Raw genomic sequence first — 60,948 nt, forward strand, 5'->3', positions numbered from 1 at the left:
GAGGACAGGGATTCTCTGTGACTGCATATTTGTTGCCATGCAGAAGAAGGAGAGTTTGGGGACCTCAGGACGTGCTTTTAGTAACCAAATTGGAGAAAATTTCGGGAAGGGGCCGCTCAGAAGCGGCTCTTTTCCAAGTGATGTGGAAGTATTTTAACAAGCAGTAAGTCCACACTAATGGGTGACAATTGAAACTTATAGTTACCAGGGGGTAAAGGGGTTGAGAAGGGATAACTTGGGAATTTGAAATTTGGACCTCTTGGGGAGTGATGTAAATGTTAGCTGTCTTGATTGTGGTGGTGGCTTCATTGGTGTATACATCCATCAAAATGTATCAAACTGTACATCTGAAATATGTGGTTTACTGTGCATTTATATCTATAATAAAGGTGTTTTTAAAAAAAGCCTTGTCTTTCAGCTCTCAGATGGTTTTGCATCTAGAGTTATGGGTACAGTTTAGGTTCTATCAGTGGGACGCTTCCACTGACACAAATGTCCACAGCAGCTGGCCCCCACTGTCACTGTCTAGTCACCAGCCTTGTAGGACTTTTGATTTTGAGTGGAATAAAGTGCTTTCTGTCTATGTATTAATGTGTATTTGGAGCCTAAAAAAATCTAAGTTCAAACAGTAGCAATTATTAACTGCTTTAGAGCAATTCTAGTCTCTAGTTTGCTAAGCTGAAAATGATAGGAAAATAGATTGTTTGAAATATCCTTGCTTTTCTTTTCTAGTGTTACCAAAATTTGAAGTTGCTTTGGAGATACCATTATATTGTTCTTTAAATGCTAAGAGTTTAAATGGTACCATCACAGCAAAGTAAGTATCCTATTTCTTTTTACGACTAGAAACTGTTATGAAACTGAATGACAAAGAGCTCATTATTTACTCCAGAACATTAGCACAATGTCTTGTTTCACTTATTAAAATTCCCCAATGGATGGGAAACAAATATTTATAATAACTAGGTAGATCTTTGCACTCATTTCTTTGCTCCAAAGCTGCTTCAGTCCTAAAAGGCTGGTGTCTTTCCAAGAGTCATCAAAAGATTTACAGTGTAGATGGTGTCAGATTAAAAAGAAAGTTGTAGCTTTATTCGTCATTCAGCTGACATGGATTAAGGCAATTTACTTCTTAGATGCTGATTGTTCCCTGTCAATAATGGAGGTTGAATCTTCAGGGAGGAGTGTTACTGCTTTATTACAGGTAGCTGATGAGTAAATAATCCACATTCATCATCCATTTCAGCATCCTTACACAGAGACTTCCAGCCCACCCCGATGTGTAGTCCCTTTCGTGGTTTTGATCCACTGGCTCGAACAGCAGAGCATTTTGTTTTGCTGAGCTGAAAAGCACTCTCAGAGTTTCAGACCAGTGGTTCTCCAAACATAGAGTGGGGTTGTCCTCAAATCCAGGATTGATTTCTTTTAGCATTTAAAAAAAAATATTTTTTTGCCCCTCCCCATCCTTTGGGGTTTGGAAGGACCTGGCTGGGGCAACACTTAGGACTCGAGCTCATCCTCGTGTACCTGTCAGTGGGCTGGAGTTGGCCTGGGTGGCTAAGCCTCCTCAGGAGAGCAGCCTGCAGGCTAGGGGTGGACCCACATCTCTGAGGGGACCTTTCCCGGCTCAACTGGCCACCCCCTTCTTCCAGACCAGAGAAGGTCTTGCCCTGGATCCCAGTAGACCTCACCACGCTCCGTGGTGCCCTCCGCAGCCCCTTTGGAGAGGTGCTTGCTTTTCCCTCCCAAGGAAGGGTATGCCTTGTAGTGTTTATTATATTTTTTAATTGAAGTATAGGCAGTTAACAGTGTGTCATTTCTGGTGTACAGCATAATGTCCCAGTCATGCGTATATACATATGCATGTATATATAGGTATATTCATTTTCATATTCTTTCTCATTAAATGTTATTACAAGATATTGACTATAGTTCCCTGTGCTATATAGAAGCAATTTTTTAAAATCTGTTTTTATATATAGTGGTTAACATTTACAAATCTCAGACTCCCAAATTTGTCCCTTCCCACCTCCTTTCCCCGGTAACCATATGATTGTTTACTATGTTTGCAAGTCTGTTTCTGTTTTGTAGATGAGCTCATTAATGTCCTCTTTCTTTTGTTTCTTTCTTTTTTTAGACTTCATATATGAATGATATCATATGGTATTTTTCTTTCTCTTTCTGGCTTACTTTACTTGGAATGACGATCCCCAGATCCATCCATGTTGCTTCACTTGCCATTATTTTATTCTTTTCTTTTATCACTGAGTAATATTCCATTGTATAAATATACCACAACTTCTTTATTCAGTCATCTGTCATTGGACATTTAGGCTGCTTCCATTTCTTGGCTATTGTATATAGTGCTACATTTTTTATGTATCACTATCAGTGCTTTGGTTTCTGAAATTTATTTAGTTTCAGACTTTATTTGTAATAGCTGGTAAAAACTGGACCCCATCTCACCACTGTCTCATCACAATATTCCTCTCCTGGTGAGGGTGTGTGGCAGTGGCCAGTGGTGGGCAGTACATCTCCTGGTAGAAACAGTCCACACACCAGGACATTTGAAGATGCCTGCTTTAGATTCTATTTAGCAAAAAAAAAAAAAAAAAAAAAAATCATGTGAAACCCCTGTGACACAAAGGCAAAAACATGTCTATGATTTGTATACAAAGTTAATTCAACTAAGAGGTTACTTCCAATGTGAATTTGGGTACTGTGGCTGGATTTATGGTTTAGAAACACATAAATGCCTTTTTCTCCCCACATAATTATTATCCTGCCCTTGTTCTTATCTGAAGGTTAAGCATTCTGTCTGTGATTTATTTTGAGTCCTTTGGCTAACACGTATAAAACTTAGTGACTGCAAAGCCATATAAACCATCAATGTCTGCATGGATAATGCTAAAAGTGGATACCTTCTTTTCTTCTGTTTTAGTTATTGGGGTGTGCCAGGGATTTAATACAACCAGTTAAAATGGTGATCCTTAAATTCTGGTAGCTCTCTAGTAAATTTATTATATACTAAATTTCAGGGGGTGTGGATCCCCTGCAGCCACAGCGTAGACAACTTCCTCCCACCAGCACAGGAACCCTTGTAGTTTCATCCTGATTCCCATTTGTGGAGATACTTTGAGATACTGTTGGCTGAGAATGACTTGGCAACTGTGATGGCCCCCTGGCATTTCTTTAGTGCTCAACGCATTGTATTTGCATCATTTTCCTTAGTATGCGTATCTGTCAAGGTTCAAGCAGAGAAGTATAATCAGCAGGAGATATATATTAGGAGATTTATTGTGAGAAATTGACTTGATTGTGAGGGCTAACAAGTCCCAAATCTGCAGGGCAGGTCATCAGGAAAGGCGGGCTGGGACAATCAGGTACTGATGTTACTGTTTACGAGCAGAGTTTCTTCCTGTTCAGGGAAGTCTCAGCTCCGCTTTTAGGGCCTTTCTACTGATTGAATCAGGTCAAGTCAGATCATCTAGGATCATCCCCTTGACTTAAAGTCCACTGAGTATGGCTTGAACACACCTATAAAATACCTTCCCCTCAACACCTAGATTAGTGTTTAAGTGTTTAGGGACTTCAGCTTAGTGAAATCGACTTATTAGGAAGACCGTCTTAGTGTTTGGTTTTTCTGTTGTAGATAGTGAGTTTCCTTGCTGCCATTTAAATTTCTCAGATCTTGCTAGTTTCTGATAATGCAACCTACCTTGGAGATCATGGGTTGAGTTCCAGACCACCGCAGTAAAGCAAATATCACAGTAAAGTGAGTCACGTGAAGTTTTTTGGTTTCCCAGGGCTCGTAGAAATTATGTGTATACTGTACTGTAGTCTATTCAGTGTGTAGTAGCATTATGTCTAAAAAAACCTAATGTCCCTTCCTTGATTAAAAAACACTTTATTGCTAAAAAATGCTAACCATGCTCTGAGTGTTTGAGTCATAATTTTTTTCTAGTAGCAACATCAAAGTTTGCTGATCACAAATCACCATAACAGATATAATAATAATGAAAAAGCTTGAAATATTGTGAGAATTACCAAAACGTATCACAAAGATGCAAAGTAAGCAAATGCTGATAGACTTCCTCCTTGCAGGGTTGCCACAAATCTTCAACTGATTAAAAAACTCAAGTGTCTGTGAAGTGCAATAAAGCAAAGCACATTACAACGGGGTCGACCTGTAGTCCGTTCCCAGTACTTCCTTCCTATCAAAGCTCCTTCCTTCAGGCTTCAGTTGTGCAGGGATAACGTCCACAGTGGTGGCAAAGTAACGTGATTCTGTCCCAGGGCAGCAAGATATTGTGTGTGTATCTAGGTGAGTCACACCTGACACTGCATAGCCGAGGACTTTTCCCCAGAGGCCTGTGGTTAAACATTCCTCCTCCACCCCAGCTTTCATGAGTTCTGAGCCTACCAGTAAGTTTCAGGAGGGTTTGCTTTTATTCAGATTGCAGATATAATTTACAACTTGACAACAGGTTCAGGAAATCTTTTTACTAGCAAGGTCTTTTATCAGCCTCTAGGAATCGGCATAGACCTATTCTGTAAATCCTGCATCCTGGGGAAGATGGAGGTGATGCTGATGACAGTGGCCATCACTGCCTTGTGTCTGTCTAAGCAAAGCACGTCTAACCCCCCTTCAGGCTGATCCTTCCACTTAGGTCTTGGCTTCAGTCTCTTGTCCGGAGAATCCTAGTCCCACTTTCCCTCTCACCTGTGTCTCTGCTGCTTCCGTTTGTTATTTTTAACCTTTTGCTCTTTGGGGGTGGCTTCACTGTGTTTCAACATTTCTATCATTAAAGGAAGCAACCCTCCCTTGACCTTCATGCCTCCTTCAGCCACTGCCCTGTCTCGCCTCCTCCCAGAGTTGCAGCTGCATCTTCCACTTCTTCACATCTCTTCCATCTTTAGCCCCCTCTGTTCTGCCTTTTCCCCTCATCATGCCATTGAGATAAAACCGCTGTCCCCAGGACACAAAGACCTCTTTCTTGCCTAATCTTGGGGGGGCTTTCTTGGGCTTTTACAGCTTTTGCCCCCCTCTGCAGGATCGGACATTGCTGTCCTCTCCCACTTTCCTCCTGATTTTCCTTCTTTCGCTTTGGCCACTCCTTTAAGACTCTTTGCAGGCAACTCCTTTCTGTCCATATTGTAAATGTTTTTGTTCCTTAGAGCTCCACCTCTGGCTCTCTTCTCTTTCTTTTCTTTTTTTTTTCAACATTTCTCAGAGTTTTCTTCTTTGTGGCTAGGGAGTCTGCTATTGTTTATATATTTTGTTGAAACCTAGATCCCGTATCACCAGCCCACATTTCTAGCTTGCCCATTGGATCCTCATGTCTTGCTGCCCACTGGACATTGCCCACTGGATGTCCCACAGTGACTTTAAACCCCAGACCTGGTTTCCTCTACTTCCCTCTCTTGGTGGTCCACACCACCATCTCTTTAGCTGCCCAAGTCAGCTGTACTCACCCGACTCCCTCAACCCCTATAGAGCAAACCGACACCCAGTGCAGGCACGCATCAGGTCCAGCTTTGTCTCCTTAATGTGTCTCAAGTCCATCTTTTCTCCACTGCCGCTTTCTTGATTCAGGCCAATGTCAGCTTTCTCTCCTCGACTGCTGTTGTGGTTTCTTAAAAGTTCTTCCTGGCTCCATTTTCACCCTATTCAATCTTTTCTCTGCTTTGCATCCAGACTTGTTTCCTCTTTTTCTTCTTCTTTTCTCCTCCTCCTCATCCTCGACCCCACTCTTTCTTTTCTTCTTTGACTAAAAGGCCAATCTAATTTTATGGCTCTTTTATATGAACATTTTCAGACCACTGCCCTGAGAGTGAAGTTCAGAACTTTTAGTATATCTTCCAGAGTTCTTTTCTTATTTCTTGTCTTTTGAAACATCTCCCCTAGCCCCTTCTCTACCCTCCCAAATGTTACCTGTGCTTCCAAGAATGCAAAGTGTTTTTTCTGATGGGGCCTTGGCAAAGGCAATTTCAAGGCCTGGCTACTTGCCTTTCGCACTTTCTATCCTGTATCTGTCATAGCACTAAGCACACACAGCTAGTCCACCTCTTTGAGGGTGTGTGTGTGTCATGGTTGCTGCTGCAAGTTGGTACCTAGTATAGTGCCAGGCATGGAGTAGGCTTCCAGTGAATGCTCATTGAAAGGATGAATGGATAAGCAGCGTGACGCCTGAGAGTTCAGTTTTGAGCTGTATGTAGCACAACAAAGGCCTTCATCACCGGTCAAAATCCTGTTACTTTGAGTGAAGCACATTAAGTTGTATGGGCAATAGTTTTGGTCTTGTCACTGAATTAGGGGGTGAGGAGTAGGACTTGAACTCCAGTTGTTCCTTGGATGTACTTGGAAAGATGAGTTCTGTCGTCTTACCACTTGAGTGGCTGTTATTAAGTTATAGATACAATTTTTAAATATTTACTTCATATTAGCTATTACAGTCACCTCTCTGAGTGGATGATAAGCAATTTAGGTCACTGTCTTGCTAGTGTCTATCTGTCCCATCAAGGCATAGTTAGTTAATGTGCAGAGGGTTACTGGCAATTTCCCAGAGAGGGTTACTGCTGTCCTTTTAATTCTGAAATCTTCATTTGAGATGAATGGAAACCTACATTTGTTTATTAGTTCTGATGTGAACATCTGCTCACTATTCTCAGCTCATTAAATAATAGATTCTTTCCCTTCATCATAGTAGGTTTTGAGGGTTGTCAAGAAAATAACGTGGCGTACATCTAGTTATTTACGTAACTCCTGTGGACAGTAGAATTTAAAAAAAAATTAGTTAATTTAAGGTTTATTTAAATGTATTTATTATTTGATAAATTGAGACATTTGCATCCTGCAAATGACATGGCAAAAAAAAAAAAAGGTGAGCAGAAACATGAATTGTAATGATAAGTTCAAGTTTTTTAGGTCTTATTTTGTAAACCTATTGTGATGTGGTTGTTTTTTGAAAAAAAAAAATCCTTGTTTTGTTAATGAAACTATCCCAGAATATCTTTGGTTTGCTTTTTTAAAGGTTGTTGAGCTATTATTTTCTGAATGATTAGTTTATCTCCCCAATTTCCAGATTCTATTTAGGACCATAACTGTCAGTGTCCTTGTTTCTTGATTAGTATAATCAGCTTGGGGCTTGGAAAGCAAAATCTGCTTCACATTCAAGTCAAAATAAAAAATATTTTTGCCTGAGAATACTTTAAATTATGTATAGGTTTTCAAGCTCTCAAGTACAGTATCATGTGATATAAGTTAAAGTATAGTGTTCTGGTGTTCTAGTTATGCATTTGTTTAATCTTTGACAAGATATAAGCACTGTTAGGTTTTGAGGACTCTTGAATGAATGAATGTGATGCTGAAGCTGCTAACCAGGGTTTCTACTAACTTAACTGTTTTTACTTGGAAGGGTGGTATGTTTGAAGATGGTTTGTCTTCTTCTCTTTAATTTGGAATGTGCTGTATTTTACCATTGGTTTTTGAGTTGAGTTGATCCAGATGCAGGGGGGCTATTTCTGTGTTCAACTAATGGATTCAGGAAGCAGGAGTTTACTGTCAGATTTATAGAGCACAAAGTAAAAACAACTTCCACGTTTGGCTTAGCATTTCACAATAGAAATGGAAGGATCCCAGGAAATGCACTGAGAAAAGGCTTTCTGACAGTAAAATGGTCTGCCAAAGATTGTCTCTCCTTCACACCAAAAGACAGTCCCATCATGAGAAAGGATAAAGCTAATACCTAGAATGCAAAGCAGCAGAGATGAGATTTGACTCAAGGAGTTAATGTTGGTGCGATGGATTTAAAAAATTACTCTTTTTTTAAGTTTTTCTGCAAAAAGTGAGTTTTTAATACCCATGAGCACATTTGGTGCCCTGGCGTGTTTAGTCTCATAAATCCAGCTGGTTAATGTTGGAACATGCAGCAGTGGCCATGGTGAATGCAGTTTCAATGAACATTTACAACTTTCTGACTCACAGACATAGAAAACAAACTTGTGGTTACCAGAGGGGAAAGGGGATGGGAAGGGATAAATTGGGAGTTTGCGATTTGCAGATATTAACTACTGTATATAAAACAGATAAACAGCAATGTCCTAATGTATAGCACAGGGAACTATATATATTCAATACCTTGTAATAACCTATAATGAAAGAGAGTATGAAAAGAAATATATATAAGTGAATCATTATGCTGTATACTAGAAATTAGCACAACATTGCAAATCAACTACACTTCAATTAAAAAAAATTCAAAAGCTTCAAAGTCTCCTGGGCATGCAGTTAATGGGCCAATCCAGTTGTTTAGGAAGAAAAGATTTTCATAATCTTTTAAAAATCTTTTGACAAGAAACTGTCACTTCTAGTTATGATCAGATTTTCTCTGGGCTCTCTAGGGGCTGGGCCAAGCATGGGTTATGAACTGTTTTGAGATACTGCAATTGAGAATCTTCCCATTTTGGAGACTTAATTTCAAGGGTTACTATTTATTAAGGACATTCCTGACTATGCTTTCCGTTTAAAAAATGTGTAATAAGAGTATGTTTTTAATGTAATTCTTTCATGTTAAGCCCCATTTATTACTTTCCAGGTATACGTATGGGAAGCCAGTGAAAGGAGATGTCACACTTACATTTTTACCTTTATCCTTTTGGGGTGTGAAAAAAATATTAGAAAAACATTTAAGGTAACTCAAGAATATCTTGCAACTTGTAATCAGGAAAAACTGTAAGTGTACTTTTTCTAGAAAAAAAGATTTGGTACTGAATTAACAAAAGTTGAGTGTAAGCAGCTCAAGATCTTGCTAGCATCAGACAAGTGAGAATGTACGCATTTGTTAAAATAATGAAGATGGAAACAGAGCCATTGTATCATTGTGACTTAGGTTGAGTTTTATTTCTTAGATGTGAATTGCTAAAGTGAAGAATGCAATTGAAATTTTTTTAACCAAACAGATAAATGGCTCTGCAAACTTCTCTTTCAATGAAGAAGAGATGAAAACGGTCATGGATTTTTTGGATGAGCCTCTTGAACACGTGTATCCGTCTCCTGGGCCAGTAGAAGTTTTAGCCACGGTGACAGAATCACTCACAGGTCTGCAGACGTGGAAAAGTGCAGGTAGAGACAATTGTGTGCTGCTGCTCCATCATCTTCCCCATGGTAGCTGGCACGTTCCTGTGAGGCCGTCGCTGTCTAAGGATGCTGTTTAATGCTGATGTTGCCATGACTATTAGTCTAACTCGCAGAATGTGTTCATAATGAAGGGGAGACTTTACTTTCTTTGGAATTCTGTACTTCAGCCATGTGTGATAGGTATTCATAAGCTTTTTTTTCCAACCTGAAAACCACATGGAAAGGGTACATTTTCAGCTGACTAACCATCCTCTTTTCCTTTTTTATATAACATCTTCTGAAATCTCAGTGGTTTCTAGGCAATTTTCTCTTTTAGTAATAAAATAAAGGCTAATTCCTTGGATCTTTCTGTTGCTATTTTAATAGCTTTCACCAATCCCTGAAAGAGTGAAAGGACGATTGTGTCAGTGGCCTGAATGTGTGGGGCACATGTCATTGATGGGGGGGATCAGTAGTGGTGCTCAGAAGGGACCCACAGAGGTCAGAATAGACCTGATGGTCCTCTTAGTGCCAAAGCCAGAGAGGCTCCTGTGTCTTGATATCCTAACCAGTTTGGGAAGTAGCACAGATGGGGAGATTTGGTAGATAGGAGCTGTTGCTTGTAAAGCATTACTTTTACTTTCTAAAAGGTGTAATTTCCCAAACAGGTATCTCAAGAAATGCAAGCTCCAATGTATTTTTCAAGCAACATGATTACATCATCGAATTTTTTTATTATGCTACGGTCTTGAAGCCATCTCTCAACTTCACAGCTGCTGTGAGTTGGTATATTTCTTAATGGTCTAAAGCAGTAAGTTCAGTTTAGTGAAACAGAATGGGAAATGGTATTTTCAGTGCTTTTCAAAAAGTTTAAGCCCAAAGTAGATAACTTTCCCTCTTTAGATACATGAGGCATGTGGAATTGTTTCCAAATGACTCTTATCTACTTTATCCAAAAAGTAGTTTCCAAAAAAATTTTCCTCAAAATATATTTAATAAGCAGTTAAAGTTAGATTCGGATTACAACTATGAAGCTTTGTAAAGGAGTTAGATGCTAGTCAAAAATTTTTAATTTCCATTTGATTTTTATAATGACTAATTTTACTTCTAGCAAAGGTGTAGCATTAAAAATGATCAGCACATCTCTCACTTATTGAGAGAATACTGAATTACCATTTATTACCCGAGTGAATGCTGACCCTGAGCAGGGCATGCTGCTGGGCGGGGCTCTGAGACCTAAGAGGGACCCAGTCCCTCCCCTGGAGTCACAGTGTCTGTGACAGTGATGGGAAAATAGACACACAACTGTGACTCAGGGCACGAAAAGATCCACGTCATGAGTACATTTCTATAGGGATTTAAAACAGGCATTGGCCAACTTTTCCTGCAAAGGGCCAAATGTAAATATTTTTAGCTCTGTGGGCCGTTGGTCTGGGTCACCACCGTGCAGCTCTGACACTGTTGGGTGAAGCAGCCCCTGCAGCTTGGTAGCCAAGTCAGGGTGACTGCTTCTCAACAAACCTTCACAAAGAGACTGGATTTGGCCTCCTTGCCTGGCATAGCTTGCTGACTCCTGTTTTAAAGAAAGGAGGGATCACTGCTTATTGAATAGATGGAGAGAACATTTATAGTTTCCATGTTGGTGTATCTGTGGAGATTTGGGGACAGGGATGTGCTCAGAGAGGGCGTGCGAGCTGTGTTCCCCTTCCTCATACTGTGTTTGCCCTAAGCATCTCTTCCCTTCGGCTCAATATCCTTTTATAATAAACCAGTGATCTAGTCAGTGGGAAGAAAAGTTTTAGAGAGCTCTTGATTTTAATAATCTTATAATTTAGACAGTTGGGAAAGGTAAGTTAAAAACAAAAATGAAAACAACTCAAGGTTGCAAATGACAATTTCCAAATGAATAGAGAGGGAAACAATGAGAGTTCAGGGAGGGAGGGCTGGCTTTGGGATGGGGGTGGGGTCATTCAGGGAGGCTTTCTGGAAGGGGAAGGTTTAGGCTATTTGTGAAAAGATCAGTCGTGTTTTCAGTGTTGGGATGTGTGAGTTGGAGGTGGGGAACAAGATGAGCTGAGACAGACATGAGCACTTTGGTTGGTGAGTTCAGGGTGCATTCAGGTGACAGCCACTGGGACAGGGCAGTGGCAGCAGAGAGCTGGTGTTTCCTGTCCAGGAGGGGTCAGAGGGAAGACAGGAGGTGGAGCTCAGGGAGTTTGCAGAGGATCCTCAGGGTGTCACCTTTTGTTTAGCTTTATGCTCTAGGCAGTGAAGAGCCTAGAGCCTTAATGAATGTGGGAGAGGTGGGACAAAAGCAGTGTCCCTGGGGGACTGGGGGATCTGCGTGTGGGAGGATGGCAGCAGCCTGGGCATGAGGCAGCGAGGAGCCTCCTGGTGAAGGAAGTGGGGGAAGATGTCAGAGACCTACAAGACTTGGTGCTTATTGGGTGTGAAAAGTGGGAAGAGGGGAAATTTAGAGATGTTAAGTCTGGCCAAATTGTGGTGTGAGCGAAGATAGGCAGGGCAAGATGGTTTTTCAGTTTTAGATGTATTGAATTTGAGATGTCAGGGATATACAAGCAGAAGTTTCCTGCAGCGGTTTGGAGGTGTGGAGTGTCAACTCCAGAGCCAGGTCAGGAGTGCTGAGATCTTTGGGGATAAATGATAATGAAGCTTGACAATTTCTCACATTTAGGGAGAGGAAAGGGGAACCAGAAAGTCATTGCGAAGATGTAGACAGAGGGGTGTAAGTGAAGGAGGTTATTGTAGAGCCATGGAAGGCAAAAGAAGCCATAATATCAAGAAGGGAGTGGTCAGTGGAGTTGGATGCCGCCTTAGAGAGACCACTTAAACTGGAAGTTAGGGTGCAACCAGTGATTTTTGAGAGTTCGGTTTCATGAGAACAGCACAGATGGGGACTGGATCCAATGATTTTAAAATGTTTCCTTTTGACCTTAGGTGAAGGTAACCCGTTCTGATGGCCATCAACTGACTCCTGAAGAAAGAAGCAATCATGTAGTCATAACGGCGACACAGAGAATCTATACTGAGAAACTATACTGGAGCAGATGGGACAGGACAGATCAGGAAATAGGGACTGTCCAGGTCACAAATCATACTGTCCCGCAAAATGGAATCTTCAAGATTGAATTCCGAATCCTGGACGATTGCAGTGAGCTGCAATTGAAGGTGCCATCCGTTTTCCATCATTATGTTACTGCAACAGCAGCATTCAAATTGTCTTGTGCTAGGCACTCGGTCTGTTGGGAGGTCAAAGTGCACAGGAAGTGGACACATACTTTTATTGAAAAGAACAGGGGAAACGGTTAAAAGTGATTTAATGACAGTGGCTGAGAGTGAGACCGAAGGCATCCTTGTAAATTCATTTTGAAGAGCACAGCAAAATAGAGATCTGAAGGCAGGGTGGAGAAGCTCCCCAGACTCCCAGTCTAGATGATTTTCAATCATGTGAAATTGTATTTTGGCAGGAGCTGAAATGAAAAGGGAAAAAATATTTTTTGGCGCTTATACTCCTATGCTGGTCTGAGACTCCCCAACCATTTCTGCTACTTTTCTGGTGGTCACTTGGCCCTGCCACAGCTGTGGCTTTGAGTTTTACTCTCACCAGTGGAGGACTGAGTGAGCCAGTGTGACTTCTTGCTTGTAGATGAGCTCTGTGTTGTGGGGAGAGGGAAGGATTCCTTTTTCACCTTGTCCTCTCTCCTCAGAGTGTGCTTCCTGGTACTAAGCCTTTGTTTCTGAAATAAGTTAGGACTGTGTTTTTTGCCTTTTACTTGATGCTGATGAAGACCATCTGACATGGCTTACATCTCTCACTTTGTTTATAGTATAAGCTGTAAAATGATGAAGATCCAATGTCTGGGGACTGTGTCTTGCATGAAAGAAGAGTGAAAGTGAATTTGCCTTTCCATGATTGTTTAGCAGGTAACATTTTCTCCAAGGGTTTGTAAAGATGAAAGTTTATGGCTCCCCTGTCTTTTGTTCTAGGCCTGTTTTCTGGATAGTGTGGATAGTATCGCAGTTCACGGCATGTTTAAATCTCCTAGCAAAACACATCCAGCTAAAAACAAGAGATGAAAATATAAAGGTAATGCTTACAGTCACTTGATAATGACAATGTAATTGGGCTGTCTTGCCATTGACATGTGTGTATTAATTAAGTGCTTTTTTTCTAGGTGGGATCACCTTTTGAGTTGGTGGTTAGTGGCAACAAGCAATTGAAGGAGGTAAGCTATATGGTAATCTCTTATAGAATCTAAATTTATAATCTATTACAGAATATTCTCAAGTAATGTCTACCTGATATCTAAACTAAACTGACTGCTTTTTAAAATTCAGCCTAACACCTTGTTAGCCTCTTTTTTGTATTGAAATCAAACTATGTTTTTTGCTTTCTTCACCTACATTTGCATTTTCAGTTTAAGATGGATAGTGAAATCTTGCATTATGTGTAAAATTTAAATTTCTGTGAGATAAGACACACACATACATTGTGGAAAATTATAGAATAGAAGAAAAACAGAGGGGAAGGTATAGCTCAAGTGGTAGAGTGCATGCTTTCCATGCACAAGGTCCTGGGTTCAATCCCCAGCACCTTCTCTAAAAATAAATAAATAAATCTAATTACCTCCTCCCCAAATAATAATTAAAACAATTAAAAAAAAAAGAAAAACAAAAAATAAAAATTACTACTCTCCCAATGGTGCTCTGCATTCCTTCCACTTAGATTCTTGACTGTCAAGCTGCTGCTGCCTCAGTTATTTTTATTGTTTTATTTTATCCTTTTGTAATTACCAGCTTATACTCTCTGTGTTGCTCAGGGAGGTTTTTGGGGTTTTTTTGTATTCAAAAAAGATTTGAAGTAGGTTTAAGTGAAGGATTTGTGTATATGCACAAAATTATGATCAGTCAGCTGCCCTTGAGATTGTCACTCGCTTTAGCATAAAATGAGACTCATCTACTGTTCTTTTCAGGTGGTGTCCAGGGGACAGTTGGTGGCTGTAGGCAAGCAAAATTCAACAGCCTTCTCCTTAACACCAGAAAATTCTTGGGCTCCAAAAGCCTGCATCATTGTGTATTACATTGAAGATGATGGGGAAATTATAAATGATGTTCTCAGAATTCCTGTTCAGCTTGTTTTTAAAAATAAGGTAAGATTTGCGGTAATGATGTTTAAAAAGAAAACTTCCTATTAGTGAAATCTGAGAAATGTAATCCTTCTTTAGAAAAGTACCATTAAACTAAATTTTTAGAAATTTATATTCATTTCTAGAATTATGGATAAACCTCTTCATATTTAATTATTATATATACCTTCTTCACATATGGAATTATTGGACACTGTGAGTCTTCTTTGTAAGTTATGATTCTTGGCTTTAGACTTAAATGCAAATCCATGGAGCTCTTTCAGGATTTCCCAAACGGTGGTGTCAGTGTTGTGTTGCATGGAACTCCAGTGGCAATCTAGAGTCTATGTGGTGTTGACACTGGTGTGGGAGTGAAGTGAAGGAGGGAGTGAGTCCATCTGCAGTGAGGTGTGGAAGCAGAGCTGGGCTTTCATTTATTCATTTCATCAGCCTGGAAACAAACACAGGACAAATTTACAGTGAGCCTGACTACTTTGCATGTGGAGATCCATGTGGAATTTGGTCTCCAAATGCAGCAGTGACTTTTATAACCTAAGGTGTATAGCTTGTGTAGGAAACCCCTTTAGGCCCCAGCTCTGAGAAGTCACCATTGCAAGACTAACTCGTGGAGTTGAATGATCTCATTCATATTAAACTGAGCCATCATTCTCACTAAAAGCTGCTGCCTTCTCAGGAGCGCTGAAGCGAAATAATCATTATTTTAAGGTAGTGATTGCAGAATGTAGTTCTTTTGATAGCGTTTTTCCCCTTAATTCATTAAAATTTTGAGAAGTAGCAGTCACCATCCATGCCTTCTTTTATTGAGAACTGTCACATCTAACTTTGATTATCAAAATATAATACAAATTTTCTCTTATGAAAATAATTTTGTAAAAGACAATGCTATACTCTGTTAGTTTCAGAGCACTATTTTTGACTTCTAGTGACTCCATTAATCCCCTGATAAAGGTGAATTTTAAAGTAGGAGTAAGGCTTAAATATGGAGTATGGAGGCACAGATCTCTGAACGTGAGACCCGGTTCTAAAAAAAAGTTGCAGTGTAAAAGGTCTTCTGCTTTGAGGAAGCAGAGTGTGTAAATAACATACTTCCAAGGAATGTCTTAGGTCTGAGGGATAAGAAATTAGTTTCAGTAGTGTTTGCAAAGATAACTCTTCCTCTAATTTTTATATGATCATGTTTACCATGTTTTACTCCCAAAGGAATTATGTATTTGGAAATAAAATATGTTTAAGCACGAGAAAATTAGTGAATCTTTGTGGATGTTCAGTAGTGGCTGGGATCAGTGAATGAAATGTGGAAGGGGCATGGGATGTAAGTTTAGAAGTCATCCACACAGAAGTGCAGGTTGGAGCCATGGGGTCCCTGAAGTGCAGAGTAAAGAGTGAGAAGTTCAAGGTCTGAAGATGATGGTCCCCCTGTCCGCTCCGCCCTTATTTGAGGTGTAAGCGAAGAAAAGTAAACCAGGGGTACAGTGGCTCAAGAGGCATATCAAAGAAAAATGACATCGGACAAGTTCAACAGGCATGGGAAGACTTTATTCAAGACAGTTGCAGCAGAGGAGCGAGACTGAACTCAACTCCACTGAAACTGAAGGCAGGAGGGGTTTTAGGCTCTGGGGTGAATTCATGGAAAAGAATTGGAGGACACTGGGGCCGAGCTGTCAGTGTGATTAGACTATGTGTTTCTCAGCTGGCATTTGAACATTATGCTCCTCTGGGCTCATAAAGCCTGGGAGATCCATCAGGGTTCTTTCTGGATGATCACACTTCGAAAGGATGGCTCCCAGGTCCTTGAGAATGACATGTCTGCTTGTCAAACTGGCAGGAGGCTGGGTAAAGATTTACACCTCAAAGGGCAGAGAAAAAATTTACAACTGCAGGCTTTCTACTCAGGGACTTAGCCACAGGAAGAAGCTGTCTAAAGTTCAGGTAAGCTGAAGGGAACATTTAAAGCCATCTTGGTCAGGTTGTAAGGTCTCTGGGGCAGTGGAATGTCAAAACTGAGCTGGACAGGATGAACGTTCCTAATAGGAAGAGGCCTCATGACATAGCCATTCAGTTCAGCTGTGATGAGAGGATTGACGCACTTGAAGAAGCCGGAGGACCTCAGCACTGTGCTTTGCTGAGTGTAATGACAGAAGCAGCCTTGGAGACAGAGCATGGGGCCTGCCTGGGGTCTGGTCTGAACATCTCCTCCCTTGGAAAGACACCCCACCCCAGCCCAGGCAGTTCTGTGAGTCCCCAGTGCTCTCACCTGCATGCACTCACTTCTGAGTCCAGGTGGCCAATGTGCAGACGTCTGCAGTGTCTTTCATCCTCCCTGTCCCCTCTCCTGGATACTGGCCCTCCCCAGCTAAGCCAGACACTATCTTCTCTTCAGCACTGGCTGCAGGCGGGGTGAGAGATGGAAAAAGGGAAGGAGAAAGGTAGAGAAAGGAAGGAAAATTCAGATTTTTGCCACCGTGAGAGGTTCCTTGACTTGCAAACACTGGGAGCAAAGTTTCTTTTTACTCCTTTCCCTAGAGATGGCTTATGTTTGGCTTTAGAATGGTCCCCGAGCCAAGGCAAATGTAGAATCTTTGCTAGATTTTGTCATTGATCTGCTATGGATAAGATATGTAAGAAATGTGTTTTAAAAAAAAAGTACAATATATCAGTCCTGTTTTCTCCCTTTCTCAGATACAGCTGTTTTGGAGTAAAGCTAATGCTGAACCATCTGAGAAAGTCTCTCTGCGGATCTCTGTGACACAGCCAGGCTCAGCAGTCGGGATTGTAGCTGTCGACAAAAGTGTGAATCTGCTGAATGTCTCAAATGATATCACAATGGAAAATGTGAGTTTAGCTTTTTTTGTTCTTACAAAAATACATGTTAAAAGAGAAGAAAACTTTATTGCATTACCTCAAGTATCTAAAGTAAATTTCATGAGATCCTTTTCAAGTATAAGTCAGTAACCAGTGAAGCTTTGGGATGAAAAGGATCTGCGTTCCAGTTGTTATGGAGACAAAAGGCTGTTGTGGGCAGGTGTGTTTACTGTCCTCCATGCGAAATGCCACCTCGAGTTTTCCCTCATTTTCATACTGTATTTTAATTGAAAACTCTTGAGAAAATACTAGGAAATAAACCTGTGCAATTCTGAATGACACTGAAGAGAGCTCTTAGTTTTGAGGTACTTTCTATTTTGGTTGTACAGAATGGTTGTAAATAACTACAATCCCTGTTGAATCAGGAATTTGCTGTATATTGAAGGAGTAAAATCATGTTCGTCTGCAGAAAATGTACAGACCAAGAAACGTGAACATCTAGTGTCACATTAGCTGATCCCCACTCACTAGTCATTTCATTTCTAGTTGTGGATCCTTGATAAAGCCACGTAACCATTGTCAGTTGAAACCTATGGCCACTGATGGATTTAAGCACAGTGATTAACAACATGTCAGGAAGAGAAATATATATGTTTAGGCTAATTTGGTCATCCTGTTGTAAAAGCAGTTCACCTGGAAAATAATTAGACATATTTCCTCAGTTCTATCCACTTAATTTTTCTTAAACTCCTTAAAAACCAATTGGTCACTTTTTTTCTCTTGACTTCACTTAAGAGAAGTGAATTCACATTATTCTAAAAAGTCTGTGGCATTTTGCATTTGATTTAACTGAATATAGTATCTCTCATTTTACAACATTTTACAAATATCTTAATAAATAATAATATTTCACTTTTTCTCTATATATGTGTATACACACAGACACACACACACACACACACGTGCTCTCTCAGTGTCTCTGTCTTCATATCTTGCTATACATTTACATTGAATTTTGTCAGATACTAAGATTGCTATTCCAGCTTTCTTTTGATTCACACTTGACTGGCATATGTTTCCATCTTTTTATTTTCAATCTTTTGTAAGTTTTTGTTTTAAGTATACCTTGTAGGTAGCATATTATTTTATTTTGCTTTTTAAAAATCTAATCTGATAGTATCCTTTAATAAGCTTATTTAACCCATTTACGAGTATAGTAATTCTTGTTGTAATTAGGACTTATTTCTGCTTTTTTATTTCATATTTATAAATTTAGACTACTCTCTTTTCATTTCTTTTTAGTCTTCTTCTTTCCATGATTTGGAAGTTATACATTCTATTTTTGTCCCCATTAAAGATGCCCTTAACTCATGAACTGTGCACATATTTATTTATCTATGTTGATTTCTTAAGGTTATCAGTATTTGTGCTTCATGTGGCAAGACAAATGATTTAGTGTGTTCTCATATTCTTGTCTCTCCCCTGTCTCCACCTCCTTCCCCAGCCCTGGCCATGTCATGTTGCTCTTGTGCAGAACTCTAGTTCTGTGTCACGATGGCTTGCCCTTTCAATCTGGGCTCTCCCTTTATTTTTTAATTCTAGAAATTTGCATCCATTCTTTCCTCCTATATTTTCTCTTCTCTGTTTGACTTCTCTCTTTTTCTGGGGCTCTTGTTATTCAGAGTTTGGTACTTTTACTTCCTTTCTCCGTATCTCTTACCTTTTTGTTTTATGTTTTTTTAATCTCTTTTTGAATTTCTTTGGGAGAGTTCCTCAGCTGACTGTTTCTGCTCACTGATCAGTCACCGTCTCTGTCTGTCTTACTTTGATAGATGTCCTACTTTTATGTCAGCTATTATATTTTTAGTACCTGTCATTTTCATTTGGTAGTTATCTTTTGTTGTTTCATGTTGCTAATATTTTCCTATCTTATGTATATTTAGTAGGTTTATTTTAAATTCTTGAGTGGCCTTCAGTATTTTGCTTCACATGCTGTGTGTTGTCCAGTTGAATGTCTTTTATGGAAATTATACTCTTTGGATGTCTAGTTAATTGGCAGCTACTCTGATAATGTCTGTTGGGGAAGGCTGGACACCAGGCTCCAATCGGTATCATTCTTGTGAGTTTAAAGAGAGGGGAGGGGTTGAGCTTCAGGGACGAGAGAACTACTCTTGCGCCTCCCTGTGTGCTGCACTCAGTGGTTCCCTTTTAAACTCTTAGGGAAAAACAGCCCAGGAGGAGGCAGTCTCCTGAGGTGATGACTCACCAGCTCTGAGGCGTTGGTGGAGGAGAGGAGAGAGAGAGAGTGCTCGAGGGCTAGGGATATATCCAGACACCTGTTCTTTTGATTTCTCACACCAGAGGGGCAGAGCTGCTGACCTGGAATTATCCTGGCCACACCGCCTGCCTGCTGCTGGCTGGTGTTGGCTGTGAAATTGCAAGAAGTGATTGTCCTGAGGCCGACCCCTGAAGAGAAGCAGGAGCAGAATTTAAAAATCTTCCTTCAGCCTGGCATCTGACTGCTGCCTCTGGTGGCCGCCTGCCACCCCCTTCCTCCAATACCCCACTTCAAGATACCCTTCCCTCTTCTTGGGGTCTTCTCGTTCTGCTCTTCTGGGTTTCTTGCTTGCTTTTCTTGTTTGTCCAGAGTTGGCTTTCCAGGAGGGAATCAGGAGCCTATTATAATAGACCATTCTGGCTGCTTCTTAAATTTGTATGCCTCTTGAGTCCCTTGGAATCATTTACGTGTCCTCGATGTTCCAGGACAAATTTTCAGAGCCCGGCCTTCCCCTGCCGCCGCTTTGGCAGTGCCTGTTTACTGAGCCAGTGAGGAAAGGAGGACTTGATTCTGCAGGAGATGCTTCTTCCTCAACAGTCCTGTCACTTCACTCCCGAGTGTCAGCAGAGGCCGTCGGGCACCCGCGGGTGCTCTGTGGCAGAGCTGGAGTCCCAGAGCTGAAACCGTCCCCTCCGGCACGCCTGGCGCTGGCTCCCTTGTCTGCAGTTGGGCTCACTGCATTTGCTGGCTTGTTGAGATATTATGAACTTTTCTGTTTTCTGTTGTTTTCTTCTTGGTGCCTGTTCTGGCACCGTGTTTACTTACCATAGATGTAGGAGTGGTTATTGTTAGCATAGCAGAACCAGTGGTTTGGCTGTTTAATTTTCAACTTGATGAGTTTTGTAAACTTTGAATCCTTCATGATTTTTATTCTGGCATTTTCTTGATTAGTTTGTTATGCTGCTAATGTAAATCAGGGAAACATATCAAAATAGTTACACCAAAGGGTATAATATCTTAAAATGTTTATCACAGCAGACATATACAATGTAAGATATTCCATTTTAACCATTTTTAAAAATGCAATTCAGTGGCGTTAATGACCATTCATAATGTTGTACAACCGTCATGACTGTGTATTTCCAGAACTTCTCATCACTCTAAACAGAGACTCAGTGACCAGGAAGCACTGACTCCCAAATCCTCCACTTCCCTTAGCAACCCTGGTCACCGCTAATCTACGTCTGTGCTGGTGAATGTGCCTCTTGTGGAGAAGTCCTTTATGTGTAATCATACAGTATTTGTCCTTTTGTGACTGCCTGATTTCACTTAGTATAATATTTTCAAGATTCATCTGTAGTGTAGCATATTTCAGAACTTTCTTTTTATGGCTGAATAATATTCCATTGTGTAAATAGGACACATTTTGTTTGTTCTAGTGATGGACACCTAGGTTGTTGCTGTCCTTTGGCTCTTGGGACTAATGCTGCTGGGCACGTTGATGTACAAATACCTCCTTGAGTCCCTGTTTTCAGTTCTTTGGGGTGGAATTGCTGAGTCATATTCTAATTCTGTTTTTGTGCCAATTTTATTCACTCTTTTAGCCTATTTTACTCACTCTAGCTAGCAGTGAGTACTGTTCTTTAAAAAACAGCATTGTTTGCTAGAGACACTGTGGAGAAAAGGGAACCGTCCTACACTTTTGGTGGGAATGTAGTTTGGTGCAGCCATTATGGAAAACCATATGGGGATTCCTCAAAAGACTGAAAATAGACTTACCCTAAGATCCAGCAATCCCATTCCTGGGCATATACCCAGAGAGAACTCTGGTTTGAAAAGACACCTGCACCCTACTGTTCATAGCAGCACTATTTACAATAGCCAAGACATGGAAACAACCTAAGTGTCCATTGACAGATGACTGGATAAAGAAGTTATGGTGTATATATATATGGAGAGAGAGAGAGAGAGAAATACTACTCAACTATAAAAAAAGAATAAAATAATGCCATTTGCAGCAACATGGATGGACCTGGAGATACTAAGTGATGTAAACAGAAAAAGAAAGAAAAATACCATATGGTATCACTTATATGTAGAATCTAAAAAAAAAATAAAAGGCACAAATGAACTTATTTACAAAACAGAGACAGACTTACAGACATAGAAAACAAACTTGGTTATGGGGGGAAATGGAGGTGGGGAGTTAATTTGGGAGCTCAGGGTTTGTAGATACTAAACTACTGTGTATAAAACGGATGAACAACAAGGTCCTACTGTATAGCACAAGAACTGTATTCAATACTTTGTAATGACTTGTAATGAAAAAGCATATGAAAAGGAATATATATAAGTATATAAAAATGAGTCACTATACTGTATACAGAAATTAGCACAATGTTGCAAATCAACTATACATCACTTAAAAACAGAAAACTGAATGAAACTGCGTTGCTAATGTGACACATGCAAATATCTCATTATTGAAAAGGTATCTCATTGATGTAATTTGCATCACTTTGATTATCGGAGGTAGAATTTTTTCTGCTTACTAACAATATGCATTTCCTCTTTAGTGAGTTTTCTTTATGTGTTATTTTAAAGAATTTAGTTAACTGATGTTTGTCAGAATTTTTATTAACCATCAAATTTAACCCATTTATCTTTTCCCAAAGTATGAGTCATTTTTAATGCTGATCTCTACGTGTTGGTCTTGCCAGATAGTGACATATAAGTTTCCCCCTGAGCAAAACTCAATCTCACACTTCTTAGGAACTCTGGATTACTGAATAGAATAAAATTAAGTTTAAATAAGTGTAATTTTGGCTGATTGAATTATAAACATGGCATTATTCCTCCATTTGTTTCATTTTCAAGTTTGATAAGCATGTGGGCTGTCTCTTATCTAAGTTACATGTAAGAAATGTTGCAGAGACAAAACATGTTTATATGAGTCCATTCATTCCATGTATTTTGTCTTCTCCTTAGGTGGCCCATGAATTCGAACTTTATAACACAGACTACTATTTAGGGATGTTTATGAATTCTTTTGCAGTCTTTCAGGTATGTTTAGTTTGCTATATCACTTAAAAAGATACTAATATATTTTTATTGTTGCCGACAGTTTCAGAATTAATGATTTCAGTTATGGTATGTTAACTCTTTATTACATATATTGCTGAAGTGCAGTGTGTTATGTAAGTGTAATTTGAGGTGGAAAGATAATCACCCTTCTGGTTTTAAAAGCAAATGAAAAATTCACTGTTAGAGAAATAATGGAATTGTCATTGAATGAATAATTTCTTTTTTTAATACCACTTTTGTTGACTTTGAAATGGCTGTTTCTGCTTGTGTGAGAGAGAGAGAGAGTGTGTGTGTGTGTGTGTGTGCATATGTGTATGTGTGTCTGGGTATGAGAGAATGTATGCTCATATGTGTGCCTAAACTCTCAAAACTGAGCAATAGTTAAAAAAAAAGGGGGGAAATACTTTCACATTTTGCACAAAAACAAGTGAACAAGAGTGAGTTAAGAATATGGGTGACTATGATAATTTAGAGAACATTTAAACTTTTATTTTAAAAGAAAATTAAAATTATTCTTTCTAGGAGTGTAGCCTCTGGATATTGACAGATGCAAACCTTGCAAAGGGTGACATTGATGGTGTTTGTAAGTCAAACCTGGCAATGTGACTTAAAGTCTTTAGGTCTTTCATCTCAGGTATTAAAGTTACTTATGCAGGTGTGAGTACTTCCTGGTTGAACATGGATGCTGTGATTTTCACTTTCTGTTCTTGGATCCTACAGTATGTGCAGTTTACTGTACTTGGAAGTACATCTGGGCCATGACGTAGAGTGTTTTTGGCTCCTGTCTAGATCTTTGTAATGAATGCTTTCCATGTGCTGCCTGTTATTTCTTGACATGGTTGTATTTTTGGACCTATTGGAAGATCCTTTGCCTCCAATTTGTATTACAAACTGTGCTGTTATTTTCGAATTAGACACAACACACACTGAGTTCCTCCTGGACGGGGTCACATTTGTACATCCTAGTTCCCTAGATTGGTAAGTGGAGATGACCACCCAGCTAACAATAGTAAATGTGCTTTTAGGAAGAAGTCATGCAAAGTTTTGACTGAAGGAAATGTATCAATGAGAAAGGTTAATTCTAGAAGTTGTTCTCTTTTCTTTTAGGTAAAATTATATGAATATCATCTTGAAAGGCTCTAGAACTGTATATTCTTGCCTCCTTTGTCAAAGCTTAGTTGACCAAAAGTTTGTGGGTTCATTTCTGGGCTCTCTATTCTGTTCCATTGGTCTATATGTCTGTTTTTGTACCAGTACCATGCTGTCTTGATGACTGTAGCTCTATAGTATTGCTTGAAGTCTGGGAGAGTTATTCCTCCAGCCTTTCTTTCTCTTCAGTAATGCTTTGGCAATTCTAGGTCTTTTGATGGTTCCATATAAATTTTATTATGATTTGTTCTAGTTCTGTGAAGTATGCCCTGGGTAATTTGATAGGGATTTCATTAAATCTGTAGATTGCCTTGGGCAGTGTGACCATTTTAACAATATTGATTCTTCAAATCCAAGAGCATGGGATATCTTTCCATTTTTTAAAGTCTTCTTTAATTTCCTTCATCAATGTAAATACTTCTAGCTTTGAATTCTGGTTTTATGACCCTGAGAAAATCCATTAAGCTCTCTAAACCTCAGGTATCCCCCTGATGTGTAGGATTAATAATATTAACCTGTGTTACACGCTTGTTATGAGGTTAAATCCAAAAGCGTGTAAAATGCCCAGCATGTTGGACACTTAAAAGTCTGCAGTTACCTGTTATTTTATCCCTCAGATCCAGTTTTTTCATTCATTATTCAGTAGGTGATGATTTTAATTGCATACCTAACATTAGAAGGCATTGGGGATTCCAGCTTGGTCTAGTGGGGCAAACCAACACACAATTAGAAGAGTGTGTGGAAGTACACTGTGCCGTGGGCCCACACAGAGGTCTTCCAACCAAGTGGCAGAGCAGTGTTGTCTCTCAATACTGTCCTTCCTCTCCTCTGCTTGGCTTCAGCCCCTTACCAGCGCGTCTCCTTGGACACTGCAGCAGCCTCCTGACTACTCCTGCCTCCATTTCCCCCAGCTTTAACTCACTGTTCACACTGAGCCAGAGCTATCATTACAGAACGTGGGTTAGATCATGCATCTAATTTATTTTAAAACCTTCAATAGGTCATCATCGCTTAAAGGAGCAAGCCCAGATCCTTCAGCATGGGATATTTGATAATTTAAAATCTGGACCCACCATTCTTAATCTTCTCATTTTATGTCACTCTTACCTGGACATGCCTTTGTACTTAGCTTACTTGTATTCCCTCTTGTATGGGATACTCTTTATCTGGAGATGTAAGGAAAATAGAATGCAAAAAAAAATGCAAAATGGATGTTTCCCCAGCCATGCTCTTTGCATCATTCAGATTCTGCGTAAAATTAGCTGTTTGCTGCATGGTAGACGTTTAGCCTGTGTGTTAGCACTAGTATAATGCATTTGTCTGTCTCTCCATGGACAGTAGGTGGAGCACAGTGCATTCATCTTTGTATCTTTGGTACCTTCTACAGTATAATTTTTTAAATTTTATTTGGAAATAATTTTAGAATCAGAGAAAAGTTGAAAGACTAGAAATAGGTGATCCAGTGTCTGTATGTCAATATGTCTTTTTCTTATATATAAGAAAGAAGCTAATAAACTGGATGATTGGAGCAACTTATGGCTGGTGTAGCCAGAGGTGATCAGCATGAAGAATCTAGAAAGAGGAGAATAGAAAAATTGGAGGCAGCTTTAAAAATGAGATTTAACTTATTATTTAGCAACTGAACTGTAGGTCATTTTTTAGGTATTGGATGTAGGGGCATCGAGCAGTTTTTATTTTTATTTTTGGCTCTGACTCTGCCATAAGTGGCCACATGGGCTGGGATAAATCACATGACTTCTCTGGGTCTGTAAAGTGAGTAAAATGAGAGGATTGGACGAGACAAACTCTAAAGGCCCCGTCAGCTGAGACATGCTGTGATTCTGTGGACTGAGCTTACGATCATTCTCCACTTGGACTTTTTCCTAACACTTGTCAATGTTTATTTTTAGATGATGGTATAGATCCGGTCCAGTTTTTGGAGAAACAGGAAGGATATTTGGTCAATTTTCATGACTCTTCTTCAGGTAGCAGTCCACGTGTCAGAAAGCATTTTCCAGAGACCTGGATTTGGCTAGACACCAACATGGGGTAAAAATTTACAGAGTTCTTTGCCCATATATATTTTGTTTGATCTTAGTTTTAAGGAGTATTGCCCTCTTTCTAATATTTAAGTACAAACATAGGATGACTAAGATCTAAGTAGACCAAGAGGTTTTTGTTTTTTTTAAATGATGTCTGTTGTATCTAAATATAGCATTTAATAAAGCTGCATGGAAATTGTAGCAATGAGAGTATTATCAAGGGAAAGATAGGCCTTTTTCTAATGAAGGGTGATTTTAACTTCCCTGAAGTCTCATGGTTCTCACTGGGGAAAGGTTACTAAAAGTACTTTTATTGCTTTCAGGTGGGAAGCACCCATGCTTACTTCCTCTGCCTTGTGGCTCCTCATAAAACATCCCCGTGAGCCACAGGAAGAAGGGATGTGGACGCTGGAAGGAATTCAGCTTAGCTGACAAACCCTGTGCTGCCTGGTGTGATACATAAGCCAGTACATCATGATGTCTACACATTCTGTTTATAGTCAGCCACTTATGGAAACTAGAAGTAAGACACAAGTCAAAAAACCAAATAACAGTGCTGACTGGGATACAGAGGGAGACTTCAATGCTTATTGAGAGAAACAAATGGGAGTTCAATTTGGAAAAAAATATATTTGTTATCTATACAAAGTTTATGAAATGGTATTTGTTCTGAAGATACAAACATTATAGAGAGATTTTATTGGAATATGGATCAATAAGCAGTGTTATAACCTGTTCCTTGAGAACTTGAGATCTACTGTTTTATATTTAATCTTTAAAAAGTTTAGAAATGTAAATGATTTGGAAAATTAAAATTCTTCCAAAAAAATGATTTAGATTATGTTGACTTATTTTGAAATGTCAGTTCTTGATTTTGTGGTTTTTATGTTTATCTTGACTCCATTTCCAGGATTTATCAAGAATTTGAAGTTACTGTACCTGATTCTATCACTTCTTGGGTTGCAACTGCGTTTGTGATCTCTGAGGATTTAGGTCTTGGACTGACAACTGCTCCAGTGGAGGTAGTCTATTGAAGGGCTGCTTTTAAATGTTATGGTGCCACGAAGCGAGACAAGTGTCTACTCCTCAAAGGATTTAAAAAAAATGGTTGCTTATGATGTTGGTCACAATTTAGAGATGCCTTGGCATTTTCTTTTTGTTTTTCATCTGTTTGACCTTTTAGAATTTGAGCTGTATTAAACTGCTAAATGTGCTAGATGTGTATTAGGATTTGGATAGAAAGTTTATTATTACTGAGTCCAGCCACTTCCAAAGGCCAGAAGGTAGAGAATATTTCCATGTCCCTCTTTAAGGATGAGCTGAACTTCTTAAAATGTCCCCTTGCAAACATACCTTCACATCTCTTTGGTCAAATTCCATCCCTTGTTGCTTCCTAAACTGGTTACTGACAAGAGGAAAGTAATGACCATGATTGGTCTTAGACCAATAGCTTTCACCTCAGTCATACCTGAATCTGGCTTTTTGTAACAGATATTTTGTTTTGCCTCTCTACTGTCCAAAATGAAATACAATACAATACAATATACCTATATAGTCAGAAAATACAATATGCCTATATACTCAATGTAAAAAAATACAGAAAATACAATATACCTATGTACTCAATGTAAAAAAAAAATCAAATGCCCTAAGTAAAATACTAAGGAAAACTAAAAGGAATGTATAATAAGACAATACACATTTCAGTATGTAAATGACCAGGCATAGTTTCACCAGAAGGCATAGTAATATTTAAATATTTACTCCATGCATAGAATCACCTTGTATGTAACAGCTGCAAATGCAGTTCAATATACACATATTGTTTTAGCAACTCAAACACCTTGAGTGGTGCTGCCTGTGGTGATGTAAAATTTGAAACTGTGAACAACTTTTGGTAACTTACAAACAAAACAAAGTGTAGTCTCTCAATTTAGAAAATAGTTGTATTCATGAAAAAGTCAGTGTGTATTGACAAATGCTTTGGGTTTATGTGTAAATTGGAATTAGGTTATAAGCCCTGGTCATTCTGAGCAGGTATTTAACATGAATGACTGAACGGACATTCAAGAATCATGAGGGACATCATGGGCATATATCCAGAGGGGACTTTAATTCAAAAAAATAAATGGATCCCAGTGTTCATAGCAGCATGATTTACAGTAGCCAAGACATGGAAACAACCTAAATTTCCATCAACAGATGACTGGGTAAAGAAGTTTTGGTATATTTATACACTGGAATACTACTCAGCCATAAAAAAGGATAAAATAATGCTTGTTGCAGCAACATGGATGGACCTGGAGACTGTCATTCTAAGTGAAGTAAGCCAGAAAGAGAAAGAAAAATACCATATAATATCACTTATATGTGGAATCTGAGATAAAGACAAATGAACTTATTTATAAAATAGAAAGGGATTCACAGACTTAGAAAACAAACTTATGGTTACCGGGGGAAAGGGAGTAGGGAGGGATAAATTGGGAGTTCAAGATTTGCAGATACTAAGTATTATATATAAAATAGATAAACAACAAGTTTATACTGTACAGCACAGGGAACTATATTCAGTATCTTGTAGTCACCTATAGTGAAAAAGAATATGAAAACGAATCTACGTATGTATATGTATGAACTATTATGCTGTACACCAGAAATTGACACATTGTCAACTGACTGTACTTCAATTAAATAAAAAGAATCATGAGGAACACGGGACAGTTCTTCATTATCTGGAACTGTCCTAAGCATGCAGATCCTCACCCACAAATCACCAACAGTATCCTACTGTGAAATCTACAACACTCCCACAAATGTCCAGATAAACCTTCAAGAGGGAAATTCCACTGCCAGTGAGAACCGTTGGCCTGCACAAATCCAGGTTTATCCTCAGAGGCAGGGGAGGGGTTCAGATTTCCCTGCAGGACCTGGCCAACACTGTCATCCAACACCAGCACCTGTTTGGGTGACCAACGAGGAAGCACATGTCTGTGTATGTTGCAGGGTGGCAGGCAAAACATCATTTAGCTGTTCCACATGAGTCTCAGCCAAGTGCTGTTCGGTGTGGCCAAGGCTTAACAAGATTGGTGGCATCAGCATGGCATAGTGGAGGAGTAGCTGGACTTCAGCCTCAGACATGCTGGGGTCCCATTCTGGCTCCCCCTCTTGCCAGCAGCATGACCTTGTATGAGTTCCAGAGGTATCTGAACTTCAGATTTCTGTAAAATCTAAGCATAACACCTGCTTCTATAGGTGTAATGACTAAATGAGAAAATCTGTGTAAAGTCCCTGGTCCCTAGCAGGCACTTAAGATATAGTGATTTCTGTTTAAATAACATAGGTCAAATCAGTTTATCCCTATTCACTTGGGATAAGCTGCTGTTTGCTTTCTGTTGGTAGACAAATGGACATTTCTATATGAAGTCATAAGCCTCACAGGTTTTGTGAGATTTGCTCTTAATTGTGTAAAATAGGAAGCACTTGGACTTGAATAAAATATGTATTTATTGTGTTCTTTCCAGCTACAAGCCTTCCAGCTGTTTTTCATCTTTTTGAATATTCCCTACTCTGTCATCAGAGGTGAAGAATTTGCTTTGGAAGTAACCATATTCAATTATTTAAAAGATACCACTGAGGTAACATATTAAAGGTTTTTTTTCATCAATTCCATTTCAGAAAACAATGAAGAAACCCCGCAGGGATTAAGTTATGTGTGTTTGGGCATCTAAGCACTTTATCCATTGCTGGGAGATTGAAAACAGCTGTACATTGCCGGTAATTCCTTCTTGTTCATGTCGAAGGGCGTCATCACCCCATCTGAGCATCCTCACCTTAGTTTCCCGCACAGCTTCTCTGCTTTAGCCACACCACTTCCTTGCTGTTTCTGTGGCACATCTTTTTCTTTCCTGCCTCCCTGCAGTCTTTCCCTCGTCTTCTCCCACATTCAAAGTGTGTTGCCTCTTCTCACCGCCATTCTGTGCCCACTGTGATTGGCAAAAATTTATTCCTTTTGACACCTGGTTTGAAACTAAGGTCTTGAAATCACCCGTTCAGTTATGGTTGTTGTCCCCGTGTTTGTACAGCGCGTTCCCCTTTGCAGGTTTTGTGTTTTGAATCATGGATCTGGTGTCTCCTTAGCCACTCAGTTCCCTGGAAGGCAGGATCAGGCTCTCTGTTTGCGTTGTGCTGAATAGTAATAGTGTTAGCAAAATGATTCTTCCCCCAGAGCAAGTTGGGATGTGTCATTAACCTTATGACCTGATAATGCCGTAATCTTCATAAGTACTATGTCTGCAGAGTAAATTGCTTCCAGTTTTCTAATTTCGCTTCTTAATCGTCTCAACACGTTATAGTGTAGAGAGCAAAAGATCTGGAGTCAACGTCCAGCTCCTCCACTTACAAGCAGGTAACTTAATCCCAGTTTTACACATCGGTGTTCCTACAGGCACTCTTTTGAGAAACAGATGAGATAATAAGTGGGAAAACAATTAATAAAATCTTAGACCCAGAGAAATGCTATTCTTCATGAGCCTGGCAACTTTGACACACTTTACAAAAATTTACAACCAACGTACGCTTTCAGGACTAATGTCTGAGTCATACTTTTCTTGAAATAACATTAGCAGAGACTTTGAATGAGGGTAATAACACTTCATTCTGTTGGAGTCAGGCTTTTCTAATGGGACCAGTGTCCCAGGATGACACAGTTGAGTCAGGCTGGTGGCAATACCATGACATGAAATAACCTTTCTGGGCACACCCTTACCACTCACAGGCTTTGGAAAATAAGAGAATTTAATGTTCATAGGAGTTTAACGTTAGAAATGGAGCTGAGGAATGCCCTTTCCCCACGTGGCTTAAGGTAGAGTGGAAAAGCATAGGAAAGAAATGAGGCTTTTTTCTGATACCCTTTCACCTTCTCCTCGGCTGAACCTTTCTGTCTCATCTTTCTCTAAGCTTGAGCCTCACAGATTGAACCCCACTTAAAACAACATTTTCCTGAGGAACATTTATTATGCCAAACTTTTGATGATTTTTTTCTTCCAGGTTAAGGTGATCATTGAGAAAAGTGATGATTTTGATACTCTGATGGCTTCAAATGAAATCACTGCCCCAGGAACCTAGCAGACTGTCCTGGTTCCCAGTGAGGATGGGGCAAATCTTTTCCCAGTTACACCAGCACACCTGGGAGAAATTCCTGTCACGGTCACGGCTGTCTCACCTGCTGCTTCTGATGCCGTCACCCAAAGGCTTTTAGTGAAGGTAAGGATTTGAAGTCTCAATAAATGGAATGGAAATTCATAACTGAAAAGGAAAGAGAAGGTGGTTTTTCTCTTGATTAAATCTATTGGCAATCTCTTTACCCTCCTGGCAATGCCTGGCAGTTTTCCATCTGAATGGAAAACTATATCCCATGTATGTTTTATAAGTAATTGCCAATGTCTCCTTTAAATTTATAGGGTGACTAGAAAGTAAGTCAGTTACATTCACAAACTGTGTGGCGTTGGGATCCTATTAAATCATGCCAAGTTGGTATGTAGATTTTTAATTTTGGGATTCCTCAGTACGGGTAGAAGAGATTTTGTAGATTTTTTTCAGAGAAGAGAATATGCAAACAGATGGTTCAAAATAGGGGATAAGCGCTTGTGTTCTGGAGTGAGACAGCCCTGGGTTTGCATCCTTTCTCTGTCAAGGGTGTCTTTGGACAAGGTATTTGACCTGCCTCTTTTGATGATAATAGGACCCATCTAAGAGGATTTCTCACCACCTTTTCGTCTTCTCCTTTGTCTTTTCCATTGCCATTCCATGAAATGTTTTGTTGAATTTAACTGGAACGTAAACATTTATCGACAGATTTGAAGCAAGAATCAAGACATGGTGGGTACTTATCTAACTACGCACAGGCCAGATTTACTATCTGCATATAGTTCTCTGTAAACAGATGAGTAGAGACCATGTTAATTGTGTTCCTTTTATCAACAGGCTGAAGGAATAGAAAAATCCTATTCACAATCCATCTTACTAGACTTGATGGACAGCAGGCAACAGACTTCCCTGAAAACTCTGAGTTTCTCCTTCCCTCCTGATACAGTGAGCGGTAGTGAAAGAGTTCAGATCACTGCGATTGGTAAGAATACAGTGTATCACCATCATTACTGATTTATTTGTATATAATAATTAATTTTTTCATCAGTATATAGGTATATTTTCTTAGTTAGTCCTAATGAGAAAAAATTACAAAAAGGTTTTAGTAGGTACCCAGTGCTTATGACAGTAGCAAGGCCGCAAGATGTGTGTCCTGGACTAGTTCTTGTCAATCATCAGTGTGTGCGTGAAGCACCTGGGGAGCTTGGGTGAAGGCAGATCCTGGTTTAGGAGGCCTGGGGTGGGGCCTCAGATTATGCACTTCTCACAAGCTCCCAGGTGCTGCAGATGCCTCTGGCATGCAAACCACTCTTTGAGCAGCCAGGCCAGACTAGCCTGTGGCTGGAGGGAGGGGTTATTCTAAGGGCAGAGCTTCTTGACCACTGGTGAATGTCAGCACCATCTGTGGGGCTTTGCAAACACACGAATCTCTGGGTTCTATTGTCAGTCTCCTCAGTCAGAGTCTCTGGGACTGTGGCTGCGCTTGCATATTTTGAAAAGTTTCCATGAGTGCTTCTGATCACCAAATGCTGAGCACTGCTGCCTGAGCAGTTCTCTATGCAGAACACAAGTAACCTTCATGGCAGGAGCTGCCCACTAGCATGGTCCCCCTCTCCTAGCTACCTTTTGATAGCCAACCTAAAAGTACTTTCAAGTGTTCAACAGAGCTTCCACACAAGTGGTTTATTTATAGAGTTGTGCTGTACACATACCTGAAGGCCGTGTGTAGATTAAAGACATCTAAATAGTTTGTTAGGTCTGTGAGGTGTCAGGACCGGGGGCACTTTTTCAGATGTTCTTTTGAATGTCATTTGTAGATGTAATACTTTTTATCATAACCCCCAATAACCAGTGCCTCTAGCGAGGATTTTTTGGGGAGCTTTAGATAAAATTCTTAAAAAGAATTAAATAATCTCTCTTCTCAGGGATGCTCAGAGATGCCTAAGCACCTCCCATAGTTTTGAGATGCTGAGTGATGCAGCAAACACACCTGTGGTTGATGTGCACACACACACACAGCTACACATATACATACACACATAACAGACATACACAAATACACACATACATAAACACATAACACACACACATACATACACACATAACACACGCATACATGCACATAGGAGGGAAGAAGCCTGGAATTTTAAATGACACCACTGCTCTTCACATTGGAAAGAGTCCGCCTATGGTTATTGAAGTGCTCTGAGGTTTCATTATAAAGCTTTATTTCAGTAATGGATTTTAAAGCTTTACTTTTATACGGTTATTTATTTTTAAAAAACCTATTTGGTACTGCAGATGTGTGAATGTTAGGTTATTGCCTGTTTGAAATTTTTGAGAGTCTGTATTCACTTTGAATATTAAAAACATAAGCTGCAGTGGTAATAATAGTTAACAGCATAGCCTGCAGCGGTGTTTACCTCTCTGCACTAACATCTAAAGTTTAAGACATCGTACGCTCGCACGGCTGCAGCCTACTCACATGAAGCTCTTCCTCTCTTCTGTGGATTCAGTTTTTTTAAGAAGCAGATTTTCACGAGGTATCTGGACTTGGAAGGGTGTAAATTTCTAAAATAAGCCACATGATGGATATTCTATGCAGTTCAACCATAGTGGGGTCAGAATTAGAACTCAGCCTCTATATGTGTAAACTGTTATGTATTTTCCTGAGTTACGGTGTTAGAATGTGGGTAAAGTGTGTGTTTTGTATAATTTTACATAACTAACTTTGAAGGATATTTCTGATCCTTTTTGATCCTGAGATTCTCTGAAATGCTTGAAACTACTTTGTTGTTGCTGAATAGAGCACATTGAAACATACCACAACCCCTGCTCTTAGAAACATAATTTCTCAAGAACTTGTAGTGTATTAGTAAGGAAATCAGAATAAAATTCTATTTCTGTGAAGAATATTAATAATAAAATCTTTTTTTCCTATATAAGAATGATGATTTCCTGATGATTGATTCCTGACATTTTTGTCCAAGAATTTTTTTAAACTTCCTTTTTGCTTAGATATGCCATGACTTTGAACCAAAAGTCTACTAATTTGTCACATAACCTGCAAGTTCAGTACCACTGTATTATCACTCATTTGGCCAGTTTTCCTAAAAGCTTGATATACAGTTTCTACTCTGCTCCAGGCAGTGGAATAACGATACTGCTTCTGTGTCAGGTGCCTTCTGCTCTCACAGGGAGTCTCTTTGCCATGAGTAGGTACAGCTATTTGAGGATTTGCTGAACATATTAAATATCTTGTGCTTTCAGGAGATATTCTTGGTTCTTCCATCTATGGCTTAGCCTCACTAATTTGGATGCCTTATTGCTGTGCTGAACAGAACATAATAAATTTTTTCCAAATATTTGTGTTTTGGATTGCCTGACTAAAGAGAAACAACTGACCAGATTTAAGAGAAAAAGCCCTTTCGTTTATGAGGCAAGGTAAGCACTTTGGAAACATACTTTTATTTGTAAAAATAAATTTGTTTTGTTTTTTCCAGCCAGAATTGACTCTAGACCATATTTCAAAATGGACAGATTTTTGCCTCTGTGATTGTGGGACTACACGGGGCTGAATGTGCCAGAGCTGCAAGCAGTGGGAAGCTGTCACTGTCCTCCCTCAGCTCAGTGCTCAGTAATCATCGTGAAGATGTTTGTTGAGGAGTTCTGTTCATTCAGTTCATTAAGGGATGTGTATTTTCAGAAGAGACCTGAAATTTAAAGCCACTTAAAATGAGTGTCCACTGATTCATTCCACATTCATGGAGCATCTCTTAGAGCCAGGGTCAGGTCCAGTGCTGAGGAGGTGGAGGATGTCAGGCCTTTGCTCTCAAGGAAGTCTCTGCACAGTGGAGAAAGTGTGTACACAAACGCACACGGTGCCATGTGGTGGGGACCTTCTCAGTGCGTTTAACATTGCAGGTAGTTGGGGGTTAGGAGAGAAGTGTGTTTATGGGGAGGCCCTTCTGGCCCCTTAGAAATGCCACACCAGTGATTCCTCTGCCCTGCCTTCTGCAGAGGCTGATACTGTTTGCAGATACCAGATGCTCTGTATCTACAACTGGCTAATAACAACAGTTAACATCAGTTGAGTGCTCACTATGTGGCAGGCGGTGTCCTAAGCACCTTACATCTAATATCTCCTTTCCTGGTCACAGTCAGTGTGGTGATTGTCCTTGTGTTGTTACAAATGAGGTAACTCAGGCATAGGAAAGTTAACTAACTTGCTAGGATCACGTAGCAAGTGAGTGGCAGGGCTGGGATTTCAACTCCCTGTCTGGCCCCTGAGTCCATGCTCTTAGTGTCCATACTTAGGAGAAAATGAAAAGTTGTGAGGCCTTGTGACTAATAGTAATGTAAACTTGATTTCCTCAAAAACTCCCAAAGCCAGCCACCTGAATTCCCACTCTCAGTCTTGCACTGCCATTAGGGGCCTCTAGCAAGACCTCTGTGTGACCGAATTGATCCGTCTGCAGAGTCTGGGATACTTGCTGTCCGTCAAACTCATGAGGATTAGAATAGTTCATAGAAAGTGATAGGAAAATCCTTGCTCAGTATAAAGTATAAATTGAATCAACACTTTTCAAACTCCTAAACCTTTTGACTTTTTATTTTCCCAGTGAATGAGTTAAATGTCACTAGAGGCAACCTGTTAGTGGTTTTGCTAGCTTTCCCAAAGTTAAGAATTAGAAAACTTAGTAAAGACATTATTTTAATGTGAGCTTTTCTTCCGGTTTCCCTCAGTGTATAGAGACTTGTTTATCCTAAACTAAATTCTATGTACTAATGATAACTACCACTGTTTAAATGTGTTCATTTAGTTCTCACAAAGCCCTGGGAGGTAGGCATACTGTTATCATTTCCATTTTACAGGTGAGTAAACTGGGGCATCACGAGGTTAAATAGCTTCCCTTTGGTTGCCCGCAGGTGGTGTGGCTCTGGGGTCCATGCTCAGAACACTATGGGACAGCGTTTCTTGGCAGCATTCTTAGGTTGTTGGAAGCAATAGGATGTGATGGAGTAAGACCAGGGATGGGGCCAAGATGCTTCAGTAGACCAGCCTGCCAGAGGTCTCTGTGGGGGTTCTGATAAAATAGTAAGGGAGCACCATGTGGCCTTGTGGGTAAGGAGACACCAGAGGTTAGAATCTGGGGAGTCAAGTTGGACCAGACAGAGCTGTAAGGCATTGGATCCAAGGGGATGAGTGGCAGGCAGCTCTCCCTGAGTGGCTGACCTGGACAAGGGCTGATTGTGAGTAAGGGGGGTAATCAGTGAGTAACCAGTGAGGCCTTGAGTTTTCCAGGATGCTTTCATAGAGGAAAGGGGGCTTGATCACCTTGTCAACTGATCTATAATACAGTTGACCCTTAAACAACAAGGGTTGGAGCTGCATGGGTCCATTCATATGCAGATATTCATCAATATTAAATCTACAGTACTCCACAGTGTGGTTGGCTGAGTTCAGGGATGCAGAGGAACTGTGGATGCAGAGGGCCAACTCTGTTCTATGTGGATTTACCCCTGTGTGGCTCTGGAATCTACTGTATACACTTTTCAAAGTGGTTTGGAGGTATGGAGGGTCATCCTATTCACTTAGCCTGTAGTCAGAGGCTAGTAACTTTGAGACTGTCATTCGTGGGTCATTCATTTGGCCAAATAGAGCCAGAATTGTGAAGTAGGTAGGGTGGTGGTCTTTTTTCATTCATTCATTCATTCATTCATTCATTCAGACCTTCATTGTACACATATTTATTGAGTACCTGCTGTATGCCAGGCACTGGGAATACAAAAGAAAGAGTTCCCTTCCCTCATGTTGCTTACGCTATGGTAGGACTAGGAAGAGATGGTTAATGTATCAGTCAGTACATCGGGCAATAAGAAAAATGTCAGATAGAGATATGTCTGGCAAAGAATTCAAAGAGAGGTCATTGACAGAGTGGAACTAATAGCTACTTGAGGTTGAAGAGCTAACACACTGAAATCTGAATGACACAGGCCAGCCGTCCAAAGATCAGGCAGCAAAGCATTCCCCGGAGAAGGAAGAGCCAGTGCTGCTGTGTGAGGCCGAATCTGCTCGGCGTGCTTGAGGGATGCTGGCAACAGAAGGCCTGTTAGCAGGACTTGACCCCCTGATACTCAGCAGGAGGGCACTGCTTGTTGAGAGCCCTCTGCTGGATGCCTGGCCACGTGCATGAAGGGAGACTGGAGACCCGCAGACCCCAGGAGGGGTTGTTTGTAGTGATTTTCCCATCGTTCTTCTAGTGTTGCCCTTCTTAGAAGGATATTAGCCTTCTAGTATTATCCTTCTGAGGAGATGATATGCCAAGTAGGATTGCGTGCCAGGCCAACGGCATGTTTTACACTGAAGGATTTATTAAGTGGCTAAAATGATAAATTTAAGACCTACAACATGTGAAATTCTTTCAGGTATCCTGGACTGATTTCACACAAGATGTATTTTATCTTTGATCAACCCATTGCCCCCATTCCCAGTCCTGAGGCCTGTTAAAGAGCAGTTGGTAACCTTGAGATGTCAGTAATGCCTGAATAACTCATGTAGAAATTCTGAAGGTTATGAAAGAGGCAGAGATGGGCAAAGATGGAGAAAGAAGAGGAAAATGTAGAGGATTGGAGCAGATGTTTGCTAAAGGATTTCCTGGAAGAACAAAAGAGAGGTTCTGTTTTTATAGTATTTGGAAATAATCATTATCGAAAAAGAAACCCAAACCAACCATAACCACAAATCTGAAGTGACTGAATGATGGTAGGAATTTTGAATCAAGCGAGCAGGGCCTGGTGCAGCATGTTCCTGGGGAGATGGAGCCCAGCACCGCCGGGCAGAGTCTCATGTCAGTGTCAACTGTGCCACGATGTCCGTCATTGTTTATTTTAAATTTGGGTGAAAGATAATGTTTTCTACTGTGACAGCACAAAAGAAAGCTGACTTCCAAACTCATCAAAACCTCATGTGATTTTTTCCCTTCTGTTTGGGAAGTTGACAGGTGGGCAAGTGCTTACCTGTGCTCCGCATATTCTGTGTGCTTTTTGGTCCTTGTTCGATGTTAAGATTCTGAAGTTCATGCTGCTTCTTAGTGTCATAAGATCTCCTCCAATCCTCTCATATAAAATTTGAAGAAAATTGTTAGAACAGTTCAAAGAAGGTAAAAAGAATGTCTGTGTCGATTAGGTTTTATAAACAAAACAGAGAAAACACCTTTTCTAAAATTGAGCTGTTACTATGCGTCTCAATACCCCAAATCACAAATTTCATTTGTCCACCAAAGCTGTTGGTCGGTGTTAGAAAACACTGTTAATATAGTCTGTTCTAAATTACATGTGATGCCAAGGTGACATTTTGAATTTGTGCTTAACTTTGGGGGAAATATTTCTTTAAATGGATAATGCTGATTTGTTTTTAAGAGGACTGACATAAATTATAAGTGGCAAAATAATTTTTTCCCAGGACTTTCTAACTATTTCCTATTTTCTATGCAACTAATAGCATCAGCGTGGGATCCCCCACCTAACGGGTACATTCGATGTCCTGTAAAATAGTGAGAATATCAAGATCCCAGTGGGTTAAATTCTCACAGAACCAAAGAGCAAATGTCTTCAACACAATGAAGTGGAACCACTATTCCTATCAAGTAAGAATAGAAAGCTTCTGGTACCAATGGTTAATTTGTGAACTGAGGGTATCGTTTGGTCATTAAAAAAAAGTTATTTCCTTTATTGTAAACCAAGTAAGAATGTTTTATTAAGTGTGTATGTGAATGCCTTTTCTATGTTTGCATTTACACTGAAGTGTTTGGTCCCAATTTTATGTGGCCAGAGGTATTGATGTTTTATTTTATAACTTCTACTGTTTACGCTTGGAAAATCTTCTAACACTTGTAAATAATGCCACTCATCCATATTTCCTTCTAAATTATTTAATGGTTTCATTGAAAAGCCTAAACATTTTTACTAATTGGCAGTTTATTTTGGTGTGTATGTTGAGATGTGTCATTAAGTTCTTATCATGTTATGTTGTCAGTTTTTTATGGCTGAGTAGTATTCCATTGTATAAATATACCACATCTTCTTTATCCAGTCACCTGTTGATGGACATTTAGGCTGTTTCCATCTTTTGGCTATTGTAAATAGTGCTGCTATGAACATTGGGGTGCAGGTGTCTTCCTGAAGTAGGGTTCCTTCTGGATATAAGCCCAGGAGTGGGATTCCTGGGTCATACGGTAAGTCTATTCCTAGTCTTTTGAGGAAACTCCACACTGTTTTCCATAGTGGCTGCACCAAACTGCATTTCCATCAGCGGTGTAGGAGGGTTCCCCTTTCTCCACAGCCTCTCCAGCATTTGTCATTTGTGGATTTCTGAATGACGGCCATTCTGACTGGTGTGAGAACGCCATTTGCAGCAACATGGATGCTCCTGGAGAATGTCATTCTAAGTGAAGTAAGCGAGAAAGAGAAAGAAAAATACCATATGTGGAATCTAAAAAACAAAAACAAAAACAAAAAGACAAAAAAAAAAAAAAGCGTAAATACAAAACAGAAATAGACTCATAGAATACAAACTTGTGGTTGCCAAGGGGGTGGAGGGTGGGAAGGGATAAACTGGAATTTGAAAATTGTAGAATAGATAAGCAAGATTATACTGTATAGCACAGAGAAATATACACAAAACCTTATGGTAGCTCACAGAGAAAAAAATGTGACAATGAATGTATATATGTTCATGTATAACTGAAAAATTGTGCTGAACACTGGAATTTGATACAACATTGTAAAATGATTATAAATCAATAAAAAATGTTTAAAACAAAAAGGTATTATCATGAATTGATTTTTCCCATCCATGACTTAATAATCCATATAACTCTGATTGATTTGGGTAGTTTCTGTTAGCAAGTGCTCAACTCTATATTGTTTTCCAAAAATACGCTTATTTTTCCATAGGCTAGTATTTAATTTTATATTTATTAATTATATAGTTTATAATCTAGTAGATAAAATTTAATTGATCTCATATTTCTGTATGCATGTTTAAGGCTATTTTATCATTTTAACTAGAACAAATCACACTATATATCTATGCAAAAGCAACCTATATTTTCTATTAAAAAGATAGGAAACATGAGAAAGAAAATACATATGAGACAAGGAAGACCTCAGTAGTCCCAGTGGATGTAGGTGTGCCTCACTCTGCTAACACTGAGTCCCCCACATGCCAGGTTCTAAAGAGTGATGCTAAGCTCTTGCCTACCTCCTTCCCCTACAAGGACCCACTTGGGTCTCAGGTTGGAGGCTGAGCCACTCAATTTGTTTCCAGTGAAAAAAGCATTGGCCACCAAGAGGATGGTCGTAACAATTTCTTGGCACCAAACCCCTGTAAATCTAAGAGGTCCTACATTTGGCCCAGATTCTGGAGCAAATAAAAATGGCTTAAGACTTTGTGAAGCAGAGATGCTCACCCATTTTTGTTGAAGGTGGAAATGCACTGGGGGCTGACTGTAGTCCTGAGGAAATAAGCTCAGTGCCAGCGTTTGCCTTTTTCTTCTAGGAAGCAAAGGCCCTTGTGGGAGGGTTAAAGTAGGCCTTCTCAGTGCCCTCACAGTGCTGGAGGGCCCACAACACGGGTTCATCTGGATTCGACAGGGAAGTATGGAAGTAACACAGGACCGAGCTGAAATTTTAATTTGCATTCTCTGAGAGTTTCAATGTCTGAGAGCTACCAAGAAAAGTTACAATTGCCCCATTCTGCGGAAGGAATCTCAGAATCACAGATGCTGTCTGCTGTGGCTAGATGGCCAAAGTAGGAAGAGGGTGAAAACATTTTCCAGCTGTAAGCTGCCATGATAAACAGAAATGATCCCAAGAGGAGCCACAGAGATGAGGGGTATGCCAGGCAAGAAAATGCTCAGGTCAGGTCTGCAGTGTTAGAGAGAGGGGAACTAACCATGCCAGTTCCCCCAGGACTGTCTTGATTTAGTCCTGGGCCCCAAGAATCCCCCAGTCCTGGGCAAACCGAAGAGCCCACTTAGGACACATTACTACGCCCCAGCGGCTGTCCTTCTGGACCCACATCTATGTCTGTACCATGACCATGTTTCCCACAAGTGCTCCTAGCCTCTGACTAGCAGGGTAGGGGTAACAGTACAAGCCCATTTCTGGAAGAAGTGGGATTTCTTTATTGGGTGATTTAGGCTCCAGGACTCTCCTTTGGCCTGGCCAGAAACATTAGAATTGTTCTTCAGTTTCAGACGTTCTCCCCAATCCTCTTTGTTCCCCTCTGCCTTCCATGTTTGCATTTTACTTGATTTTTTTTTCATCTGCATACTGTTCTTCAATTACGACATCTGGTGAAATCTACACCAACCGGTCTGTGCCTCCCTTAAGTATTGCCAGAAACTGTCTCCTCTGTCTCCTATTACAAAATTATGCTTAAACATTTTCTTCACTCCTGCTATCAAAAGCAAAAGAAAACAAAATGAAACCACAGATATCCAAGGGTCATTTATGAATTGTAATGAAAAAGTAATATACCGTCACAATAAAGAAATGGAAAAAACCCGTATATAAATATATCAAGAAATATACAGGATTTACATAAGGAAAAAAGACACCAAAAGCTAAAGAAGAACATAAAATAAGACCAATTGAGAGACATATCATGTACCTGGATACACTGTTACAGAAGATTGATTCTCAGTGAAAGTTAATTCTCTTAACATAATTACCATCCAAAGTCTCACTAAACTAAGAATTCTTTTTAAGGGGGCATAGTGATGGTTAAAAATTCCGGTCAAATAATGTAGAGGTAAACATTTCCGAGAGAATCCTGAAGAGGAAGGATGAGGAGGGGACATTTGGACATGTACTGCTGATACTAGAAGCAGCAGACCATTCAGTGGAACAGAATGGAAAACCCAGAAATGGAAAAAACCTCTGAGAACTGAATGCAAGCTGAAGTGGTACAGCTGAGAAAAGATGGGTTGTTTGGGACAAGTGGATAATCGTTTTTAAAACGTTCTCCAATGTTACCCCATGCTCCAAAACAAATCTTGGATTGATGAAAGATGTATTTGGTGGAAAATCAAAGCAAAAAATTAAAGTGAAGCAAATGTGAAAACATAAGGCTGAGCCATAGGGAAGGGTTAGCAGGCCCGTGGAAACGCGTTTCCGTTTCATCTGGAGAACGTGCATCAGTTTCTCTTAAGTTTGCACTGAATGACCCACATTGCCACAGTCTCTGAAACCATGAAAAGAGCTTTCTGCTGTTTCCACCTGCTGCATTCCATGGAGAGCGGCTGGGACCCAGAGGCATCTGGGCAGTGCTAACTAAAAACTGGCACTTGCCACCTGCCTCTCCAAGGATCGGATCAGGTTGGCACTCGCCAGCTAACTCTGCTTGGATTCAATCATGAGCAGCTGCCACCGCTGACCTCCAGCACTCCGTGAGAGGAGTTCAGGACGGAGGTCACGAGTGAGGCACTCTGTGCTCTCTGAAAACTGGCTGAACAGGCCTTCAGACAGTTAGGTATTTTCAGGAGAAGATTTTATGGCCCAAAGTCTCACATCTCATATCTAGAAAAGTACGAAAATCATTGACGGTGACATCTGCTCCTCGTGACTAGCAGCACCCTCTGCCTGAGTGTGTGCTTGACTGCATGTGCCCCCTTCACTGAAATCCTGTATGACACTGAGTTTTCCCTTTGCCTCTTTGGAAGAGTTTCTCAGAGCTTTCATTTTGCCATCAATATGACTTAACCCAGAACTCTCACATTGTGTGACTTTATTTCAGTCGACAACGGGGATAAACTGAAGGGTGAAGAGACAGAAAGAGTTATCGGGGGGTGCTCTCTGGGGGACGAGGCCCTCAGCATCCTGAAGCTTCACGCCACTCCATGACCAGTCACATGCCAACACGTCTTTGTCGGGTGAGTCTAAATTCTTCAAATGTCCTGAACCAGCCAGCCAACTAGCATCAACATTTGAAAGGAAAGCAGTGTGGCCCAGAAGCAGTGGCAGAGATCTGGGATGCCTGGGGCTGGCACGTGCGGGCGGGGCGTGCTGGGCCTCAGGGCCTCTGTGCGCACGGGCAGGGGCTCGGGGTTCCGAGGCGCACGGGCACTGCATCGGTGTTGCTAGGCTGCGGTTACTGTGTACGGATAGAGTCCAACGGACACAGCTTCCCAGCCAGACCCCAGTGGTGGTGGAAAGCCTATTCATAGAGATGATGAGCCGATTTTTTTGCGTTTGCCGTGCGAACTGTGAGTCACCCGTGGGCTGTACCATCAGCCCTGAGAGAGACTGCAGGAACTCGCAGCCTGGCTACCACATCCGCAGGAGAGACTTAAAAAAAATCCACAGAGCTGCCTCTGTTGGAGATGTCAGGAACGTCCAGCGAGTACTCTTCCTGAGGCAGAATGGCCTGGACGAGCCTGATAGAAAGAACAGGTCACAGGGGTGGCGGGACAGGGTGGGGCGGGTCTGGGAGGGGCCGGGGGCCGGGCCCAGCTGTCAGTTTCCCTCTGAGGCTCCTGGAAACCAGCGTGGGGTCCAGTGCCCAGCAAACTTTATAGGCAGCTAAAGCTTGAACTAGTTTTGGACCCACTCATAATTCCCCGTAGAGAGCACTTTCCTGACAGTTTTTCAGTGACTTGCTTAACTACATGTCAGTAATAATATAAACCAAATTAAACATAAAGATAAAATGGCATCTTATTTCTAATGTACAATTTTATATAGAGGAAAGTGTGTAATGAGAAAAATAATTCCCATGATAGATGCGCCTCTGGGATAAAACTTCTTGGGATAAAATTCAAGATCCATTTTATATCAGTGTACACGTTTGTACATAAGTTCTTTACTGAAGGACCTTAGAGGACAACTTTGAAGTGGGGAGACAGCTGTGCTCTTGAACAGGTGGACTCATTTTCTTAAAATGTGTGGTCTTCCCATATTTATTGAGTTTTCCATAAACCAAGTGAACATATCAGAGTTTTTAAAAACATTGAGTTACGCATGCTGTTTTGAATTCTTTTGATGAAATTCAAATTTCTGTGTAGTAGACAAAGACAAAGCTTTGCCGTTCTTGATATCAAAATGTGCTGTAGATTTCCACAGATTACTGCTTTACCAACAGTTGAGAAAACAGATAAATGAATGGAACGGAACATGCCCAAACACCCAAGTCTATGTAAGACTTTAGAACTTGTTACTGATGAAATTTCCTATAAGGAAAAGAGGAGTTATTCATGAATGGTGGAGAAATAATCAATTTGGAGAAAAGTAGCTAGGTTTTTATCTCACAAACAAGTGTCAGATGTATAGATTAACATTTTTAAGTATTGAAAGTGAGAAAAGTACCGGAAGAAAACGTAAATTCCTGTCTATACATTTTTTATGCTGACAAAGACATTCCTAAGAAGGACTTCAAAAGCAAGAATTCTGGAGGTTGATTTAACAACATAAAAAAAATTAAAACTCTGTAGATTAGAAAATAAGATTAACCAGAGGAAAAACAATGTGCTTTTAAAAGATGTGCAGTGTATTTGTGTCAGACGAATTCTTCATTTTTACTGACAAGTCTTTGAAAGCAACAAGCAAAAATAGCCCCTAATTTGAAATTGGGCAAAGTACAATTTTTTCTTGTCTATAAGTGACCAATAGATAACAGGGAAAATATTTAATATCTCTGGTCAGAAAAGGAATTTAAGTGAAAAGAAATGAAATATCATTTTCCCTTCACAAAATTCATCCAGATGAAGAGCGGTGGTACTTTTACTGCTGATTCAAGTTTAAGTTGCTTTTGAGTTTGAAAGAGACAGTTTCCTGAAAAGTACTACATTAAAAAATGTGTATTCCCTTTACACATGAATGGTATTTATATGAATGAGAGATAAATAATTAGAGCTAAATTAGAGATAAATAGCATACAACTTATTTTTCTCAAAGACTACCTAAAACAGCAATGTATAAAGGAAAACTCACAAAAGGATTTTTAAATCAATTGCAGTGCATTTGGTATGGAGCCATCTTTGACCATGGAAGGTGGCATAGATAATAGATGTATGTTGACTTGCAGAGATCTCCTTTTGAAGATCATTGAAAAACAGAAAAAAAATCAATTTTATTATATATAAACCCAAGAAGGCTATGGTCTTCTCTTAGCCAAAACTAGGTACACAAGTGTGATAAAAATATAGTTCTGGGCATTTGCATTTTTTGTGAAGATTTTCCATTTAAAAAAATCTGATTTCTACAATGAAGAAGTACAAATTCTAGTAAATGTTTCTTATGAATGAAATACTCCTGGGAAATAGCAAGAATATGAATCTTGCACAGATAAAAATGATTTCTCACTTTCTATTTTGTAAATGTTTTTGAGGATTTGAATCTTGAGACAACTTCTAGCCTCTTTACAAGTAAAGGGAATCTTGTTATCTGTGCTTGTAGATTTTACTAGGAATATATTCTATGCCCAAGTTTTGGAATATATGTAGCTTTATTATGTATCATATGTTAATGATTATAGAGTAATCATTTTACATTCTTATGGAAATGAAAAATAGTAAATATAAATGATTATTACTGTTGCAAAAGTTTGTAAAATTTTAGGTGTGTCCTTATGACAAGAAAGTCAAAAATAGCAATGTCAATGAGTGTTCCTATTGCAAAAGTATTGCTTTTCTTTATAAAAGAGTTCTTAAAAAGATTGAACTCGCCAAGATATTTATTCATTCTTTTAATCCATTTATTCCTCAACTGTAACCTGAATACTATGATGTAGTAGATATATTCTTCATCTGTCTGTCAGAACCCTTTCCTCCTTAAAAACTCCGTGTTGCTTCCTCTGAGCAAGATGAGAACTTTAAAACTGAAATATTAAAACTTCATTTCAGTTTAAACTTTTCCTCCCTTCTTTCAAACAAAAGAGTGTCTGAAGGGAGGAAACTGTAAAAGCTGACGTTCACCTTCCCCTTTGAACATTTAGAGTAGTATGTAATTTTGATATTGAGCATTGGAAATTATGCTTTCATACAATGTACACATCTAAGTATTGAATAAAACGAGCCATCCTGATTGAATTGAATCCTGAATTTCCTTTGGCTTAAAGTTTCTTGAAAATCAGAGTAAGAGTTCCATTTTCAAAAATTCTTGTTTTGTTTATTTGAGTTCTCTTTCCCTGTAATGCTTTTATTTTATGATTTTTTAAACTGAAGTTTAGTTGATTTACAATATTGCCTATCATGTTTTTAAGATCTAAAGTTGATTTAAATGCCACCCATGTGACAAGAAGTGCACTAGACCTGTGGCATAGACCATTATTGCACTTACTGGAAGGCACAATAGGTTGTCAGATGCCCCACTATTTTATGTCACAATAAGGAAATTTGTTAAGTGCTGCCAACTCCCAGACACAGAGAACAAACTAGTGGTTTACAATGGGAATAGGGAAGTGGGGAGGGGCAGTATAGGGGTAGGGAACATAGAGGCACAAATTGTTGGGTTTAACATAAGCTACCAGGATATATTGTACAACACGGGGAGTATAGCTACTGTTTGGCAATAACTCCAAATGGAGTGTAACTTTGAAAGGTTGTGAATCACTGAATTGTACACCTGTAATTTCTGTCATCATGTTGTACATCAACTATACTTCCACGACAATAAAAATGCAACCAGAGACAAAAAGACATCCCAATAATTACACCAATGGGAAAAATGAGAAAGAGTTTTTTAAAATTCTACCAATTACAGTGGTAAGACATGATGAATTTTAAATTGCCTTCCCATGCCAGAGATGTTAAACTGTGAGAAAATGAACATCTTAGGATCATTGAAGTCCAGTGTTCTCTCTAATCCTTACAGCAGCAAAGTAGGTGTGATACCATTTTACTTCACTGAAATGCTGTCTTTCTAAAATAGTAGTAAGAGTCATAACTATATTGTCTGACAGCAAATGAGCTGTTATTTGTGCAAGGAACTGTTGTAAACACTGTGCATAGATTTTCACTGAAGCCTCACAGCCGTGTCCTGTGAGATAACTCCTACTTCATCCCTGTTTGGTTGATGAGGAAATTGAGGCACAGAAAGGCTATGTGGCAGCTAGTAAGTGACAGTTAAAGTAGAAGTCCGGCCCAAGTTGAGCTGAATCTCAAGGTCATGCTTACTATTCAAACAGGTTGTTCTTCCTTTAATGTGGTGAGTGGTAAGAGCTTATAAATAGTGTTCTTTCTGCATAAGGAAACTGAGTATTTCTTTTAAAGGGGTAGGAAGAGCATGCTATTGAATGTTGCCAATGACATGAGTAATGGTATGTTTGAACTAGTATGCTCTAATGTCCTAAAAAGTCATCTCCCATTCATAGGACGGCCCTCCATTTGGCCTCTGCCAGTGGCCACGGAGGCGTGGTGACTCTTCTCCTGGAGCGAGGCTGCCAGGTCGATGCGCAGGACAGGAAGAAAAGGACGGCGCTGATTAAGGTGAGTAGCAGCCAGCCGTGCCCACATGAGATGGATTCCATGTAATGACTTAAAACTGAATTGATCTGGTTTAAGTATAATGAACCACTGGGACTTGTGGCATGTTGACTTGGAATTCCTGGCACTTACAGTCTGTTTCTTGGCATGATACCGACAGGCCGTACAGTGCGAGGCGGAGGAGTGCGTGGACATCCTCCTTAAAAGTGGAGCGAACGTCAATGCCGCAGATGTGCTTGGCAACACCGCGCTCCACTATGCGGCACGCCTCGACACCGCATCTATCGCGGAGAAGCTGCTGTCCCACGCCGCGGACATGGACGCGAAAAACCAGGTATAGCTCCAGTTGCTTTCTTGACAAACTATTTCAAATACAGGTTCTTTTGTAGCCACAGGTGTTTTATTTCTAATACATGTACCGAATAGACTACATCAGGCCCTGTTACCATGGAAACAAGTCCAAAGCCAAGGCCAGGGGCCAGAGAAAGCTGACGCCCACAGGAAAGGCAGAGCTCTGTCGCCCAGCACCTGTGCTACCCCGGAAGGAACAGCTCCCCATTAGGAAGCGCTTGGGAGTGGGTGGTAGGTTCAGAGGCCACAGAAGATGAAGGCCTGGGGGAGTGAAGTGATGATGGGGGCTGGCTGCCTTCAGAGGCGGGGTGGCTACTGGGGATGGGTGGGAGGAGGGAGACCCAGTATGCAGCAGGGGAACTGGGTGAGTGCACATGGGCAGGGGAGGCAGCAGGCCACAGGCCCTGAGCACCCCAGGACCCCCAGTAATAGGATCAGGACAAGTGAGGTCAGGTCGTGTTTGACAACCAGCAGGGGCATTCACTGGTGCTGGTGGCCACGCGGCCCACCACGTACACCCCAGGGTCTTCCGTGCTCAGCCTGGTGCAGCTCCTCAGCGGGGCTGTGGCTCTGTGTGGGCAGCAGTTGATGGCAAAGCTGGTCCGCCTGCTTTTCCTCCGGGACATCCGTTACCTCCCGCCACTGCAGCCCTGCCAGGAATGCCCTCCGCTGACATAATAGGTGCAGTTTTACATATTATTGGAGGTGCAGGCACTTCCTGAGTGAAAATATTTGGAAAGAACTTAATTGTCTAAGATTTCACTTTAAATAATGAGATTTCCAAAGAAGCATTAGAAGGTACAGCTTTCTTTTGCTTATTTATGGCAGATATTTGTGCAAACATTGCATTTGTTGCAGGTAAAAAAAAATTCTTTCTGTTTTTACCCACTCACATTTTTTTCTGATTGGTGTAAAAATCGAAGAAAGCAAAACTTGCCTTGGAAATAGACTTTGTCTTAACACTGAAGCAAAACAAAAACATCTGACAGTGTAATCAACTCCTTGCTGCTATGGACAAGTTTCTGTTTTATTAAAACAAAGAATTTATCTAAAACTGATTTCTGTCTCATTGCCCAAGGCTTAAGAGGAAATAAAAGGAAACAGACTATGGATTGAGCAGTTGAAACATGCAGGCTAGTGTGGAAGTTGGGCAACTGGGAAATAGCGAGAGGAGGTTTTTGTTTTCCTTCTGTTGATGTAGTTGGGCAAGCTGCTCTTCACTGTTTGGGAGAAACATTGTCATCTTGGGAAAGAGTGTGAGTGAACTGTACACTTGCCGAGACATCAGTTTTACGGGGACTCTGAGGAAATGACACTGGTGGTGAACGGGGGGTGAGTAAGTGGGAAATAAGAGAGAAGAACAGATAATGAACTGGCCCAGTGTCCTATTCTGGCAGAAACAGACCCTTAGATAAGAGTCTAGACTTGGCTGTCAAATCTAGGATGTCTTGATGGGAAGTAAAGAAGGCAGAGATAATGAAATCAAGTTGCTTCTGAATTGAGTAGTCCCTGTTGTACTGCTGTCTACCCAGGAGAATGAAATGCAGTTTTGTTAAGTGACTTTTATGTCTCAACTTTTCTTTGTGCAAATCCTCAAATGAGAGAAGGAACTGGCCACGTGGGTAAGCGAGTCCGAACTGGTCGGTTGTCTCCTGTGCGAGTTCTCAGCTTAAATCGTGCCAGTGAACCACAATCACCTGGCAGCATTTCCAAAAATGTACAAGCCTAGGCTGTCCCCTGAAGATTCTGAGTGAATAAATGTAGTAAGGCCTGGACATGGGTAGTTAGAAAGATTTCCTTGAGATTCTGATACAACCCTTGGGTGAGAACTATTGAATGGCTCCGTGTAATACGTGTCAGTTCACAGCTCTCGGAAAGAAGGCCTCTCTAGAAGAGTGGAAGTTTGACAGATGCTGGCTTCAGTGCTCTCCTTTCCAGCCACAGAAGCCTGACTTTTATCCATCTCTACTTCAGTGCTTGACAAGTTAAAACGAGTATTATTGGCAGTATATGTGGGCTTGAAGTATAACTCCTTTTTCCTTCCAATCACTGATCATTCAGTGGCACTCAAAGAGTCTTAGAAATTTGCTTCTGGTGAATGATTTAATAAGTAGAGCCCTTTAAGGATTTTGCACCTTTTGTTACCAACCAAGGCATTAGGCCAGCAGGGTTTCCTGAGTGCAGTAATAGTAACTCATGACCCTTCTGTTGGTTAAATCTGTGTGACCGAATCTTGCAATATATCTGTTAGATTTACTGAGCGCCTGCATCATTAAAATGGTGGGTTTGTTTAAAAATTGCAGTATACTTGATTTACAGTGTTGTGTTAGTTTCTGCTTTATAGCAGTGATTCAGTTATATATATATGCACACACACACACTTTCATATTCTTGGCCACTTTGGTTTACTACAGAATGTTGCATACAGGGCCTTGTACTGTACAGTGGGAACTTGTCATTTATCTATTCTATATGCAGTAGTTTGTGTTTGCTAATCCCAAACTACTAACTTACCCCTCCTCCACCACCTTTCCCCTTTGGTAGCCATCAGTTTATTTTCTACATCTGTGAGTCTGTTTCTGTTTCTTCAGTAAGTTCATTGGTGTCATAGTTTGGAGTCCACATATTAAGTGATATCACCTGGGATTTGTCTTTCTCTTTCCAACTTACCTCATCCAGGATGATAATCTCTGGGCCCATCCATGTTGTTGCAAATGGCATGATTTCATTGTTTTTATGGCTGAGTAGTATTCCATTCTATATGAATATACCATGCAAGATGGCAGTTTTAAACATCAAAACCCAGGAAGTTACTAACAGAAGGGAATTATTTTAATAATGTAGTTTCAGCCATCTTATGAACTAGAGATCCATATGATTAACAATAAGGGAGACTGAGATACAGATTGTAGTCTGAGTAGGCATAGGAAAAGTTCTTAAAGTGGGTATTATGAGTCTTTACAGCACTTTTTATGACATGTTGGGGCCCAGGTTGTTTTTTTTGTTTTTTTTTTTTTGTTTTTGTAGGACATATGATACTAAAGGAAGGAAAGGTTTTACATCCAAATATTTGCTTTATACCCAACTGTTTGGAAACACAGCAAACATACAAACACAAGTGGGCTATAGACGAAACATTCCCGGATATATTCAGTTGGCCTCCACACATTGAGTCAACATTTAAAATTTAGGAGACTCATGCAGAAATCTACATTTCAGACTTCAACTAAAGGAACAAATCTAGTCCCCCATGAGCCCAGGCTCCCGTGTGGTCTGCTGTGCAGAGGCGGCCCCTAGTCAGTGGGGTGTGTGTTCTCCACTTTGCTGTCCTCACCTGGGACCTTCACTGAACGTGGGTCCCCTACTTTGCCTCTGTAAGCATTTGACTTGACAATTCCTGTTTTATAGTATATTTTGAAAATGATTTTGAAACTTTAATGGCAGTCTATATTAAATTTATAATCTATTTCATATTGTATAATAATCTCACGCATGGGATTGAATTTTTCAAATTAGAACTTATAAGTTGATTTTTAAAACAAACTTTTTTTTTCATGAATATGCAAATAATCATTCCCATCGGAATGTCTGTAAACCTGATGAGGTTGGTCGTGGTCATAGCTGACAGGTTATGCTCACGGCAGACGGTGTGATGTCTTTCTCCTCCACGTGGCTCCTTAGAGCTGCGCTTGACTCAGTAGCTACATGGCTCCCTGCGGAGCAGCGCTGAGAGCACTGAGCGCAGTCACAGGGCAGTAAGGGGGCGACAGAAGGCCTGGCAGAAGCAAAGGTTCTTGGAACCAGTAAGTGCTTGAAGTGAGTTTTAGAGAATGACTTCACGGTGAACTTTCTGAAGAGCTCAAGGAGGAGTGTTTTAAAGAGTAGGAGCCCAGAGGGGTGAGGAGGAAGAGGCTACTTTGTATTTAGTTTACATGATATGTTTATGTTCAGAGACTTACAAATTTTTACATTCAGTTTTGAAATATGTAATTTTGTACATTATAGACTATTCTTACTGTTTTACAGGATGACTTGACACCACTATTAATTGCCATAAGGGAAAACAGGCAGCAAATGGCAGAATTTTTAAAGGAAAAACAGGCAAATATACATACAGTTGAGAAGACGAAAAGGTACAGTAGTTTGTTATCTTTAAAAAAAAAAAACCTTTGCCGTTGTTCCCGGGTAGTATCAGTTAGAAAATTTAAATTAATAAAACGATTAACTTACAATCCACACAGCATCGGTTAGGGAGAAAAGCAATTCCAACTGGGTGTCACAAAGAACAGAATACAGCAGGATTCATCTTCCTTTATAATGTTGACTGATGTCATTTGCAACCTGATTCTTTTGATCATATGGTCTTCTCATAGGTCAGGGAGATCACTTTCTTTTTATTAGTATGAATTACAATTTTAATTGACCTTATGATAGAACATTGAATATCTGAACTCTTTTATAATAATTTTTAAATTTCTACTGTGTATAGGTTTTTTCTTAAAAGATGAAGATTAAATGTAGAGGAATTTGTTTTGTCTTTTAGATGACTATTAGCTTGAAATGACTCTTTGAAGAATACTGATATTTTCAGGTTATCACACACGAGTATTCATCACCATTACCGGATCCTATGGGCTCATCCGTTTTTATCCTTTTTCAATTCTTGTACATTTTGATGATTTTATTTTTAATTGATAATGGTAGAAAGCGGAAAGATAGCTTTAGTGATTGAATAAACATTTCCTTTAAAGCAGACAAGCCAGTGGTAGATGATAAAGAGGAAAGAGTTGAGCTTTAGATCCAGCCCAGGTTTAAGTCCTAGTTTTCCTGTTTGTCAGGTGTGTTCTCTGGGGAACATGACTTATCGACAGATAGGTTTCCTGATATGTAAAGGAGGACAGGAGTACCTCCTTTATGGGGGGTTGTGTGTAAGAAAGAAAGACATACGGTATTTAATTCAGGGCCAAGCACATACTTTTCAGCGTGATTCACTGCAACCGTGACTATTTTCATTATTCACATTATTGTTTGAAGCCTGCAAACAGCTTTTGTTTTACTGCCCTCTAGCTGATTTTAAAGTATAATATTTGAGACTCAGTAAGAAATGGGGAAATCTTTATTTAAATCTTTCCCTACTTGACATAAGTGACTTCAGCATCATTTCTTATCCATCAGAGGACTTTAAATCTGCAATTTCGTCTCTGTGTTACCCCAGTAGGACAGGGGGCTGCTTTTTTGTGGCTTGCTTTTGGCCTTGAGGTAATTTGCCGAGATGAACACATGAGCATGTATATGGTCAGTCTTACAGAGATGGTCAAGATACAATATATCAAATTAGCTGTTGAAGTAAGTTAAGTAAATTCCTTGGGGAGGGGGTGAGTTTTCTTCCCTGATTTTAGAATGGCCCTCATGCTTGCTGTAAGTGATTAATCACCAAATATGATCAGGCTTCTTCTTCAACAAGGCATTGATGTCTTTTCTCAAGATATCTAGGCATGCAGTGTAGAAGGATATGCTCTTACTAGTGGTTTTAATATGTAAGTGTTTACACTAAAATGGCGATGATCACTAAACTGGGGTTGAAAATAAGTGTTACTTGTCACACAACAGGTGAGAGTTCAAAGCTGGGTGCAGGCAGTTGGGGGATGGCAGTGAGCTGTGCCCCTTCATGAGCTGGAAATCACGCCAAAGGCCAGACTAGTGAGATGCAGCAGTGGCCCAGGATTCTTTATCTCAGGGCCTCTGAGCCCTTTGTCCTTCAGCATCCTCGTGTTCTGTATTTGATTCCAAGTGTATCCCTTATGCATGGGGTACAAACAATGTCATAACTGATTTTTCTAAGCAGCTATTTGGGTCTTAAAGTGTTTATTTGAGAAGAAAATCCTGTCTTTTGCCTTGAGGGCTTTCCTCTGTACTCTTCCTCTGGAATCTTCCAAGAAGCAAAGGGATTCCCTGAGGTCAAAGTGACACCCGTCTTCCACAGGTCACTGGGGTTGGGGTGGGGAGGAGGGCTTTCTAGCCATTCTGTTGTGCTCCTCGATTCTGTTGCTGCAGCGTCGGTATGAAAACTGGTCTTAACAGGGTCTCGTTGGCAGCTGGGTCTGCGCTGTGCATGTTGCTCTCTAAAGACCTTTAATAGCATCATTTTAAAAGAAGAAAAGAAAACAGAACATGGCCCTGCAGTTGTCCTGTGTGACCTCTCCTCCCGGGACGCCCCTGCTGACCCACGCACCTCAGCCTTCCTTGTGACCCACGCTCAGACTGCAGGGCGACAGCTTGTTTAGTTCTCATGCATTGCTTGTGTGACGTCCTGTACTTACAAATACAGCTACAAAACATGTAATGGCTGAGGTGCCCTGAATGGTAAACCCTGAAAAAAGGACGGCTCATCACCATAACTTGGAACATTTTTCTGAAAACTGCACCTTTGAATGTTGCACCTATGAGAAAACACACATTGGTTTTTATTCGGGATGCTAAACTAGTTCTGGCATTAAAGTTCAGGAAGGATTTATTCAATTTCATCACCGTTTCTCGGAGCATTTTGGGGGTATATTATGTCATTAAATCAATCCTCTGAATACTATTGGGAATTAAAGCTGTAAGATCCCAGTTTTATACAGGAAGACTTTGAGCTGATGAGAAACAACTTTTCCAGGAGCAAATAGCTGTTGGTTACAGAGCTAGGACTTCTGAGTTCAAGATCCTTTCCGTATGTCAGACTAAGTCTAGTTCACTTCGTGAGCTATCCTGCCCTCAGTTCATGACTACTTAACCTGACTTTTTTTCTCCTTTAATTACATGCTAAAGGACAAGTTTATAGAACTTACAAATTTGAGGTATACAGGACCATTGAAGGTTTGATATTAGCTCTGCTATTGTCTGAAATAATGTAAGAATTTAGTATCTTTGGTCATTATTTTCATATTAGCATTCAAGAGTAATATTTATCGATTACTTTTTTTTTAACATAGCGAACACAAAGATGAAAGGAGATGTGAAATGCCTTTTCAAAATCCCAGCCTGGCCAAGACTTCTGATTGTAAGTGACTGTCTGTGGTCCTGCCATAGATGGAGAAAGTGAGAGGGAGGCAGTGCTGATCATGACAGAGCAGTCAGAACAGCCAGTGTGGGAATTTCATGTATACCTTGATTTTTACAATTAGTTTCTCCCTTAATGCTGTAGTATTCCAAATTATTTAGGAAGTTACTTGTAGGTCATTTAAACCCTGAGACAGTGTTGTCTGGAAAGAAATTCACGTATTTAAACACAGCCCCTGAAATCCCATGTTCTGTCTTTGTGTAAAGAAGGAAAACAGATCTTTAAGTTTGTTGTACATTTCCTCCATCAACCACACTATAACGCACTGGACTTCTCATAGAACTGGATCTATAATCTTCAAAACAAATGGGTTACACTTAGGAAATGAAGGTTAGTTATTGCACAGTGACTCGTCTCACTTAAAAAGTTACTGTCTTTAAAAGTGGGAAGTCAGCAATCCCTTCCTGGTACTCTGACACCGTGGCAACCCGTGAGTACTGCAAAGCTGAGCCAGTGCGCAGCACACCAGTAAGAGATTGTTGCTGAAAAGTCCCCAGCGACAGTACAGAAGTCCGGCAAGCAATGCCTTGTGGAGAAGCACTGGTCGTTTTTCCCATCCTTACACCAACCAGGTCTCACTCTTACCAACTTCATTCCTCATAAGAGCAAGCAGAATGAGATATGCTGACCTAATGAGAACCAGATGTTTTCCTCTTTTTCTCCTCCTTCTCTCCTCCCTCTTCCTCTTCCTCTTCTTATTCTTGGATACTTGTCATGAAACTAATTTTGTTAGAACAAGCTGCTCTGTTGCCATCAGTTAAAGGATTTTCATCATAAATATTCAAATAGCTCAACACAGGACTTAAGAAATTCCAGTAAAAGCACAAAAATGCTTCCCATGAACATGAACACGGCTGTGCCGCCTAGATGAGAGCCCTGGCACTTGCACAGTCTGCGCTGTGTGAGGGCCCCTGTAACATAGCAGGCCCCTGGCAAGCAAAGAGCATCTGCTGGTTGGCGTTACCAGTTATGGGAGACACAAAGATGGAACTGATAGTTCTTGTCCTTAAGGGAATCATAATACAGTAGAGTTGTCCCTGGTTGTTTTCTGTTTTTTTAAATAGAATTTTGAAAGGAAGCATTCTCATTTATCTGATAATTATTACCACTTTTTAAGTCATTTTTTCCCACGTAAATGGCTGTCAAGTGTCTCGTAGGTGCTAAGCACAAACCTGACATTACAAAATGCAAACGTTTAACACGCAGCCCCGCCCCCCAGGAGCATGTCACTTACTGTCATGTTTGTGATTCCCTCTCGGTGACTCTGCTCCCTGTATCCCAGGGCCCCTAGGGCTTCATAAGTGTCCTTCTGTATCTTTTGTTGGTATTTCATATGTGCTCAATACTTTAAGTTCATAGTGAGGAAATGGCTTTTGAAAAAGTGGGCAAGATTTGAGGTAAGCATGCAGAGCGAGTAGAAGTTTGCCAGGGAAGCAGACAGAAGGACAGTGTTTGGTAGGAGGAACATCTTTCAAGATGACATTTGGCCAAAGGAACAGCAGTGCAGAGGCAAAAATGTGCCAGGGAACTCGAGAAGATTCATGAGTTTCATGTTGTTGGTCCAAAAAGGATGCCGTGGGCCTGGTTGGGAACGAGGTGAATACTCAGCTCAGGCATGCTCTGGAAAGCCCTTCTAGTTCTACAGAGAAGATTAGGTCTCCTGTAGACCCCAGGAAATGTATCGGAATGCTGCTTGCTGTAAAGAATAATAGACTCTGAGGGGCAGTGGCTAAAATAAGAAGTAGGATTGTGTAGATGATTCATGATGCCTTTAGATGTCCCTCCTTCAGTTGTGAGGCTGCCGGTGTTTGACGTCTCCTTTCCTGGTCTGCTGGTTGGCAGCCGCTCCTCGCATTATATTCTCACATGGCAATATCCAAAGGCCGGAAGGACTGCTTTTGTCTACCTCTTTTCCTACAAATAACGAAGAACAGCAAGATGCTTACAATAGCCTTCCCCGAACATTTTACTGGCTGGGTTATATCACATACTCATTCCTAAATGAGACTCTGGTGAAGGAAAAGTAGTTCCACTGATTATCTTAGAATAGTCAATTCTCTTTTGGGAGCTGGGGGGAGATTACCTTCTTTGTATATTGGAATAAAATGATATCAAAGTAAAGTTGCAATTGTGCAACAAGAAGGAAGAAAAAGAATGGCTGTCAGGTTGGAAATCAGCAATATGTGCTGCAGGGATTCCATGGGGAATTTTGAGCACAAGAGCAAGAAGATTAGGTTTGAGTATTAGGGCTCTCTGGTCATGACCTAAAGCATATGAAGGGATGACCGAGCCAGAAATAGATAAACAAGAAAACGGTACTGAGACGAATGCAAGTGATGAAGGTGCTCCAGAGGAGCCAAAAGATGAGAAGTTGACCTTTGTGGATGGAAAAGACAACACTGACTTGGCCAGTAAATTAGTAAAATCTATGGAGTTTGATGTTTCTTCTCTCTGTGCTTAAAAGCTACTATAGGGCGAGGGAAGGGAATAGCTGATTGGTAGATGGATTGCATGCTTTGGATGCAGGAGTTCCTGGGTTCAATCAAGAGTACCTGCATAGAAAAAGGAAAAAGAAAGGCTAGTCTAAAATATCTGAAGATTGTAGATCCATTTACCACACCCATTACTGTTTGCTTTCATTTTGCCAGCTGTCTTCATACGTATCTGAACCTCAACCAGGTTTTTCTACAAGAAAATGCTTTAATCCTCTGAAATTCTTTTGTGCAACATTATTGTATGGAAATCTTGTTGAATGGACATAGACCTATATGTGTGTGTGTATTATAGACAGTGGTCAGTGTTGTCATTAATATACGTGTGACTACATTTTCTAGGTGAAACATCAGCTGTCTACTCAGCAGAAGACAAAGATGCGCAGTCTCCTGATACGGAGGTACTATCTCCTTTTGTTATGTTTCTTCTTCTTTTAATACGTAACCATCAAGGTTCATTAAAACATAAGCGGATGGATGTTTTGACTTTGTGTTCTGACATTTACATTTTCCCATCACAATTCACATATTTTCTAATCTACAGTTAATGCAGTCATTCTGTGATTTCAGTCATGCGAGTGCATAGTACACTTGTGTTAATTTTCTGCGCTCATCTACTGAAAGCAGTGTCTGTATCTAAATTCTGTGCTTCACATACTTTTCTGTTACAAAGTACAAAATACTTAATATAGATAGTTCCAAGTGCAAGCTAGCTGTATATTGAAGATCCTTCTCTTTTTTATGTTCTGCGTTTGTTTTTTGCAATTCTCATTTTCGACTGATCAAATGATGTCTCCTATTCAATCTTGGAAATGAGATCTTTCCATTCTATTCCAACTAAGTCTGTTCTAGTTTCCCATTTGACATGGTATAACCTCTGACAAGTCGCCTTTTGATCAATCTGCCCCTCCTGGAATCCCTGTCCCTTCACCCTATGGACTGGACCTCTCTTTTAAGGCACAGCCCCGGCCTCCCCGCATTCCCTGAGCCAAGACATGCACCACACTCTTCTCCCCTTTGTGCCCTCACTATCCGTTGACTTCAGTTGTAGAGCTGTAGAATGATCGTTTTCTGTGCTGATTGGTTTTCACATATCCCTGCCTCTTGTACAACAGAGAGAAAAATCTGTCTTTCTTTTACATTACCAGGTTCTCCCAGGATAATGCTTATTATTTCATAGATACAGTAGAAGTTTTATGTCTCACTGACTGAGAGAGTGAATGGCCAAGTGCATGAGTATGATGGCTTCTGAAGGTGGGGTTTTCTATTTTGTTTTTATAGGAAAGGGTGACACAGCCAGAAATTCAAAAAGAAGAAACTGGTACGGAGACAGACGCAGGTGATGAAGGTGCTCCAGCGGAGCCAACAGATGAGAAGAAATGGACCTCTGTGGATGGAAGAGACACATCTGACATGGCTGTTAAATTACAAGATTTATGGAGTTTCATTTTTTTTCATATCTGTGCTTATGAGCTGGTCTGGGCAAGGGAAGGGTACAGCTCAGTGGTAGATGGGTCACATGCTTCAGATGCAGGAGTTCCTAGGTTCAATCCCCAGTATCTCCATTAAAAACAAAAATTCAAAAGCTATTGTAACATATAAGTCTATAGCTCCAGATACCATATCCATTACACTTTCTTTTCCATTTCCCAACTACCGTAATACATAGCCAAGAAACGACCAGGGTTTTCTTAAAGAAAGTGCTTCATCCCTGCAAAATTCTTTTGGGCCACATTAGTTTATGGAAAGGTGCTTGAATGGAGTTAGACTTCACGTGTGTGTGTGTGTACAGTTCAAAGCGGTCAGTGTTGTCTATTAATAATCTGTGTGACTGCACCATCTAGGTGAAGCGTCACCTTTCCCCTCGGGACCGGACGAAGACGCACACACCACTGTCAAAAAGGTACCGTCTCCTTTTCTTGTTTTTCGTCTTCTTGTAACATCGAGCCGTCGAGGGTCGCTAGTACAGAAGCGGATGGATGCGTCGCCCCTGCGTCCCGACGTTTGCGTTTTCCCGTCACAGTCCTTGACTGCTGTTTTCAAATCCATGGCTAACTAAGTCGTTCTGTGCTTTCGGTCTCCCGATGGAACAGGACACTTCTGTTAGTTTTGCACACTCACCTATGGAAAGCGGTGTCTGTGTCTACGTTCTTTGCTTCCAATACTTTTCCCTAGTAGTTTAGTTCAAGATACTGCATATAGATAGCTCCCCGTGCAAGTTCGCTGAGGTTTTAAATGTGTTCCATTTGGTCTTGTAGTTTTGGCACTCCTCGGTTTCGATGAGTGGACTGGTGCCTCAGTTTACTGAATCCTGCCAGTGGGGTCTTCCCATTCTGTTCCCACTCAGTGTGTTCCGGTTTTCCGTGTGACTTCCCGTGCCGTTTCCCACCTCGTCCTTTGGCTCATGCTGCCCTTCCTCGAATCCGTCCCCCTGACCACTCTGCGCTCGGCCTGCCTTTGAAGACACGGTGCGGTCTTCCCAGCGTTCCCCGAGCCAACACCTGCCCGAGACTCTTCCCTCCTCTGTGCCCTGCCTGTCCGTCCACTCCGGCTGTAGAGCTGCTGTATTGTCCTTTTCTGTGCTGATGGGTGTTCACGTGTCCCTGCCTCTGCTAACAACACAGAGCCAAATGCGTCTTTCGTGTGTCTTCCCAGCTGTTGCCAGGATGATGCCTATGATTTGATAGACGCAGTGAATAGTTCCTACCGCACTTACTGACAGATTGAGTGACCAAGTGCATGATTAGGGTGGTTTCTCAAGGTGGCCTGTGGGGTTCTTTTGTTTTGTTTTTACAGGAAGGGGTGCCCGAGCCAGAAGCTGAACGGGACGGCACCCGTACTGAGACGCACGTCGCTGACGAAGGTGCTCCGGAGGAGCCAACCGAGGACGAGACATTGACGTCTGTGCTTGCGGCAGACCAACCTGACATGTCCGGTACGTTGGTGAACATCCACGGAGGGTGATTTTTCTCCTGTGTGTGCTTAAAGGCTACTGTGGGGCCAGGGAAGGGTGTAGCTGATGGGTAGATGGATGGCATGCTTCGGATGCAGAAGTTCCTGGGTCCCATTGCCAGGACCTCCTTCCAAAGAAAGAAATTAAATGCTGATCTAAAACACCTCAGGACTGTAGGCCCACGTACCCAATGCAGTACTGCGGTTTGTTTTCCTTCTGCTCACTGTCTCCACACATATCCCAAACACGAGCAGGCGTTCCCTCGAGCAAATCCCTCAGTCCTCTGAAATTCTTTTGGGCCACGTTAGTTTATGGAAAGGTTCTTGAATGGAGTTAGACTTCACGTGTGTGTGTGTGTACAGTTCAAAGCGGTCAGTGTTGTCATTAATATCTGTGTGACTGCACCCTCTAGGTGAAGCGTCACCTTTCCCCTCGGGACCGGAGGAAGACGCACACACCACTGTCAAAAAGGTACCGTCTCCTTTTCTTGTTTTTCTTATTCTTGTAACATCTGGCCATCGAGGGTCGCTAGTACAGAAGCGGATGGATGCGTTGCCCCTGCGTCCCGATGTTTGCGTTTTCCCGTCACAATTCCTGAGTGCCGTTTTCTAATCCACAGCTAACTAAGTCGTTCTGTGCTTTCGGTCTCGCGATGGCACAGGACACTTGTGTTAGTTTTGCACACTCACCTATGGAAAGCGGTGTCTGTGTCTACGTTCTTTGCTTCCAATACTTTTCCCTGGTAGGTTAGTCCAAGTTACTGCATATAGATAGCTC

General features: G+C 40.6%; 1 protein-coding gene and 1 long non-coding RNA gene across 2 annotated transcripts; both read left to right on the forward strand.

Moving 5' to 3' along the window:
• Window positions 1-8,916: 8,916 nt before the first annotated feature.
• LOC105103874 (CD109 antigen-like) lies at window positions 8,917-48,302 on the forward strand (the record flags this gene model as incomplete). The annotated part of the gene is given in 22 exon segments (XM_064486433.1): window positions 8,917-9,100; window positions 9,787-9,896; window positions 12,077-12,307; window positions 13,127-13,191; window positions 13,193-13,226; window positions 13,315-13,377; window positions 14,113-14,289; window positions 16,966-17,118; window positions 22,355-22,429; window positions 22,973-23,033; window positions 25,510-25,651; window positions 26,549-26,663; window positions 29,163-29,276; window positions 30,688-30,903; window positions 31,624-31,768; window positions 34,057-34,140; window positions 34,143-34,191; window positions 34,193-34,230; window positions 34,947-34,983; window positions 47,162-47,276; window positions 47,434-47,607; window positions 48,096-48,302. Coding segments are annotated over 22 exon segments (2,589 nt in total), but the record flags the coding sequence as incomplete, so codon positions are not given.
• Window positions 48,303-58,706: 10,404 nt separating this feature from the next.
• On the forward strand, window positions 58,707-60,624 carry LOC135321509 (uncharacterized). The gene is made up of 3 exons (XR_010381337.1): window positions 58,707-59,121; window positions 60,015-60,153; window positions 60,584-60,624. It is a non-coding gene; the product is annotated as an uncharacterized LOC135321509 (long non-coding RNA).
• The last annotated feature ends 324 nt before the right edge of the window (window positions 60,625-60,948 follow it).

The sequence above is a fragment of the Camelus dromedarius genome, chromosome 6 (genome assembly GCF_036321535.1).
Source record: "Camelus dromedarius isolate mCamDro1 chromosome 6, mCamDro1.pat, whole genome shotgun sequence".
Classification (NCBI taxonomy): Eukaryota; Metazoa; Chordata; class Mammalia; order Artiodactyla; family Camelidae; genus Camelus; species Camelus dromedarius.